General features: G+C 52.4%; 1 protein-coding gene across 1 annotated transcript; it reads left to right on the forward strand.

Annotated features, from left to right (window-relative positions):
• Positions 1–26069: 26069 nt before the first annotated feature.
• Positions 26070–27029, forward strand: LOC123393421 (skin secretory protein xP2-like). The gene has a single exon (XM_045085293.1). It carries the CDS (start codon positions 26070–26072, stop codon positions 27027–27029), a length of 960 nt encoding a protein of 319 aa, XP_044941228.1.
• Positions 27030–71547: the final 44518 nt, after the last annotated feature.

Genomic DNA, 71547 nt, shown 5'->3' on the forward strand with positions numbered 1-71547 from the left:
CATTTTAACCCAATGCACATAAAAACATCTTTGGCCAATTTATATATAACATGTGGCTTATTATCTGGCTATACGTTCTTTCATTTTTTTATTTATTTATTTTCAGCATAACAGTATCATTATTTTTTCACCACACCCAGTGTTCCATGCAATCCATGCCCTCTATAAGACCCACCATCTGGAACCCCGACCTCCCCCACCCCCCCCCCGGCACTTCAACCCCTCAGATTGTTTTTCAGAGTCCATGGGTTTTCATCAGAAACCCCAGAGACAGTGCAAGAATGTTTTTAAAGAATTATGAGAAAATGACTATTACACCTAGCTTTACAGGTTATTTCATCAGCAGATGAAATAACCGAAATAGAAATTCTAGAAGGTTTTTGCTATAGGAACTGACCTGCTGATTCCAAAATTCATATGGAAATGTCAGGGGGCTGGAATGTCGAAGCAGTGGCAGCATAAACACATGGGTTGGAGGGTTTACTGTATGCGACTTCAAAACTTACAATGAAGCTTCAGTAATCAAGGTAGTTTGTCTTGGTGTCAGTGTTGATGAAATTACACAGAGAGATCAACAGTGCAAGACGGAGCGTATACAGGTAAGTTCAACCATAGACGGTCAACTGACTTCCAATAAAGACACCAGGAAAACTCAACAGGAAGGTGATACTATTTCAGTAAATGGTATTTGAGCAGCTGGATTTCCCTATTAAAAAAAGAAGAAGAAGAACATTAACTGTTACCTTTCAACATATACAGAATCTAACTCAAAATGAACCAAAAACTATACAACTTCTAGAAGAAGATATTGGTGAAGTTGGGATGATTTTAAATTTCTTATATAGAACACAAAGAGCCTGAATTGTGAAAGAAAGAATTGATATATTAGACCAGATCAAAGTTAAAGATTTTTGCTCTTTGAATGACACCATGAAGAAAGTAAAAATACAAATCACAGAATAGAAGAAAATGCTCATGACTGGTACATTACATAAAGGGTTTGGGTCTAGAATACACAAAGTACTTCCACAACTCAATAATAAGAACTCTAATAACCCAATGAGATTGGATGAAGGATTCAAACAGAGCGGACACCTAGTAGTCTGGCTTCTTTTGTGAACCAAGTGCCTGATCTGATTGGGGGTGGGGGCAGCTGAAGTGGGAAGTTCACCCTGGCACCCTGGGCACCCCGGGCACCCCGGGCACACCATCACATCTGTAACCACCTTGAGGGTGGGTCTCCTGGCCAGGGCACAGCAGAGGAAGCCTGGATTTGGGGGTCCCAAGGCAGTGCAGGTCTAAAGCTAGAATGCCACTGTGAGCAGGAGGCTTCCTCAGAAATACTCAGAAGAAACCTTTAATGATTGGCTGATAATAGGAATTTTCATGAATCTGAGTCAAAATTCAGGTATTCCAAAGCAAGACTGTCAGAGTTGCCTTCTCATTCCCAGGAAAGGGCAAAGTGATTATGAGCTTCTTGGCTGCATCCCATCCGGGGCCCAGCTGGGTTGCAGTCAGAACCGCAGGAAAGAGGGAAGCATTTGTATTTATCTGTGAGCCGCCGGAATAAACAACTTCTGCTGGGTTCAGTGTTGGTGACTACAGAGTCCGAAGGAGCAACTAAAGCATAAAAATGATTTTTGATCCTTAAAAGGTCTTTTTCATTGGTGGACAGGGACCATTACCCAAACCATGTCTCTGTTCTTCTCACCTGTGACTTCTTAGCGTTGGAATGTCTCCAGGCACCGTGTTCATGTGGCAGGTCTGCACCCGCGTGCTCACGCTCTGCCTCCTCGCTCTGCTGATCTTACTTCATTTCTTGGGGACTTTTCCAGTGGCCGTTCAAGCCCCCAAATATCCTAAAAGGAGCTGCCTTGAGCTTATTTTATATTTTGGGGAAGCGAGATGAGCAAAATGTGTGAAGTATGCTCCTGTCTCTTGTAGTAACTCTTTTGTACAGTCATAACTGGTCTAAAAGAGTAAGACCTGAGGCCTGGTTCAGCTGGACTGGTGTCCTTATAGGAAGGAGATTCAGGACACTCCTAGAGCACCAGGAGTCTGAGCTCACACAAAACCACATTGAGGACATGTCAGGAAGGCAGCATCTGCAAGCCAAGAAGGGCAGCCTCAGAAGAAACTAACCCTGCAACCACCCCCAATGAGTTGGACTTCTATCCCCCCATACCTGAGAGGACTGGTCCCTGCTGTGTAAGCCACCCAGTCCATGGTGTCTTATTACAGCTGTCCAAGTGGACGAAGACATTTTCCTTAGTTTAAAAATTTTCTTCAATCGGCAAATCATAAGACGTCACTCAGTTTAAAAAAAAAAGTAATGATATGTAGGCAAATGCCTAGACGTAGCTTTGTAAAATTTCAGAAATAATATAAAAATATAGTCGGGAAAAGGCATTGCCTACAAATGGATCTTATTTGTCATGCAGAGCCAGAAACTAGAACAGTCATGACAACAGTGTACTATCAGCAAAAGAATAGACAAATAGACCAATGGAACAGAACAGAGAGCCCAGAAATAGACCCCCATGAAGATAGTCACTGATATTTCACAAAAAGGCAAAGGCAATAAAATGGAGCAATGACAGTCTTTTCAACAAAGGTGACAGAACAAGTGGACATCCTCATGCAGAAAAAGAGTGAGCCTAGACACAGACCTTACACCCTTCACAAAGCTGACTCAAACTGGATCACAGATCTAAAGCTATAACACAAAACTCTAAGACTCCTACAAGATCACATAGGAGAAAATGCAGGGGATCTTGGGTGTGGCAATGACTTTTTAGAGACAGCACTGAAGACCCAACCCATGAAAGAAGTGGTTGATGAGCTAGACTCATTAAAATTAAAACCCCTGCTCTGTGGTAGACAACGTGAAAGAGTGACCAGACAAGCCATGGATCGGGAGAAAATATCTATGAAAGACACATGGATAAAGGACTGCAGACTCATGAAACTCAGCATAAGAAAACAAACTAGTTAGATGAGCCAAAGACCTTAACAGACATCTCACCAAAAAAGAAATACCATGTGAACAAACATACGAGAAGACTCCAAATGTCATCAGGAAAAAACAAACCAAAACCACACGAGACATCACACACACCAATGAGAACGGCCACATCAGAGCACTGACGTGCCCAGTGCTGATGGGGATGGGGTCTGTGGGAACTCACACTGGCTGCTGCGGGGGGTGGGGGGGGGCAGGTTAGCAACATGGCACAGCTATAGAAGAAGATAGTTCTAAACATGCTCTGAGCGTACAATCCAGCAATCACACTCCTTGGTTTTACCCAAAAGAGTTGAAGACTCATGTGCACACAGAAACATGCACAAGGCTATTGACAACGATGTCATTAATCATCACTAGGGGCTCCTGGGTGGCTCAGTTGGTTAATCATCCAGCTCTTGATTTTGGCTCAGGTCATGATCTTAGGGACGAAGAATGGAGCCCCACATTGTACTCTATGTTCAGCAGGGGGTCTGCCTGAAATTCTCCCTCTCCCTCTCTTTCTCTCTCTCTAAAATAAATAAATAAAATCTTTAAAAACAAATAATAACCATCCAGATTTGGAAGCAAACAAGATGCCCTTCAGGAAGTGAATTGATTAATAAACTGTGGTCCATCTGGACAGTGGAATGTTGTCACTAAAAAAAAAAAAAAAAAAAAAAAAAAAAAAATGAACAATCAGGCTGTAAATAGTCATGGAGGAACTTAAGTGCACATCAGTAACTGATAGAAGCCGACCTGAGAAGGCCACATACTGTAGGATTCCCACAGCCTGTGCAAGACGCTGCCGGGGCGCGAGGCGGGGGGAAGGGTCGTGCGACCTCGCGGCGGGGCTCTCCGGCGTCTGCGAGTCTGTGATATTTAAGGAAACGTCCTCCGTGCGCATTTTGCAGCGGTTCCTCGCGTCTCTGGCGGACCCTGCGAACGGCCGCCGGGGAGCTGCCTTTAAAGCTGCGGGAGAAACTCCGGTGCCGGCGGGGCGCGAGAGGGAAGGTCCAGCCCTGCGCACGGGAAGGCAGGCCTCGCAGCGCTGGAGCGTCCCTGCTGGTGCAGGAGGGACCGGCCCGCCCGCCTCCGGGCACCTGCGGCCAGAACAGAGGCCAAGCCGGCCGCGTCCTGCCGAAGCCGGGTTGCAGCCCGGTTTGCTTTTCCCGCGGACAGAGGGGCTTCTACCCGCGGGCGGGGGAGGCGCTCTGCCCCCGAGGATCGGGAGGGGCCCGGTCTGGTCTCACCCCACTGTGTGGCCCCCGGAAGAGCCGTCTCGAGGGTCCCGGGGAGGGTGTTGCTTGTTTCCAGGCTCCGCGGCAAACTCGCAGGGGCTTCTCTGTTGCTCCGACGTAGGGAAACCCCGTCTGCCAGGGGCTGCTCCGGGGCCCTGGCTTCCCCCGAGGACGCCCCTGTGCTCTGCTCTGCCGGTGTCTCACGGAGGTCACTGGGGCACAGAGATTGTCCTGAGCCTGTCGGGAGGGCCTGGAGAGCGTCCGGCAGACTCTCCTGCGCTCACAGGCTCGTAACGTCGGGGCTCGTTCCGAGCTCTGTGCGGGCGCTGCGAGCCGAGGCCGCTCCCATTTGTTCTGTCTCCTCCGTCCTGCTTGAGCGCGAACCCCAGAGCGCCGGGCCGCCGCCCCTGCAGATGCCCCACGGCCTGCGGGGCCCCAGCCTCGTGCACGCAAGCAAGGGTCCTCGCGGGGACTCTCTCCAGCCCGTCCACACCCCCCGCCACGGCGGAGAGTTTGGGTCTTGGGAAAACTTGTAGTTCCCTGGGGTTTCTGTCCATCAGAGGCATTTACTCGCTGGGACGATATCCGACGCTTCGTCCCTACCGCGTCTTTCCCGGAGCGAGCGTCCTGGTGGGGACAGTTTCTCCATCTGCGGGATGAATGTCCCCCGCTGGCACCTGCATCTCTGCGCAGGCCCGAGGCACCGCACCTGCCCCGAGCGCAGACGAGTCTCGGGCTCCAGGAAGGCCTCCTGCGCGCAGGTGTGCGGGCTCCGCGGGCCACTGCGGACGCGCCAGCTCCGCTCGGCAGGTGCCCGTGGCGCGGACGCTGGGGGACGATGAGCCGGACGGCATCCCGAGGCGGAGAACGGGCTCGGTGGAAGCATTTCTGAGCCGCCTCTGCCTCTCTCACTCCACGACTTCTCCGCAGGGCCCCTCCACGCGAGCCGCGCAGCGACGGTTTTCGCTTCCTGGGGCCGCGCGAGCGGAGCGCAGCGAGCTGATGGCTTCAAGCCGCACAACTTCCCTCCACACAGTCTGGAGGCGGGAGCCTGAGGCCGAGGCCAGCGGAGCCATCCTCCTCCGAGACCCCGGCGGTATCCCGCGCGGTCCCACGCCTGCCAGTGTCCGGTGTCCCGGCCGAGCCTTGACCTGAGGCTGCCACCTTGCAGTTCGACTTGCTTTCCACGCGGCCGTGTTCTCTGGAGGGTCCGTGCCTCTCCTTGTAGGGACACCGGATTAGGATCCGCCGTAATCGCTTCCTCTTAACATAGCCCCATACACAGGACCACATTCGCGGGGACTGGGGTTGGACTTCTTCACGCATCACTGCGGGAGCAATTCAGCTCGGGACATGGACAGTCTAGCACCTACTTAGGTTCACACCCTCTTGTTTGCTCCACTGCCCACGTGTCCACCCCCACGTGCCCACCTCCACCGTGAGCTTCTTGAAGGCAGGAGCTCTGGGAGCTGCCTCATGACCTCTGCCACGGGGCAGTGGCGACAGGATTGGCCATCTCCATGAGGAAAGCCGCCATGGCCATGGTCTCCTCTGGCCTGCAGTGGACACCAGGAAGCATTATCTAACCCACAACATGTCCAACGGGCTGCAGGCACTGATGTCCCCCAACAGGATTAGAGCCTGGGGGTCCTTCTGAGTTGGCTCTGTGTCCTTAGCCTGGGGTTGCCAGGTTGAGCAAATAAAACACAGCACACCCAGTTAAATTTAAATGTTAGAAAAGCGATGAACCCTGCTTCAGTATGACCACTCCCCGTGCACTGTCTGGTGTCCTGCATTCTGTCTGTTCTGTCTGGTGCGCCAGGCCTGGGCAGCTCATTCTCTGGGAAGGGGCATGTGGTGCCAGGAAATTTGGATGCCTCTGAAGCTGTGTGTGCCCCCATAATTTGTGAAAATGCCGTGGCCTCTCTGACGGCTTCTCACACTGCATTTCTTCATTCGTGGTGGGTCTCGATGCACTCAGACACGATTCTCTAAGGAAAATACCCTCAGCCGACCCACGTTCCCTTGACCTTGCCTGCGCTAAAGGTGACTGTGGTCAGCTTTAAAAGAAAGTGAAGGGAAGTTTGAAAAAGTGTAAAACCAAATGAAAACACAGACTCTGAGGTTTTTCACTGCAAGTTCAGATACTGGCTCCTTAACTTCCAAGTGGAAACCCCACGTGGCATGAACTCAGAATTGTTTTTGTTTGCTTATTTGACCTTGAGCTCTGAAATAATACTGTTAACTGTTAATCCTTAAAAAGAAAGAAAGAAAGAAATTGGCTTTTAGCACTAGACAGCAGGAAAATGTAGACGTTTAGCCCAGACCTGGTGCCCAGACTTCTGGTACAAATGCCAATGTCCCATCGAAGCTTCTCATAGACCCTTGCAGCAGTTATCACAGGAACCGAAACACGGTGGTTTTACTCAGGTTGGTAACTGCAAAGAAGTTGTCACACAAGTTCGTTGTTTTGTTTTGTATCATTCAAGGAGTTTATTCCTAGGAACACCAAGAAAGACGTGGTAATCTGACAGCCCAGCGTGTTGGCGGGGTCGTGAGAGTGGAGAGCCGGGCACCGCACATTCCCAGGTGTCAAGAGAGGAGCGGCACCCAGGACCCCAAGTTCATGGGGTGGGGGCCATGCTGCTCCCAGCTGAGTCTGCTCTAAAACAAGTTGGTTCATGGGGAAGGTTCTCCGGGTTTGACAGCTGCCCGGCGTGCTCACGGCTGAGCATCGGAGGGACCGCTCTCTGAAGGACTTGTTTTAAGAAGATAAAATGCAAGTGCAGGAAGGTAGGTGAACCGACAGGTGAGCTGGCCACAGTCTCGCGACGCGCGGCTTCTCCATCTGTCCTCCGCGGGGTCACGCAAAGAGTGCTTCTGCCGGGGAGCTCTGCCAAATCAAGTGAGAGGGAGAGGAGGGGTACATAACAGCAAAGGAATTAGCCCGGTGTAGGGAGATGTTGGAAGCCTGGACACGAGCCGTTTTCCACGTCCCTTTCCTGTCCTTGGCACTAAAGCCTCTCGTTTCTAAATATGGGACCAGAGAGAGAAAACTAATTGAGATTTCAGGGTGTGGGTTGAAAAGCAAACATCCCATTTCAGTAAGTCTGGTCTCTTGGTTTTAGGACACTGCACACTCGTGTGAGTAACTTCCGGTCCTGTTAGCTCCCTGGGATTCGAACTTCCCTTCAGAGCGAGCGCCTGTGAAGGCTTAGGCAGAGCTGATGTGTGGGGAAGGGGAAGGGGAAGCTGAGCGTGTAAGGCCCGAGCCCTCTGCTTTCTCATGGAGACTGGAAGGCCATGGAGGGCCCGGGCAAGGGTCCCACGTGTGGCTGTTCGCACTGGAAGCGTCTCCGCTGGGCCCGTTGCCCACACAAGAAGATCCGCTTGCTGCGTTGTTCTCTGAATACGAGCATATGGCCGTACGCGCTCATCCCAATATGTTACAACATTTATCACGCCACCATGCCGCACCGAGTTAATACCAAGTGGCCTGCATTCTGTGAAGCACCACCATTTTTACACGTGGTCCCTCAGCAACTTCCGCACCTTCAGTCTGTCGGTGGTTCTTGCTGGGAAATCTGACAGTTCAGCTTTGGTGACGGGTGTTTCTCTGGTTCCGCCCCGTGGTGCTAACGAGCCAGCGTGTGGCGTAGAGCGAGGTCGACAGCGAGCGCGGGCACTTCGGGACCAGCGCCCCAGGCCGGGTCTGCTGAGCTTTGCACCCTGCGCCGTGAAGGGCACCGGGATGAATCAGCAGAAACAGGTGACCCGAACAAAGACCACCATCACGCCTCTGCACAAAAACGAAAACGTTTTGAAGAAAAGTGACTTGGTTGCTGTATTCATGAATGAACAGGGTGAAAACTGAAAATATACAGAAGTTATTTCACAATTATTTTGTGCCCAGAGAGACACAGTGTTAACGTGTGGGCCATCCTGTGCTGTGTCTCTCCGGAGTCTCTTCTCTTTGCACGTAGTTTGTAGGAGAAAAACAGACGGCGGATGGACGGATGGATGGATAGGTAGGTGGCCAGACAACAGATGAGAGACAAATGGGTGACGGAGAGGTGATGGGCAGCCAGAGGACACACACCTGACGACTCGAGAGGTGGAGGCAGGCACAACACACACGTGCGGACTGGGCATTCTCTCTCACCTGCTGTTCAGTAACTGTGTCCTTCAGCAACACATTTAGCACACGCGACACACATCAGCCTTAGCTTTAATCGTTACATTGTACTTCTGCCACGGTACACCGTAATTTCTTGACATAACTCCCCTGTTTTGGACTAGGTACGATTTTTTAAATTCCCACCCACTTTAAACATCACCGCGTGCTTACGGGAAGCTCGTAAGCTGCATATGAGAACACAAACCTTCGTGGCTCTGTCCAGTTACTGCATAAGATGCCTTCTGGGAAACCCGCAGCCGCGTGGACACTCGGCTCACGTGACGGCTCCACGTTCAAGGTCCGGAAAGTCTTGGATGCTTCCCTGGCAGCCGCGTGGGAGGAGAGGCAAACCCTCTGTGCGTTAAGACGTACCCACACGAGGGTCCTGCCTGTGCAGTGAATTCTGACTTGTCCCAAAGATGGGCACCTACATGGGTCTCTGAAGGAGTTTGGAGAAAAGGGGAGCAAGTTTTGCTGCGAAACAACAAAGTTAGGGACTAAATGCTGTGAGCTGGAAGTGTTTGCGCGAGGGCCTGAGCCGTGGATGGCGCCCCGCAGTGCCAGGTCAGCGCGGATGGCCGGTAAGTAACAAGTAATGACACAGGCCCTCTTGGGCAGGGAATATTCTAGAAGGACGATAGGAGGCACTCACCAACGCCCGTCTGTCGGTTCTTATCGACTGAGTGGACGGAACTCAAGGGTTGTACCAGGTAGAAGTTCCAGGGCTGCTGATGAGAAAGGGAGTTAATAGTTTACACGAACAAGGATTTTCGGGGTTTGTTTGGCTCTGCGGTGTCCCTGGCCCACGTCCTCACCTCCTTATGAAGCCACCGTCACCGAGAGAGGCACGAAGCTGGGTTGCAGCAGCTGGGCTCCCAGGCCCTGCGCACGAGGTTCACACCCAGAGCAAGGACCCAGGACCGTTCACGGCCGTGCTTTCCAGCCAGATTATTCCATGACTTTCAGAAACTACAGGCAGTGACTTTTTCCCTCAGAAAGACAAGATCCTTTTCCTCTGCTTTGCGTCATTTGTCTTCTTGAGGTAGATCCTTAAAGAAATAGCAATCAGAAAGTTGCTAATTGCTTTTTTATTTTATAGTGGCAGCTCCGATGTTATTTTCCTCTGGCAGTAAAGTATTATTAAAAGTTGTTTGATTTGAATTTTTTGCACGTCTAAATGTTTCAACAAATGCTCGTTTAAGATCTCGGTTTAGTGTGTTGTTTTCTTCTCCTAAAAAGTTCAAATTGCGAAAATAAAACAGACAACTGAGAAAGATTTCTGTGTTTTCACATTTTTTTTTTTTTTTACACTAAGGCTCTAATTTCCGTATTCTAGAGTTGAAGAAGAAACACGGATTTCTGTTTCTCTGTCCGTCGGTCCCCACGGCGGTCACCTCGCCACGCTCTCACTCGGGGATCCCACGGTGCCTGCCGCAGAGACACGTGCACCGCGTGCCTTGGCAGGTGACATGGCTCCCAGAGGCCACCCACGTGCTTTCTCGCCCACAGCAGGCCTGCAGTCCCTCGAGGGAGGGGACCACGTGCCACTCTCTTGCAGACCTGCCGTACCGAGAAAGGGCACCCACGGCTGGTGACTAGCATGGCGAGTGTAAGAGGGAACATTACGTCCAGGGAATGTGAGGAACTTTCTTACAAAGCCATTAAAACATCCCTAAAAGCTTCTGCCTTTGGTCCCCTGCTTGTTTCAGTAATTCCAGGGTCTGTCTCCTTCCTCTCCAACTTCTCACGTCTACTTCTGGGGCTCTCCTATCAGGTTTGCTTTTTCTTTCTTCTCCAGCGCACAAAGACATCTGTGTCCCCTGGACAAGGCCGCACCGACACCGAAAGCCAGTCTGGGCACCACCAAGTCCCATGTGTGCGGCTGTCTGGGCCCCGCGGACAGAAATCAGGTGCTTCCTCGTGCTGCTCTGCACACCAGTGAGCACTTTCAACAGGACACATGCCTCCGCCGTCCACGGCCCCAGAACAACGGAGCCAGCGGTCAGGCCGGCCGAGGGCTGAGGGGCGCCCCCGCTGGCCTTCCCTACGTCAGATGCCCACAGAATGGGAGACTCCAACGGTTCTGCCGAACCTCAGGACAGAAATGAGGGGAAATCTGCAGGAGTTGAGGGGAGGAGAGGGAGAGAGAGGAGGAGGAAACCGGAAAAAGCATTCGATAATGAATACCACCTCTACTTTTCCCACTGACCACCTGCTTGGGAAATACTTGTTTTATCAAAAAATATAGTCGTACAAACGAGGGCTCATTTTCTCATTCTCGGATAGCCAAGAGCAGCGACGTGAGTCCGTGCTGATTCAGCTCCGCCAGCTTCGGGGTCGTGAGGAGACAACAGCAGCGTCTGCAGGCAGGGAAGGTTGGTAAAGCCACAGTCTCGGCTTTACCTCTACAGACTTTTTACAGAAAAGCTCGTAAGCGATGAAAAGGATGAAATCACTACTCTAAATGGTGTAAGTCTCGCGGCAGCCCAGAGTTTCCCCTTTGAGATGGTAATTTTTAATGAACATTTTCATTTTCATTTCAATTTTAAATAAATTTTAAAATTTTAATTTTAATGAAAATTAATAAAAGTTGGCTTTATTTTTAGAGCAAATCCTTCTCCATTCAGGAATTATCCTCTAATCCTAGTAATCTCCTAGAACCATCATTGAAGAAGAATGTTGAACTAGACTGAGAAGTGTAGTCAGATGACATTTTCAACCCTCTCAGGGAGCTCGGGCCACAGTCCCCGTGCACCTCTGCTGGGTGGGGCTGAGCCCCCCGTCTCCGGGCGTAATTCGAGTTTTGGTTCGGGCTCCACGGCAGGCAGGGAGGAGCCAATGAACATCAGAAATTATGACTTAGGGCAGCCTGCCTGTCCGCGCGAGTCAGGTGGAAACCCAGCCTTCGCTTATGGTTTCCAGGCATTAGACGGGGGAGACCAGATCTCTGTGACCGTTTACCGTTTACTGCTCTCCAAGAGATTAAGTATAACGAAGAAATCAGGACGAGGAGGAAATCTTCCGTGGGTGTGTAATCAGCGTGATGTGGGAGCGACAGGGTCACACCATGGGCTCACCAGACGCTGCAGGAGAGGGACCTGGAGCCCAGCCCCGGATCAGCCAATGTGAGCTTGGTGCGCGAACACCCCCTCCCTGCCCTCGGGGACGTGGGCTGGATGCTGACCTTCCAGCACCTGCGCCGCTGGAAGGCTGTCTGCACACCTCACCTCACGTGCAGCTTCCTCCTGTGCTGGTCACACTCTTCCCCAGGCTCTGCCCTGCTGAACGGTCGTCTTCACTTTCTGTGCTTCACCCAGGTCTTCCTTCCTGGTCCCTGAGCACAGGCTGAGCCCCAGCTAGAAATCCGGCACCGTTGTACCCAGCACCCCGATCTCGGCTACCAGCCGTGACACCCACGCCATCTCTGGCTCCGGAAGACCCCGCCCAGACTCGAGGGCTGCTGTCCTTGGCCAAGACCACAATGTGCTCCGAGGATGATGAACAGGATGGTGACCCTCACACCACCGCACTCCTCTTCTCTCGGGAACGGCGAGGTCACAGAGAATCGGGAATGGTGAGGTCACAGAGATGTGGGCTTGTACTTCATCTGTTACATGACGTGTGTCTGCATATGTGCATATCGTGACTTTGCACACCAAAGGGAGTCCCCCGGGTTTGTGGGGAACGCTTCTCTCTCAAGTCAATGCCTTTTCTTTTCCATCCTGTTGAGAGGAAATAAAATGTCCTTCTCTCTCCATTTCCAGAGGGAGAATGACTCATTGCCTCAAACAAATCCTCTTAAAATCCTTAGGACAGCATTGGCCGGGTGCGGGAGTGTGTAGACGGCATTACGCTTAGGGAGTTGATAGTCCAACAGGGATGCCCAGATGGGAGCAAACATTCCAGGTGCGATCGGGCCGAGCAGAAGCATCCCTGGCATACCTGGAAAACCACGTCCTGAATGTGGAGCGACTGCGTGATACTTGAAGAGCGAGCATTGCCTGAAGGAACGCAAGGAAACACACGCGCGAAGGAAGGTGGAATGGGGGGGTGGGCTGTGGACCCACAGGCACGACTACAACCTGAAACAAAATGTTTGGGAACACAATGGGTGGGGCCTAAGGCTCCAGCTAAGGACTTTCTGACGGTGTCCTCCGAACCACAGGAATGGGGGAGATTGGAAAATGAATTGGGAATGACCCTGAATCTTGGGATAATCTCGCAGGTGGTCCCAAGCTAGATGGACTGAAACAGGGAGACCAGTTGGTTAGGAAGTTGCTTCCTTGGTCTGTGAAATTCTCCTCAAAAGGCTTTCCCCATCTCTGCTGAAACACACACTCTAATTCACCCCTTAGCTCCCCGATGAAAGCTTCTCATAAAATTTACATAAGACATATTCTTTCTAACCATTTCTTCCCTAAACTCTTGGAATTCGATTCAGATTCAAACATAGGAACTGTAGTTCCTGTTGAAGCCCTAACACTCCTTTCAGATGCTCACTCTACTTGATGGAGCCCATCTGTCTACCATTCTCTAATCCGGGGAGCCTGCTGCACTTAGGACCCCACTGCAGGGCACAGATCACCCAAGGCTCCACCAGGAGCATGGTGTGTGGAGGCCTGAGGCCACACAACAACAGCTTGTCACTAATCTTCCCAGAAACTTGGTTTCCTCTCTTGTCTAATGACAAGTCTAGGAGGGTCACATGAGAACACACACACATGCACGTGCACACACGTGTGTGCACAAAAACACCACAGAGCAGCCACTCGGCATGCAGCTGCACTCTCCTCATAGTTACGGAGACTAATGCACGAGTTCAACGTGTAGACCTTGAGATGCAGCAGCTGAGTTTTCTCTGATCTATACAGAATTAAGAAATAATGAGGCAAAATGTTCTAAATTTTGCTTGTTTTTCAAAAAGTTGGCGATAATTGAACCCATTTTGTGTTTTGAGTGTATATTCAATGTTTCTAATTGAAAATATTTAAAACGTCGTGGAATCCATCTCAGTCATTTTTTTATTTTTTATTTTATTTTGTGCTAAAATCCAGACACTTGGAAGTACAGACAAGAATCCTCAGGCACCTTCGGGAGCTGATTTTCTTCTTTCCAGAAGCTTAAATAGTGCTAGAAGAGGTCACTTAATTGAAAATTAGAAAGTGTCTATATGTTTATATGCATTCATCGTCAATACCGACCTCCCAATAGTATATAAAAATGGTAAATATGCCCTTGGAAATTGTGTAGATATTTGCGGAAATGTGTTCCTGAAACTTTACTTTTGAAGAGGTAGAGGATGAGTCTCCCGTCGATAAGCAATACTTACCAGCCCCAGTGAGGCCGAGGCCCTGCGACAGGAATGACAGGGAGACGGGACGGGAGAGTCACAAGCGCTGGACATCTGCTCTGTGGTCCTGATGTCACTGCTGCCCACACATGCGTCCACTCCTTACAGTCCTGCCCCATGCCCTCGACACCTGGGGGACTTCTAAGAGATTTCTCTGCTAGAAACTATTCCAAATACTTTCTATTATAATGTTTCAGGAATTAAAAGGAAAATCAAACAAACATGTGGCTGACGCCGATCCGTCCGTATTTCAGGAAACAATCAGATCACCGTTGGAATTCCCTAAAAACCAAAGGTCTGTGAGGACTAACAAGGCTCGTTCCCTTCCACGTGTCGGATTTAGCCCTAGGAGCTAGTCTTGTAGGAAGCATGTAAGTCACTTCTGGGCCCTTGTCTCCACCACCTACCTTGCCAAAAGAATTATTTACTAGATGTAAATGGTGCCGAAAGCTGCCATTTGACTACTGTACTGTCAAGCTGAATTATTCGTTTCTATTTGTGAGAAACACCAAAAATGTAGTGAACAGATGTTGTTTGCAAGGGACAAAAAGCCAGAGAAATAGAAAAGGTCGGAAGCCACTTAACACCTGACAAACTGACAAAGTTGCTGTATTTTTTCTTTCTTTGTTATTTGTGGGAAATAAATATCACTTGATTAATCAAAAAATCAAAAATTATGCTGAGTGATGCATAATGAAATGGATGACAATTTTTCAAAATAATGTAGTATCATAGATGTGAAGTTGTATAAGTTGTACAAGTTATTCACTTGTATAAGTGAAGTTGTAGAAATTATAAGTTGTACAAGTTGACGTTGTATAAAGCTGTGCCTCACCAGGGATGTAACACCCATCCATAAATTACTGAATGTGATTTAATCATCTGGTGTTCTCAGTATACGCACGTAAGAAAAGTAACTGAGGCAAAATTTTCACTGGTGTGTGTTTTGGAAAATGCCAACTAGTAGAGTTCCAGCTGGCACAACTCCAGCTGCTAACAGAACGATAGCTTGAGTGTAGATCCAGCCTAAACAGACCTCAAGTGTCCAAATTAAATTATATTTGGTGCCAAGCCTTTTTAGAAAAGTCTACTTGGTTATAGACCAGTAAGTGAAATCAAAGCTGTCACCATTGCATGTCAAGTAACTGCTGAGGGCTTATGTTAGAAAATGAAGTTAGCTCACATGGTCTTATCAGTTGATGCAGAGAAAACAGTTGACAAAACCAAACACATATTTAAGATAAAAACTCTTAGTAAACTGGGAATAGAGGAGAATTTCCTCAGCTTAATAGAAAACATCCACAAAAACCTATAGTTAAGACAATTCTTAGTGGTCGAGCCTAGAGGCTTTCCCTACAAGACTGGAATGAGGCAATGGTGTCCGCTCTTCTAGCTGCTATTCAGCATCCAGGTAGAATTCCTAGATAATGCAATAAGACAAGAAAAAGAAATAAAAAGCACAGTTTTGAAAGAAAGAAATGAAACTGTCTTTGCAAATGTCATGCATGATTATGTAGAAAATCCCAAGGAACACAAAAACAAAACCAAACGTGTAGAGCAAAAAAGCACGAACAGCAAGGTCACCAGATGCAAGATCCTACCAACCTGCGAAGAACAACTGGAAATGAAAACCGTAAGGACAGCACCATTTACAATAAGACCCAAATAAGTACGTAGGTATAAATCAATGTCAACAGCAACAGGAATAAGTCATTTGGGTATAATACGATGAGAATGGTCTTTACTTTGGTGGTCTTCCTCTCAACACTGGAAACCAGTCTAATCATAAGGAAGACACCACACAAACTCAAATTGAGTGTAGCCTGCAAAATGCCTGACCACTGCCCTCAAACTCTTCAGGTCAACAAAAATAAGGAAATTCTGAGAAAAATGTCAAAGCCTAGAGGAGCCTGACAAAACAGGATAACTAACTAATACAATGTCCAGGACAGGATCCTAGAACAGAAAAGGGAAATTAGGTAAAAACTAAGGAAAATGGAATAAAGTGTGGACTTCAGTTAACGACTGTATACCAATATTGTTTTATGAGTTTTGACAGATGTGTCTTGCTAACATATGGGCTAACAATAGGGGAACATGTGTGGGCAAAGTGAGAATCCTCTGGACCATGTTCACATGCAATTTTTTTTTCTGTGAATCTTAAATTATTCTTAAACCAAAAATTTATTTGAAAAATTTATTGGTCACTCTGTGTTGAAGCACTGAAATGCATGCAGTAGTAGAAAAATATGAAAACAGAGGGAAAAGGGTGTCTGGTAGCTCAGTGGTTTAAGCCTCTGCCTTTGGCTCAAGTCATGATTCCAGGGTCCTGAGATCAAGCCCCGCATCGGGCTCTCTGCTCAGCGGGGAACCTGCTTCCCCCTCTCTCTCTGCCTGCCTCTCTGCCTACTTGTGATCTCTCCCTAACTCTCTGTCAAATTAATTAATTAATTAATTTTAAAAACCTTGGGAAAAAAGAAGAAAAAGGAAAAAAAAAGAATGTAGAGGAAGATTTGAGATTCTTCCACTTACCTACTTTTTTATTTAAAAAGTAAATGTGAAAGCAATTTTTATGATGAAGCTTCATATTCTTTTTTAAAGTAAATATAATTTTTAATATATTTTAGATAAAGGGCAATAACTATGTTTTGAGCCTGACAATTTCTCACTAGCCTAATAATTTAAGTATTACAAATTCCTAAGGAGACATAAGTTTACCTCAAAATAAAGTTTGGTTTAGACTAACATGAAAACCCAGGAATAAATGACATATATGAATTGACTTTAATATTTTCTCAATAAAAATAAATACTAGAATGTATTACAGCTGAACTGTGGAACTTCTCTGGCAGAATCTTTGACATCAGCTGCTGAGTTCGGTGCACAGTCTCGCTTGTGTACTTGGTCTCTTCCTGATGAGACGTTCTCTCTGACGGAAGGTCGGAATTCCTTTCCGATTAACAATCTTCAAGTTTACAGTGTAGTGAAAGGTTTAGAAAATACGACTTGAAATCAGGTTGTAGTTTACCTCCCAAAATGTCATCCATCTGTATTCTTTTGAGTAAACAAAATTCATCTTACACAAGCTATTTCACCTTGTCTATGAAACATAATTAAAATCTATAATTGTTTTAGTATAAACTGTTCCTTTCTAAATTGATTGTGCTTAAATGGAGCTATGTTCTATATTGTTCCTATTACCATGAAAAACAGCATATTCAGGTAAGTTCCTGCTTTATTAAGAAGGCAATTGACATAACTATGTTATTTTTTTTAAAAAAAGGCAAATGGACAATTTCGCAGAAGAAATCAAGGATTTTTTGATTCGTTTTGCTGAACCTTCAACATCTCACTCTTCCATGGAACAGAAATGGGGCACTGGAGCTCTGCGTTAACTGGGTTTCCAGTCTCTCGGTGACGGCTCCAGAAGGCCAGGTACGAGATTCCCAGGAGCAGACACCTGAGTAACTGAGCCAGTGGGGACACAGGGGTGCAACCGTTCACTCCGACGCTACAGACTTCGCTTCCTGCAACTTCCATCTTCAACACCAGGAGAGGAGAACACTGGGAGAAACTCTCTACTTACCTCTGCCAGAGGATTTTTAGTTTATGCCTGTGATGGTTTCGAAAGGGTGTATTCTCACGTCACTGAGCAGGAGATCGCAGCCTCTCAGAGAGCCTTTGCTCCAAGGAGACAATGGCACCATTGCAATGGTTTCGGATGTTCACGCTGATCTCTTGCTTCTTGACACCCATAGATGAGAATTTAGCAGAATTATCTCGGGCAGTACAGTGCCCCCGTCCTCAGTATGGCTAGCACTCCATCCAATCTTTGAGCCGAAAATCTGAATTAATAACACAGAGGAATCCAGAAATGCACCATCTGATGGGCTGGTTAGACCTCTTTCTCCTCCCTTCCTATTGGCTTTGTTCTCTTCTCCTTTTGTGGACACAGTAGGGTGGAACCCTGGACTGGGACAGACCAGAAAGGCCTCCCAGAAGCCAGGAGCTTTGCACAATAGCAGCCTGTTCCTTGAGCAGTGGTGTGGGCATCTGGCCGACAGGCAAGCCATACGTGGGCACGGACAGCTGCTCTCCAGTTGGCCCCAAGCCCAGCTGGCGGAGACCCTGCCCCCAGACTGTGGTGCTATTACCCAGACAGCCACAGTGGGGCATTTCTGCACAGTGGGTCAAGATACCTACCCTGACCACTGTGCCAATACCTAAAACACATTTCTTCCTACGTCCTGAGCAAGGCACCACCCTGCTCCCGCCAGCTGAGGAGGTGCCCAGCTGGCACATGCAATGACTTGGACACCTGGCACCGTAAGTGCCCAAGGAGAGAGTTCTTAACTCTCAGGACAGGCCTCACCAGACAGAAAGGACATGTTGGGTGAACGCTTGTCTTTGGTCAGAGTAAAGGTCAAGGTGAGACGATACAAGATCAGTACCAACGTCGGTCCTGATCTTCTTTCCCTGCTGCATTTCCTTCTGTTTTCCAGACTGTGGGATCTACGTTGTCGCTGCACGCACTGTAGCTGTGTCGCCAACAATCCTGGAAAAGAATTACTCGTCATTGTTCATTTCAATTTAGTTTGTCTTCTCCACGTCACTGCTGGCACCAGGGTGAGAATACCAAGGTCACCGACATGTTTGTGTAATTCAGGGCTCTCCAGAGAAACAGAACCAAGATGGACAGGTAGGTAGGTAGATAGATTGACTAGTGGATGGAGGATGATAGAGAGACAGATGACCGGTCAGGTTAGAGGGATAGACACCAAGAGGTTTATTTCAAGGAATTGGCTCGTGTGATTGTGGAGGCAAGTTCAAAAACCACAGAGCAGACCACAGACCGGGAACTCCAGCTGGACATGATGTGCCGTCTCAAGGCAGGATTTCTTCCTCTCTGGGAAACGTGTCTTTGCTCTAAAGCCTTCAACGGGTTGGACGAAGCCTGCCCACATCACCAAGGGTGATCTCCTTTACGTAAAGTCGACAGTGCAGAGGATAAGCACTCCTGCAACTGGCTGCTACCTTGGCAGAAACACCCAGATTAGTGGGTGAGCAACTGGGTAGCAGCCTTCGCCAAGCTGACACAGGAAGTCCAAGCACTCAGCAGCCCAGAGAGGAAACGTCACGTGTCCTCAGGGAAGAAGACGGGCCGCGTGGAAGGAGCCTCTGGGGAGCTTTTCACTACCGAAACCCACTTTGGAAAGGCAGCTTGCTCTCATGGGCATAATGGGTGCTTGGGCTGAGAGGAGAGCCCAGCCTTCAAGGCCTTCCTCTAGCGTCACCAGCTGGCTTGGTGGGCTGCACAGCACGCCGAGCTCCTGTGAATGAAGGCACAGACGCAGCCACATCACGTGAGTCATGGGACCCCGGCTGTGCTCGCACTGAGAGGACACGGCGCGTGATGTTTCCAGTCCCGTCTGTAGAGATAGGTATTGTCCTGGGAGGAATCCAGAGGGAAATAATCATTTCACTGGGAAAAAGTAAGTCTTGAGCATGGGGGAGCTGTGGGAATGTAAGTTATCTTAACCCGACCTGACTCACCTCGCACAGCACACCGGTGGCCAGTGGACGAGTCCCTCCCTCTAGCCACTGCACATGCTGGACGCAGCGTGGGCCCTGCCATCAGCATTGACAGTGGAACCGCTGACATGGGAGAGCCGCCCTCCCGTGGGTCAGCACAGGGGGCCGCAGACGCTCTGTAGCGCCCCGTCCTCTAGAGGGAACCCTCCTCCGCCGTCCTGGGCCCGCAGGACAGGAAACAAAGACCTGCGGGAGGTCAGACCCGGACGCCTGGACCGGCTCGCACGGGGCTGCCCGCCGCCTGGAAGGGACAGCACAGGTACGGACACGCACCTGCGTCTGCGCCGCGGGGGCCTCTGCCTGCTTCTCTGCATGGTTTAGGTGCGTGTTCTCTTGCTAACTGAACAGTCATGAGACAGCAACCCAACCTCGATCCAACGTAGGCATGAGGGACTCGGCTCTCAGGTGTAAATGGGGTGGGCTGGGGACCCTCACGTGCGGTGCCCGGAACAGAACCCGGTCTGTTTTAGGGCGGTCCAGTCCCCGTGCCACAGGACTGACGAGCTTACAACGGCATCCCTAAGATGAGAAACCACAATGCCTGTGATCGTGGCGCAGAAGAAGTATGTGTGTCTGTCTTGTCGCCAGCTCCTGGCGTGTGTGTGTGTGTGTGTAGCACAGTGCATGAGAGCAAAATGCTATCACATACACATTATACACATACACACATAACACGCATATAATCCTCTTTGATCTGCACGTCCCCCCACACCTCCCAGGCCACACCAGTCATCAGCTAGAAGAGACATCACCCTTTCAGTGGCCCTAGTTTATTGCCCCCACAAGGACGTAACTCAAGGGGCTCCCAAAAGTGTTTCTTGGTTCCCAAAGGATCACCCGTGGCTCCCACCGGCGTGCCCCACCCGAATGAGTGTCCTGGCCTCCCAGGATTGCATGAAAACACTCCCTTCCGCACTTGCCTCTCTCTAGGACTCGGCTGCTCCCCACTGGTGATGCGTGGGTCCCCCCACCAGCCGTGCCTGAGTCTGACCCCCTGTATCCACACAGTTTCCCCCAAAAGGAAGGAGACCCTGCCCGCTGTCAGGAGACGCACCGGCCTCAGAATTATCCAAAGCAGGGACGTGAAAGTGTTGTTACAGCACCAAGGTCAACCTCATGTCAACTGACGCAGAGCAACGCCAGAAAGAATAAAAATAATGTTTAAAAAGGTAGAGATCGGGACGCCTGGGTGGCTCAGTTGGTTAAGCAGCTGCCTTCGGCTCAGGTCATGATCCCAGCGTCCTGGGATCGAGTCCCACATCGGGCTCCTTGCTTGGCAGGGAGCCTGCTTCTCCCTCTGCCTCTGCCTGCCATTCTGTCTGCCTGTGCTCACTCTCTTTCCATCTCTCTGACAAATAAATAAATAAAATCTTTAAAAAAAAAAAAAAAAAAAAGGTAGAGATCGCCCAGTTTGGGTGAGGGGCTGTCTCTCCGGACGCCATGCCGGAGGCCCCTGCTCTACTTCAGCACCTCCCATGCTATTGTGTGGCTAAGTCTGGCTTGTGTTTAGGAATGAACTAGAAGTCTGCCTGTTCCGTGAACCCCAGAAACCTGTATTCTCCTCACACACCCTGGGGGGACTTGGGTTTGTCTTTTACATAATCCCAAGTTTTTTGAAACCAGAAGCTGGTCTCAGGCAGACTCCTGTCTCTGTGACCTTGTACACTGCCTGGAAAAGCAGGATTCTGTGCTGTTTCTCTTAAAGGATGGTTTCCCTTACTTGTGGAGCATAAGGAATAACACGGAGGACACTGGGGAAATGGAGAGGAGAAGGGAGTTGGGGGAAATCGGAGGGGGAGACGAACCATGGGAGACTGTGGACTCTGAGAAACAGACTCAGGGTTTTGGAGGGGAGGGGGTGGGAGGTTGGGGGAGCCTGGTGGTGGGTATTGAGGAGGGCACGGATTGCATGGCACACTGGGTGTGGTGCATAAACAATGAATCTTGGAACACTGGAAAAATTAAGTTAAATAAATAAAGGAAGGGTTTTGATGGACCGTGTATGCTAGACACCACCACAATTGAACACTTTCTTCTGTGGTGTAGTAAGCAAGATTGTAGGTATTTTCTGTCTTTTTTTAAAGATTTATATATTTATTTTAGAGAGAGAGTGAGCAGGAGAGACTCCCAAGGACAGTCCTTGCTGAGTGTTGGGCTCAAGGCAAGGTTCGATCTCACAACCCTGAGATCACAACTTGAATCGAATCAAGAGTCAGACACTTAACCAACGGAGCCCCCAGCACCCGGTTAGCATTTCCTAACAGGCAAACCCTCCGACTTTCTAAGTCAGATTTGGTAACGAAGAAGTTGTTAGGAGCGTGTCCTCTCCAGAGGAGGTTTTGTGCTCATCATACGCTGTCATGAGGCCCCAGTGTGGGCTGGGAGGACCCCACGCGGTCCCGGCGTGCAGGCCACGTGGAGCTGCCCCATCTCATGCCCACCTTGGTCAGGAGCAAGGAGCGTTCCCCTCATGACCATATGATTTAGGACCCCATCATGGCATTGGTGAGACGTCATAATTTCACCAGAAGGTCAAGCATGAAGCAGGATTGCGTGGGCCAGCACAACATAAGACCACCCTCTCTCCATACCTCTCACCCTGGGGCAGGGGCTTACAAGGGTCCCACGCCACTGAACAAGGGTGTCAGAGGCAGGAGGGAAAGCCTCCCCCAGTGTGCCGGACTGTCCCTGGGGCAGAACTGGGGCTATGAGTCACGGTCCCTAGTGACTGAGGGCTCTCGATCCAAGCCTGGTGGTGGGGCCCATCTTGTCCCTTCTGGAAAAAAATAGCATCACTTATTCGGTATGCAGGAGGGAAAACACGGCCTGCGGATATCGCCCACGCGGGTCCATCTCTCACTGGCTATTGCCCTGAAGAGCCACGGACCCAGACGTTTCCTGTTTCTGCCCTGAGCGACCCATGTCTCACGATCTGGGTGGGGGGAGGGAGTAACGTCCAAAAGCTCCCGTTTCAGACCCAAAACCGTTACTCTACCGTGTCTCTGAAGATACACGTGTGTACAGTTACGTCATAATGACAAACTTCATCTGTCTGAATGATTCTGTTTAGAACTGGACAAACACTCTCCTGAGGATGAAAGTAAATGCACAAATCACATGAGCCACAGATGAGTAACAGATGAGAACCGCCTGGTTTTAGGAGTAATGTTAGGCGAATAGGAGCATACAAGTTACCAGAACACTCTGGTCCTCCGCAGCACGTTGATGTCCAAACACAAACGGCAGGTGCCCCTGTCGGACCCACCGTGGAGAGTCTGCGTGTGGCTTTCAGCTTCTGGGCGGCTCAGCCCACAGACCGGGAAGCCGTTGTTCCTGCTCCCTTCGCCCCCATGTGCATGCGACGAGCCTTCTCCAGAGCTCCCCCATCTGTGCCTCTCTGCTGTGACCACCGGGGTCCACACCCGCGGTCCCCCCCTCAGTGTGCCGACGGAGACTACCGGAACCTTCTGACACCCCTCACCATGACCACCCTCCTCCGCACCCTGGGACCCACCACTCCTCGCCCCCAGCCCCTTCCAGCTGAGGACATCCGCACCTGCTTCCCGAGCCCAGACCACCCGCCCCCCGCTGTTCCTTCCGTTCAGGTCTCTGAGGTCATTCGCCTGAAGGACAGGCACTTCTGCAGTTTGGATCACAAGTTAGGGCTGCGCGTTCGTGGGCTTGGGGTGACCCGCCTCCCGCACCAAACGACACCCTCCTGTCTTGTCGCTCCACAACCGTCAGGGCCCTGCACCGCATCCAGAGCTCCTCTGGGGAGGCCGTCGAGGATTTACACACAGCTGTGTGGACTCGGACGGAGACACTCTGTGCACGCCTGTCCTGCTTCCCCCAGTAACCTCTCGCACGACCGTAAGCACAGTGTCACGGCCAGGGTCCCGGCTCAGTCTAGACACAGGGAGCCCACCACCAGCGGGGTCCCCCCTGAGCCCCTGCATTGTCCACCCCCCACCGACCTGCTCCGCACCCCCGTCTCTGCCGTCTCAGGAATGTAAGTGGGACCGTGTCTATGTTTCTAAGCTTCTGGCGGTCTCCTCTGGGCAGCACCGTTCACCAGACACCCACCAGGCCATTGCCGGGTCAGAAGCGTGTCTCTCTCCCACAGAGAGAGTGGTGTTCCATGGAGTGGACACATCGCGGCTTGCTCACCTGTGGCCGAAGGCAATCTAACATCGCTCCAGCCGGGGCTGTGCGTAGAGCGCCGGGTATGACCGCTGACTCCCTGAAGCTGGGCGGACCCGCATGTGCTCTGAGATGCTGACTGCTGACCCCTCCCAGGCTGCGGTTCCAGCTCTCCCTGGCACCCACCAGCAGGGGGTGGAGGCCTCACTCAGCCCACAGAGGGGTCCTCGTAACTGCTGGTGGTGCTGACTCTCCCCACTACCCGCCTGCCTGATCTCCACCAGCACCGTTAGAGGACACTGTGCCGTCACCACTGGCAGGGTTCCCTTCCTGCTCCTTGCATGGTCCCCACCGCCCTGTGAGGCTGAGGGTCTCCCCGAGGCCACACTGGTGGGGCAGGGAGGCCTTGCTAAGACTTCAAGGTGGGACCAAGGGTGCCCTGCACCCCCCAGCCCCCCATGAGACTAGAGCAGAACAGCTACTGTCTAAACACCTTCTGTCCCAACAGGCTGCCCCGTCCTGGTCCCTTACCCGAGAGAGCAACTTCTGCCACACACAACTGGTGTGTCTGGGTAGCCAGCTCTTTGTCTCCAAATCAGGTACGCAGGAGGCAGAAGAGAAACCCACCATGCTGTTCCTCGGATCCCCCGGTCCCCAGCCAGCCAGGCTCCATTTCTCTGCTTCCAGAGCTTTCTTATAGCCATCTGCTGGGTGACGTCGGGGTGGTCCGCTCTCCTCTGGGGGGTTGGGGGCCAGCAGAGAAAGGGGTCCTACTCTGTCTTCGGACGTGCAAGGCTCGGCGATTTGCAGGCAGGGAGCCTCCTGGAGGCAGGAGGTCCTGTGCGGCCACTCGTGGCCACAGCCCGGTCTGCAGAGCCCACCTGCACTGGACACACAGTCATGTCAGGCCACAACCCAAGCCGAGCATGCACTCCTTGCTCGTTCTCTTCTCTTTTCCACTTGCCTGTTTTTAAAATAAGAACGTTGGGACTTAAAGGTAAACGGAGTATCTTTCACCAAATAGGCCATTTTTACTTGTTTCCTAATCCGGAAATACGAAAATCTTCCCAGAATGGAATGCTCAGTCTTATAAGCCAAAAATTAACTTCTCTACCTTGTCTTCTAGTCTCTGGAGGTAAATATATCTAAATAAATTCATCAAACTGTCTTTGTTAAGTACCTCTCCACATGTGGCTCCTTCATGTGATTAATAAAGGCGGGAGCAGTGTCCTCAGGCCCAGGGGTGGCCGGTGTGGGGCAGCACAGTCGCCTCCCAAATAAACCTGCCTCTCCTTTCAGACCCCAGGCTCATGCCTCAAATCCGCACGCCCCGTGCCGTGGTCTCCTGGGTCCTGGCACACTTGGTGCCCCACGGAAGCGACCGGTCTTCCCTGATGAGCAATGGAGCCCACCTGGTCCACCGCGCTGTGACCATCCGGGACCCCCTTCATCCCCAGTGAGGAGGAGCCCTCAGGTTATCACAGGAGGTAGAAGGAATCAGGGGATCCTCCCCAACAACCTGTTCTCAGAAAACTGACAATGGCGATGAGAGAGATGGTTCGGTGGGCCACGGATCTGTGCGCCCTCATCAGCGGGGCAGGCAGTGGTTCACAGGCCCGCTGCGCCCTCGGGGCGGCCCTTGTTGGCAGCAGGGTTACTTTCAGCTGTGCTGAGGGCGCACTTGTCTGCGCTGGAGGGCGGCTGGGAGCGGCTGGGCTGGGAGTCAGCTCGCCCACAAATGCGCTTCAGGAACAAAAGAGCACATACAAGGGGAACCCGTGTCCTTACAACATGTGAATCATTAGGTCCTGCTCAAATCCATTATGGGATGGATCACATCAGCCTCCGATTTTAGGATGTTATTATCACTGTTGTGAAAACTCAAGCCATATGGAGTGAAACACTTGTGCCTGTTTTCAAATTGGCTTCAGACACTCAAAATGGCTTTTCTCGCAAAACCCCAACTCCACCAGGATGCGGACCTTACTGAAACCTTGCAAGGAAGTCCTCTGCTCTGACCCTCTGGAGGAAGCACTGCCCCGTAGGATGCGGGCCCCGTTCTTCTCTCCGGACCGTTCGCTAAGCCTCCATCCTTTCTGGGTAGGGGTCACCTTAGGGGGACTTGGCTCCCTATCCCTGAAGAGGCACCGAAATCCCCATGTCCGCTCGTTCCCGGTTCGCTGCCTCGTGTTCCGCCGAGATGTGCAGAAGGAGAAACACAAGAGGCTCGAACCAGAGGCTCGGGAGGGATGTCCTGAGGTTCCCATTAGTGTCAATGACTCGGGCATTCTTCCTAGTTAGACGCGGAGACCCGAGACCGAGGGACAGACGGGCGGACCCCCTCCTCCCCTCCCTCCCCCCGCGGAACGAGGGCCCCGTCCCCGCGGCCTGTGCGCATGCGCGATGGGGCTGTGAAGCTTTGGCTGCCCTTCCGCGGCCTCTGTTGTTTTCTCGGGGGCTCAGTGGGGTGGACGGTCTGTGCCGGGGCAGGACATGCCAGCAAATTGCATCACTTCTGCCTGGGTGACCGAGGACAATGACATGCCATATGCCAGCGGCAGGAAATGAATGGGGCTCATTACGCCGGCACTGGGCGCTGCAGCCGTCAGTCCTCAGAGGCTGCGGGAGGAGGGCGGCGGGCAGGGGAGGGGCGGCGGGCAGGGGAGGGGCGGCGGGCAGGGCCGAGCGAGGGCTGCGGACCGGCTGCAGCAGGGCAGGGAGGGGAGGGGTGCCGGCAGGGCCGAGCGAGGGCTGCGGGAGGAGGCCCTGCCCCTGCACTCCGGGAAGGTCAGCCGCAGACACGTCCGCACCCGCTGCCCCTGCGCCGAGGAAGCAGAGAACGACACCGCGCAGCGCCGCGCCCCCGGCCCGCACAGCCCGGCGGCCCAAACGGAGCCCGCCCGGGCCTGCCCAACGGCCACCCAGGCCCGCGGCTGCTCCGCAGCCACCACGCAGCGCGGCGGAGCCCGAGGCCGGCCGCGGCGCACCCCGTCTCCGAGCGGGAACCCGGCGCGCGGTCCCGGCCGAGGGGCCATGCCCTGCGCACGGGACAGGCCACCCAGCGCCCGTCGGCCGAGGGGCCGCCCCGGGCCGCGTCCCCACCTCGGTCTTCGGCCGGCCCCGGCCCCGGCGGTCACGGTCGCTCGCGCCCCACAGAGCCGGCGCCGCGGACACGCTCGCGGCTCAGGCGACCCTCGCAGCGACGGCCGCGCGGGCCGGGCGGGAGGGCACCGGGTGCGTGAGGTCCGCCCTCGCCGCCTGGGGACGCGCGCCGCGGGGCTTCGTCGGGAGAAGCAGCTGCAGCTGCTCCCGTCGGCGCGGCCTCCCGGCCCCCGCCCCCGGCCAGCGGAGCGCGGCGCTGCTGCTGCCCGGACTCCGGGAGCCCGCGGGCTCGTCGGAGCGGGTCCGGCCGAGGCACGCGCGAGGGCGGCCGCTGCTCCTGCCCGGCGCCCCGCCGCCCCCGAGGCCGCCCCCGAGCCTGGCGGACCGGCCGCTCCGAGAGTCCCGACAAAGTCGTCGTCATCTTGAAGCCCGACCGCACGTCCCCGCCTCGTCGTGGACGGGGAGGCCCAGAGCTGTGCCGCCGCAGTGCGTCGCGGGCCCCTGACGGCCCGGCCTCGAGTCCCCGCGTGCGAAGAACACGCGGCGCTCCCTGCAGTCGGTGCCCCGCTCCGCGCGGTCCCCGCTCGCCTCCCCCACCCCTGCTCCGCCCTGAAGCTCCGTCTGCTGCCGTCCGTGGTCTCTCGTGGTTCATTTCCCGCGTCGGTCCCCTTCATTCCCCATGTCCCCTCGTGTCCCCCACGCGATTCTCCCTGTGACGACCCTGTGACGGTCGACTGACTTCACTCGGGGCGCTCGGCCCGATCTCCAGCCCGTCCGCGCGGGCGCAGAGCTCGGGTGTTCATCCTTGGACGGCTGCGAGGACTCCGCGCTGCATGTGGACCACGTCTTCCTCGCTCATTCCGCTGCTGAAGGGTATCTCGGCTCTCTCCGCCGATGGCTTTTGTGGACACAAGCCAAAGCTTTTTGTGGCTTTTCTGGCCCTTCTTTTCACAACATCTGTATCCTTGGGGTAAACACCCACGAGTGCAACGGCAGGGTCATGGGGAAGCTCTATTTTTTATTTCCTAAGGAATCTCCACACTGTTCTCCAAACTGGCTGCACCCACTTGCATTCCCACCAACAGCGTAGGAGGGTTCCCCTTCCTCCACACCCTCTCCAACACTTGTTTTTGGGGTTTCTTTTGTTTCTTTGCTTCCCTTGTTAATTTTGGCCATTCTGACTGGTGGAAGGTGGTATCTCAAACTGGTTTTGATTTGAATTTTCCTGATGGCTAAGGATGATGAACATTTTTTTCATGTGTCTGTTAGTCGTCTTTTGTAAGTCTTCTTTAGAAAAGTGTCTGTGTCTTCTGCCCATTTTTTAGTGTGATTTTCTGTTTTTTGAGTGTTGAGTTTGAGGAGTTCTTTATAGCTATTAGATATCAGCCTTTTACCTGTAGTGTTATTTGCAAATTTCATCTCCAATTTGTAGGTTGTCTCTTTGTTTTGTTGACTGTTTCCTTTTCTGTGCAGAACTTTTTATCTTGATGAAGTCCCAAAAGTTCATTTTCACTTTTGTTTCCTTGGCCTTTGAAGACGTGTCTTTAAAAAAATTGCTGTGGCCAATATCAAAGACATTACTGCCTATGTTTTCCTTGAGGATTTTGATGGATTCCTGCTCACGTTAAGGTCTTTCATCCATTTCGTGTTTATCTTTGTGTACGGTGTCAGGGAGCAGTCGAGCTTCATTCTTCTGTATGTAGCTGTCCAGTTTTCCTAACACCATTTATTGAATAGACTATCTTTTTTCCATTGGATATTTTTTCCTGTTTTGTCATAGATTATTTCACTATAGAGTTGAGGGTCCATATCTGGACTCTCTATTCTTTTCCACTGGTCTCCGTGTCTTGTTTTTATGCCAGTACCATGCTGTCTTGGTTATCATAGCTTTAAAATATAGCTTGAAATCAGACAATGTGATGCCTCCAACTTTGTTTTTCTTTTTCAACACTTCCTTAGTGATTCAAGGTCTTTTCTGGTTCCATACAAATTATGCAGTGATTTCATGACTTACACCACCTTCCTCACCAGAATAACCAATGCCTGCCCCTTTGCTCAGTCTCAATGCTGCAGGGCTGTATGGAAGGAAGAAAAGAAAAGATACATGGGCTGGTTCTTCAAATGACCATGCCCTGCTACTGACATCAAAAAAAAAAAAAAAAATCACCATGGAATCAGATTGACATGGATTTGGATCCAGTTGTGGATCTTATAAACCTACTCTTGCATTAACAAGGTATCTTGGCTTTCAAAGCCTCAGTTTATGCAGCTGGACATAATGATAGTGTCCATCGATTGGAACTGTTGTATGGACTTGGTAGGATGGTGTCCACAGAGGTGTGGCAGCGAACACCACTATCAGCCCGAGGACTGCAGTTGTGTCTGAGCTTCCCAAGGTACACACTCTTACTTCAGGATTCCAGAGGGCCTCTAGACTGCCCTGAGACATGTAATTGGCCCATTTTAGATATTTCATAGATGTGATAAATGCATGTCTCCATTATGAATACAAACATTTATAGAGTAAATTGCATGTTGCTGTTGGGTTTCATACTCATTTTTTTTAAGAATCTGGCTTCACGTTTGTTCAAGTCCAATCCTTTTGGACTTTTCCTTTTGATGTAATCACAGCAATCTGTAAGCCACATGCATTGATTGGTCCAGAATTCAGTAGTGAAACCATTCTGTTCTCACTATAGAGGAACTCACAGCTTTGCAGTGGAGACACCAATTTAAATCGATGAGTGATGTCATACGATAGATAACCTTATTTGGAGTGGAGTGATACCACATAGGCTAAAAGGAAGGAGTGGTCGATTGATCCCGAGACATTGAAGTTTGGGTGAAGTGACATTTACTCATCTGGAAATAAAGAGCATACTAAATAATAAGGACAAAAGAACTGGGACATGAGAAAAGACGTAGTTTGGAGAATTGTCAAAAGTTCTGTAGAATGAAGTATCCTGTGAAGACCAAGATGGAGAGATAACTAGCACTGAAATGAAGAAAAGTCTGTGGTACAACATACGTATAATTATCAATACTACAGTTGATTTAAAGGTGTGGAGGAAAAAAATTGTGAGATTGACTTTTTCAAAATATGAGCCCTTTAGCCACATACAAGAGAATTAAAGCCAGAGGAATAAGTTGTAAATAATCTTATAATGTCTTAGTAAGTAAAAAATAACAATGATGAGGAAAGGGAATGAGGAGGAAGGGAAACACCGGAAGAGAGTCAGTAGCAGAACATACACATCAGTTACAAGTGCAAGTAGCAAAAGGAAGCAAGTCAAGAACCACCAGCTCCTGGCTTTGATCCAGCGGTGAATGGAGGTGACATTCGTTCAGATAGCAAAACCAGAGGAGAAGCAGATTGGTGAGTATGTGCATGTGTACTTGTGTGCATGTGTGTACATGTGTATGCATGTAATGATGACTGTGTGCATGTGTGTGAGCAGGAAAGTGTGCATGTGTGAGCTCATGGCAGTTTGAGAGGGAGAGTATGAACTCTGTTAAAGGTGTCCATTAAGCAAATTCAGAGTTGAGAATAAAGATGCAGTTTTGACTAGAACTCCAGAGCTGGATAAGATTACTGCATAAAGTAAGAAAAGAAAAGGAAAGGAAAGGAAAGGAAAGGAAAGGAAAGGAAAGGAAAGGAAAGGAAAGGAAAGGAAAAAGAGGCTGGAAAACATTTTAGTGTGTCCTGAAAAGAAATCAGTGTTCCCAGATCCTAACTGGAGAACTCCACAGAAATACCAGGATATGAGTGATACCAGACCACAAGGCAGAAATTTTCAAAGGAAACTTTTGGGACCTGGTTATATGACTCTTATGTCTCTTACCCAGATGGAGGTTATAAAAGGGACTGGAAACAGATTTGGAAAGGATTTTGTGAGGACTTTTTTTTTTTAACAACCATGTTTGTAAGGAATGGAGTGGGAACTGCTTGCTCCTTCAACTCAGAGTCGATGGGAAGTGTCTTCATCAAGACCACTAAAAAAAAAAAAAATGCTATTTCATTTTGTCTTTTTTTTTTTAAGATTTTATTTATTTGTCAGAGAGAGAGAGAGTGCGCGCGCACAGGCAGACAGAGTGGCAGGCAGAGAGAGAGAGAGAGAGAGAAGCAGGCTCCCTGCCAACCAAGAACCCCGATGTGGGACTCAATCCCAGGACACTGGGATCATGACCCAAGCTGAAGGCAGCCACTTAACCAACTGAGCCACCCATGCGTCCCTCATTTTGTCTTTTAAGAAGAAATTGTGATGTTGGTTAAGGAATGGATGGTGAAGTTTTCAAAACTTACTAGTGAAAAAAAAAAGAATGACCAACTAGAAAATGAGAAAAACACAGGAGAAGACATTTCACTGGAGAACGTACAGGTAGCAAGCAAGCATGTGAAGAGATGCGCGGCATCACCAGCCGGCAGGGAGAGCCCACTGCACACGCTAGAAAGACTCACACACAAAACCAGTGACCACCTCAGTACAAGCAAGCATGTGAAGAAACTGGATCACTCAAGTACTGCTGGTGGGAAGGCAAATTTGGCAGTTTCTCGGACGTCTAAACTAGACTTCCCCTATGACCCCACCATGGCTCTTATGGGCCTTTACCCCCAGAGAAGTGACAACTTACAAACATCTGTACCCAAGTGTTCATAGCAGCTTCATTTCTAAGCCAAAAACTGGAAACACCCGAAATGTCCCTCAGAGGGTGACTTGTCGAGTAGATGGTGGCCCTTCAGACCACAGACTCTTACCTCACAGAAACCTGGTGTGCTCTGGGTTCGCCCAGCATGGGTGGATCTCCAGAGAGTCGTGCTGCAAGAAAAAAGCTAGTCCCACAGTACCATTTCCCATATACGCCCTCTTGAAATGAGGAGGTTGTAAAGATGCATAAAAGATTAGAGGCAGACCCTGTGCAAGCAGCTCTGGAGGGCAAGGGCTGAGCTGCAGTGGGATGGGTCCATTCTTCTCTCCGTTGTAGGTGACACACACCTACAGACCTGGTAAAATTGTGTGGGACTGAACCGCACAAGCGTGCAAAATGCATGTGCACACGTGCACACGCAGCTGTGTGTGCACATGCGAAACAGGTAGAATCTGGCAAGAACTGGGGGATCGCATCAGTGTCCGCTCCAGGTCGCGGGGCTGCTCTGCACTTGCACGAGAGGTGTCTTTGGGGGTAACTGAGCACAGGGAACGTGGAATGCCTCTGTAGAATTTCTTACAACTGCACAGTTATCTCAGAATTAAAAGTTTGCAAAATAGAGCATTTTTGTAGTTTTCAAATTAAAACCACAATCATTAAGCTATAATTGATTAAATAACTATGTGTTATAGACTTTTATTATAAAATTCCATTTGGTGGATGAGTCATAAAGATTTTAACATAATGAAACCTAACAACTGTGTATTTCTATAAAACACAAAGCAGGGATTTGACTAGAATTTGCAGTGAGTTTAAGAAAGAAATGTCAAATTAAACTTGATAAGGGTTAAAATACATGATTAAGTCTTTTTTGTAAGATAGAACCGAATTTTACATAGATACTTTTGGATATTTGACTATTAAGAGCTGTCTACCTTCTGCTTGGTGTTTGATACCTTTGTGATTTGCATGCAGTTTTTATTTCTGTTTAAGATTTTATTTATTTATTTGACAGAGATCACAAGTAGGCAGAGAGGCAGGCAGAGAGAGCAGGGGGGAAGCAGCTCCCCGCTGAGCAGAGAGCCCGATGTGGGACTCGATCCCAGGACCCTGAGATCATGACCTGAGCCGAAGGCAGAGAGGCTTTAACCCACTGAGCCACCCAGGCACCCCTCATACAGTTTTCATTTTGTGCTGAAAAAAAAAAAGCTAGATAAGTTCATAGTTTCAGCAGTTCCCAGCACAGCCCTGCCTTCCTTGTAGTTAGGTCTTAGAGGCGACTCCCACCGGCCTCGGAGTCATGCCCTAACATAGGGAAGCACTAGAGAGGTCTGAAGGCAAGAAGGTAACTCTAAAAAAACCAAAGGTGAGTGACTAAGTTCTGAAATACAATTATTAAGTGACTATAAAAGTTCCGAGTAAAATGAAAAACTGTTAAAATATTATTATAAAGCGATGTCAAATTTCAAAAGTAGATTTGACTTGGATGATGTTTCGTGTCAGAAAAACCGAGCACTAGAACCACACAGGCTCCGCCCAACGTCCTGGGCACTTGGCTCTTCCCAGGCCGTGGCGAACCCGCTGGGCTCCCTAGAGAGCACTCTGTGGGCTCACGATGCCGAGGCCTCCCGGTGAGGTATTTGTGCTAACGAGGTGCTGCTTTCATCGTGCCGCAGAGTTTGCAAGTCTCCAGTAGCTTCAGTTCCTTGAAGAGCTTCGGCTGTTACTCCAGCCCAGGAGCGCTCCGGGAACTCCAAGCTCGGTATTGGGCGAGGAAGGCTCAGACTTTTCACACCCCGTCTGCCGGACCAGCTACGATGTCGGAGGAACAGCAAGGCAGCCCTGCCGTCTGGAGGGGTGCTCCTCATCGGTGCCGTGGTCATCCGGAAGACACGCAGCAGGTCGGGAAGAGTCCCTGAGGGGTTCCTGAGCTGAGGGCCAGGGTCTGGGAGCCCCAGCGTCCCGACTTGGGTGAAGCGTCTGGAGGGCGAGGTCTGATCACTCTGCAGGAAGCCACCTGCTAAGGACAGGACGGGCTGACAACAGGCTCTCCCAAAGCAGGGTTTTGCTCTATTTTGCTTTATGTCCTTCACTGGCATGGGAGCTCTGCTTTTATTAACAACCATGTGTATGCCCTATGCAAATCCCTCAGGGATCATTTTTCTCCAGTTGTGGCTTCTCACGATGGTGATAGTCCCTGGCTGAACCCACTGCTGAATCCAAGATCCTCTGCGCGGATAGCCTCTCCGGCCCATCTTCTTCACCCTCGGACATGCGCACCTGCTTCTCCCACCATAAGACGGGGTGTGGGGCCTTGAACATGAGTACCCCTGCACGTTGTGGATGGCTGTCAATAAGCAGACACTGGAAGTCTGAGGACGTCTGTTGCACACAGCGCCTCACGGGGAAAATGAAAGCCTCACTTGGAGTAATAGGAGCGGCTAAGTGTCCGAAGCCTGTGATCCCACACATGACCCCACACCCTTCCTTGTGTGCCACAAGTCAACCCAATCCTCAAAACGCACGCTCTGCAAATCATCGCACTCACGCCTTCCCGTCTGAGGAGCAGCAAGGTCTGTAGTTACGGAAGTCTGACAACCACCTTGAAGATTAAAGGGAGTTTATACTTAAAACAATTTAAAACAACAACTAGTTTCTGTTCAGAATGAACAGACTTCCCTGAAATGCTTCTGCCCCTCAGTGGGGACTTTTTTTCCCAATAAATAGCCGGTTAGTGCATGAAGTCAGCTTGCAGGCCATCTGTGTTCCAGGGGGACGATGACAGGGAAATGGGTTTACCGTAGGCCAGGCTGCTCCCTCCACCGGTGCCAGCCATCCCGACCAGGGCCCAGTGTGCTGGCACCATGTCAGGGGCCTACATCCCTCATGGTGGCCTCCCAGAACGCAGCTTGTGGCGGATCTCTTATGTAAAACAAACTCAACCAACCAGTAGTTTTTGCAATTAACACAAAGTATGAATTTGAAATTAATGCCTCTGCTCATTTTTTTCTCTAGGTTGCACATGGAAAATCAAGACCTTCGGCTTGTGCTGTGCTAAGAAAAAGTGTGCCATCGTTAAAAACAATGACTAGAAGATCTATTTACTAGTATTGAAAAGCCAGTATTAACTTAAAATGCTATTTTTGCGTCAAAATGGTCGAGCATTCTGTGAACAGTAATACATGTCATGACAATAATATAGGAATATTATTAATATTAATTATATGTAATTATAATAATAATTAGAATTAGCACATCAAACGAAATCAGTTACTTGGAGCCACACACATCATGCGTTAACTACCTCACCCCTCCCCGGTCTGTCATCCTCACTCCTACTGTCCCCGCTCTGCAGCCCACTTTGGCCGTGCCTGCCAACAGCGCTCTACGTGAGGACGGACACAGGTGCAGAATGGAGAAGAAGCCCATCGCCTTGCTGGCCAGCCGGGGGCGACTGCTGAAGGAGAAGATCGTCCTGTGGCACAAGCGATGTTTGGGTACTCTTGAGATGTTCACTGTCCCGTTTCCAAAGCCTCGGTTACTAACCTGTCCAGGTTACTGACCAGTGGTGTTTACCTACCAGAGACGGGATTTCTAGCGTTGTCTTCATGAGGCATTCTCCAAAAGGAGCTACAGCGGCAACTGGAAATCATGAACTTTGGGGAACAAATGGCGCGCGCTGGTGTTGGGGAGAGACTGCGCACATGCTGCAATGCCCCTGGTGAGCAGCCCCGTGACGGGGACGCACCTGCTTGGTGTGACGTGCTGTGCTGCCAGGAAACCCCTCCACAGGTGAACAGGCAGAGGCATCACCGATGGGAGCCTGGCTCTGGGGATGTTGACTCTGTTCTGTCGCTGATAGGCTTGGGCAAGTCACTCACCCTCTTCAGCCAGTTTCCTCATCGGCAAAGAGGGTCTGCTACCTCTCCTCGCACATCTGCAGCAAGCAACAAATGAGCTCTTGCTTGTGAGGCACCAAGAAAGCTCCTGGAGCTCAGTCATGTTAGCTAGTAACCCCCTTAAAATAACCTCCAACTAGACTTTAAAACACGGCTTCTAGGGCATTGGAAAGGAACGCTCCGTGAGATCTGGATGGCAGGTCCTCCATGTTCCACTGAACCTGAAGACACGGTGGCAGCCGGCCGGGCAAAGCGGAGGAGAGCCGGCCCCTGCGGGAAGTCACCGCCAGCGTGCCACCTTCATAGCCTGGTCCTCCGCAGCGTCTCCGTGTTAGTCCCTGGTCAGCGGCATGTGTCCGCTCATGGAGCCGCACAGACCACGAGTTGGAGTCAGAAGCAGCTCGAGAGACCCAGATTCTTGCCACCGCTACTTGGGAGAACTCCTGTAGACTCCTTAATCTCATGACCCCATTCTTCTTGTAAGAAAATTTATAAAATGTCCTTGTGGAGTGTGACTCTTATCAAAAAATGTGCATAAAGTGTCAAGATTCAAGCGCTAATTGGGTACCCTGCAAATGCTCCTTCCTCCTAACCACACCCAGAAGGGGGACTTCGGGGAAGAGTCAGTCCTGTCTGTCACATCACAGAAAGCCTGTCTACTTTGAGCAAACCTGCAGAATGTTGGTCCCAGTGATGTCCACGTCGTGATCCCCGAACCTGCGGACGGCAAGGCAGATTAGGGCTGCAGCTGGAATTAAGCATGCTAATCAGATGACCTTAAAATAGGGAAGTTATCCTGGATTATCGATCATGGTGGGCGGCCAACAGTGCACGGGTCCCTCGGTGAGGACAGGAAGGAAGGAGGGACTCCGTCAGAGAGACGCCACGTGAGAGAGGACCCGCCGTTGCTGGCCGTGAGGAGGGAGGGCCCGAGGTGAGGACCGCGGCGCCCACGGAGCCGGGAGCTGAGCAGCGGATCTGCCCCACACATCCAGAAGGAACCAACCCAGCAGCCACCCTCACTGTGACCTGGGACTCCCCGCAGACCTCTGAACTGTGGACGTGTAAAGCAATAAGCCCCATGGCAGTAAGCCATGGACACCACGTGATCTGCTGCAGCAGACACAGGAAGCTCCCGCGGCAAGAGGACCCCTGCAGGTGCATTGTTGCTCTGGGTGAAGCTCTGGCCATCCCTTCATGAACTTCAAGGACCCCCCAGCAGGCACCTGCAGGGCACCTGGGTTCCTGCGAGGATGGGCAGGAAGAGGCTTGGTCGGGAGAAGACATGAGGACTCGAGGGCTCTGGGGACCGCAGCTAGCCGGGCAGCAGGGCCAGGAGCAGAATGGAGAGGCAGGAGGAGGAGCAGGCGCCTTTGCGTGGCACGAGGTCCAGAGCTCAGAGCCCAGCGACAAGCAAGCTCTGTGTCCTGGCCATGAGCGGCTGGGAAGGCATGTCTGTGTCTGACGGAGGCGTCACCCCTGCCTCTGGCCCGGAGCTCCCTGCCCTGTGCTGCGGACTGTCCTGACTGAGCAGAAGAGGCTTCGTGGGCTCTCCCGCTGCCAGGGCGCCGTGGGTCACGCAGCCATATGTCCCAATGGACACGTACTTGCGCTCCGTGTGCTCTGGAGAGACGACCAGAGAGCCCGCGGCACGGGTGCCTGGGTAATGTCGTGCTGGACTCGTGGAACTCGTGATCAGCTAGATGTAGAAGTCTGACGGCGCGGGCAGAGGCACAGGCCATCCGGGAGAAAGCGGTGCCGACTGCCCGGCCTGGAGGCTCATCAGCCTCTCTCACGGTGGCCCCGGCAGCAGGCCTGGGAGGCCTGGGGAGCAGGGGGAGGAGGCAAGAGGAGGAGGAACAGGGGCTGTGGGACACAGGCAAGGCCACAGGGAGGCCCAGAAGAACCAGGACAAGACAAGGAGGGGACTCTGGGGGCTGAGGGACCGTGAAACTTGTCAACTGCCACGGGAGTCTCTATTTGCATAATATTTTAGACAGAAATTACATGTTTCAAGAGCACAAAATTGCATGAAATTCTACCATATTCATGGAAAATTGAAGACTGGAAATGCAGAAACGCCTACGCCTTCTCTTCCCACTCTCTGTGTGACAAGCCGCTCGTCTCTGCCCAGCCCCGACCCAGACCTGTTCCCTGCTGTGGCCAGAATCCCTTGGGAAAATTGTTTTCTTTTCTGCCTTTAGGTCACTTGGTGACAAACTTAGTGGCAGAAGAGGACAGAGGCTGTGCGAGCAGGACGTGGCCCAAGTCCACGACGGCCGAAGGGACAGCAGGCTCCTGGGGACCCTCTCCGGGGCTGGAGGTGGGCTCTGGGCAGTCCGCGCAGGCTCTGTGCGCTGGGGACCCAGTCAGTGCCTGGTCCTCAGAACTCTGTGGCCACCCACGCTTGGCACGCGTCACGGACAGAGCCCACAGCGGAGCAAAGCTCCGTGGAACTCAGACCATTCTTTCTGGCTCTGCACAAAGGGCATCCGAGACGTTTCTGGGACACTGGGCTCTCCTAGCAACGAGGCAGCTGTGTCCACGCGGGCTGGGCAATTCACTCCACCCAGCAGACTCACTGCAAGGGCCTGCCCAGAATGGTGCCCTCAGAGCCACAGCCCACGGGCTGGAGGGTAAGACAGAGGGAAGACCGTGTAGCCGTCCAGTCTCCCGCCACAAGGAGGAAGCGGAAGGTAGGCCTGCTGTCATTTGTTTCCCAGATAATTACTGTCTAGGGGAGTGAAGTTCCCCAAACGCAGGCGTGTGTCTGGCCGTCTGAAACAGCGCGTCACAGATGAGCATGGCACGTGGCCAGTTCTCAGCAACCCCGAGTGCGGGGGGCCAGGTCAGGGCACAGCAGCCCTGCCCTGTCAGGACCACTGGTGTGTCCCAGCCGTGGCTGCCCAGATGCCCGAAGTGCCTGTGCCTCAAACTCCAGAGCCTGGCCAGGAAATGGAGACCTTCTGTTGCTGGAAGGTTCTCTGGCTGCTATGCCAGCCAGCAGGTTAAGTGAGGCCAAGGGTTGGCAGCAGCACAGCCTTGTCCACACCATCCCCAGCCCGTAGCCCAGGAGTCAGCCTCACTCCCCAGGAAGCCAGCCCTGTGGGCGACACTCGGGTGCAGGCTTAACCCCTGCTCCAGGGCCCGCGGCGGGGGGGGGGGGTGACAGATGGATGCGCAGCCGCTGAGACTGTAACAGTCCTAGCATTTGCGGAGCTCGTTTTAGAGCCCTCGGAATCAATTCCCAGCAGGCCTAGGTAAGTCAGAGCAGGGCTATGGTTGGCTGAGGTCAGACTCCCCAGCTGGTTGGGGTCGATGGGTTTGCAGTGAGGTCTCCAGAGCAGCCAGCATGTACAGAGTTTTCTCCGAAGAGGCGAGGCCGTCGTCCCTGAGAGCACACGGCGGAAAGGTGTGCTCCCTGTGCTCGTGCCCTGCCTCACGGGCCCACTGGCCGTCTGTGGACCCATGAAACACACATGAGAGGTCCCACGTAGGAAAACTGGCCACGTGCACTTTCTGCTTATTTGTAAAGTTCTAGAGAGAAGAGCTTCTTGTATTCGGAAGCTTGTGTTCAAAAACGGTCGTGTCTGGTTGTCTTTGGAGTGAGACATCAGCGCTCAAGGCCACGTGCCTCCACCTGGCGAGCTCCGGCGGCGAGGCTGGCGCCCCGTGCCCAGCGGGAGAGCCCGCTCTGTTCTCTGCCGGGCGCCTTCATGGCTGGCAAGTGTTGGAGCATGCTTGGAAGACCAAAGTTGCCTTTCCCTGCGTTGGAATTGGAGGCTTGCCCCCAACACAGAGTGTCCAGGAGACACCTAGAAGCAGCCCCGCCCAGGCCCGCGGCCGCTCAACACGCCCTCTCCGGCCTCAGTCAAATCAGACTTTTACTCAGTTGCGGGACGCGTGACCCGATGTCGGGAATATCATCTCTCTGCGCTTCTGCCAGATTCCTCGTGACCATTTCTGTGTCATTTGCTACAAGATCTCCGTTTTGGAATCTAAATAGTGTATTGGCTGAGCTTCAAAATTAATCTGATTAACTGATTTCATGATAATAATAATGAAAACATTACCAAGCATGTTACCTTCAACGTAGCAGGTAAACTTGCGCTCGCGACCCTCTTCCGTCTCATTCCACAATAGACCCTGTCCCTCCACAAGTCACAGGCGGGCTCTGCCTCGCTCGGCCGTGAGAACCAACTTTGGGGGAGAGCCCGGCTCTGGCCATTGGACACTGTGAAGTTCAATAACAGAAAAACATCCAAGCAGAGAACTTTATAAGGCCTTTTCCTCCCTGAACGGGGATCATAATCCTCAAACTGAAGCAATCCAGGAGAACGTGCTTTCTAGACGAAGGGAACAGCCACGGGAGCCGTTGTGTCCACAGACAACGCTGGGCAAATGCGTCTCGTTGACTCGCTGTTCCAGACGTAGGCTTTACCGCCCGTGACAGGTAACTCCTATTTTGTATCTGAGTGAGGATGTTTTCTCTTTGTGGCTCCAAGTTCGGACCTGTAACTCAGAGAGGGCATGAGCAGGAGGTTCTTATCACTTGACATCCATGGCTGATTTCTCTTCAGCTGAAAGGGCCCTTATGTCACAGGAATTGCCCGAGACCTGAAAGTCCCTAACAAGAGATGAGCGTCCGGCTCCGTTTTCACTGTCACAGAGGAAGCCCGCAGCGTCCGGAAGCGACCAGCTCAGTGAGCCACGACTCCTTATTGGCGGACCAAGCGTCTTTCGGTTCGCGTTCAAACCACTCTTCGGAGTGTCCTCCGTCTCCGGCCTGCTTCTGCTCGGCTCGGCGCACGTGCGTCCATGTCTCTCCTCTCCTCTTGCCGAGATCACGTCCTCCAAGACCCGGTTCATGTCTCAGTCCCCTGGGTCCACCCTTTCCCCTGGGGCCACGGTCCCGTGCACACGCAGTGATGCCGCCACAGGTCACCGCCCCGAGGGGTCCCTGCAGATGCTCCTGAGCTTCCCTGACGCAGGCAGACCCCAGGGCCTCCAGCACCACCGGGAGCTTTGTGCCCTGTCTGAAGGCCAGCCACTCCCAGCGGAGGTGCTGAGAGAGAGCCCGGAGCTGTCTAGAAGAAAGGGTTTGCTGCCTTTCCTTGATGGGCTCCACGGAAGTGGGAGTGTAATAGGAGGAAGAGTCTTCGCCGTCAACCACCGAGGGCAGCTCCGGGCTTGAGCTACACAACTGAACACCAACGGTGAGAGCAGCTCAACAGGATGCCGGGCTCGCCAAGAAGAGAGCCGAGTGGGGGCAAGAACAAAATGGGGGCATTGAGGTCATTTTAGCAAACAGGTAACATGCCTGGTGGTTGATCAGAAGGATAAGTCACCTGACAAAGGCACATCATGGGTGAGGGAATCGGCAAGGTAAGTGGAGAGACAGCCGTAGAACAAGCCAGCTCGGCAGGAAGCCGATCCCGGGGGGCCTGGAGCCAGTGGGGACGCCCAGGCCGCAGCCACAGCGTGAAGGAAGACAGAAGGCCTGGCCCCCATGGAGCTGCTTCTTCCTCCCTCGTTTCTGAAGCTGACCAGTCCCCCCCACTTAATTAGACAGTCCTAAGCTAAGCGAGGGCCTTCGGTCTGCTTACAGCTCAGTCCGTTCACTGGGGAGCCGTCCCGCGTCTTTAAGCTGTCTTGGCAAATCTTGGATCTGATGATCAATTATGAATCAATGTGTGCATTTAAATTCAAAAACCAATGCTGTTCTCATGATTGTCAAGATCTTAGGAGACACGCCATTGTCGTGACAGAGGACCAGGAATGAAGTACAAATCCTCCGTTTCCCGGGCCTCGACAGGTATGGGAACTTTCTAAGCTGAGGAGACGCACAGCCGAGGGATAGGACCGGAGAAGCCCCGAGAGAAGGCAGCCAGCGTCCCCGCCGAGGTCACATGGCACTGCCAGGCCACACCTGAGAGGCTGGAAGAGGAAATTCTTACAAAATGGCAGAACTCCTGGTGCTCAGGTGTTGAGGGTAAAGGCACAGAAGGGTTGAAATGACCTCTCCATGCCCTTCCTGCTGAGACAGTCACTGGGCCCCTCAACAACGGTCTGTCGAACGCCCTGGTCCCTGCTGGGCTGGTAGCGTCCTGGCGAAGCAGGCATGAGAGGAAATCCTGCAAACCCAGCCGGGGGCAGGTGCAGGGAGCGGCTGGGAGGAACGCACATCCAAGAGGCCTCCCGGAGCGGCTGGGCCAGCTCCAGCCGGAAAAGCCATGGAGGCCAATGTCGCCGGTACCCCCCACCCGGTTATTTTATCGCGGTGTATGCCCGGGCCCTATCTAGACTTGCAGGTTCGGAGACCCTGGAGGCTGAACGTTGATGATGAGCAAGTGCTTCAGGAGACTCGAGCTGCCAGGGGCTGGGAGAAAACAGCGGAGGCTCCTGCTAGTCTGGGGCGAGGGGAAGCTGTATGTCAGCCAGGGCGTGTCAGTGTGTGGGACACTTGTGCGTGTGTGAGTCCACGTGTGTCTACCAAACCCCACCGAGCTCCAAAAAGCCTCACCAAATCCCACCAAAACCCATCAACCCCACCAATCCCCATCAAACTCCACCAAACTGTACCAGACCCTACCACACTTCATCAAACCCCATTAAATTCCCCCAAAACTCACCAAGCCACACCAAACTCTATCAGCTCCCTTTGAACCTCAACAAATCCCACCAAACCCAACCAGACCCCATCAGACCCCATTCGGACCCCACCAAATCCCAGCACCAGACCAAGTGCTCCTTTGTCAGCCTTTCTTTTGGACAGTAAAATCCCTTTTGAATACGTGCATTAAAAGATACTTGTATTCGTCTTACAAACGAGACCACTGTGCTGAAAGGCCTTTCTCTCCTGTGCTGGGGCAGGGCTGCAAACTGTCTGTGACGCAGTAGCCCTTTGGAGACACCAAGAGCAAGAGGAGAAAGGTGCAGAAGAACACGGGCAGGGACCCGCCGCGGCTTCCAGCGGGTGCGAGCTCTCACGTGGACGGGCTTTAGGTCTCCTGAAATGAAGCCGTAGCCTAAGGCAGACTCTGTTCTGACAACATGTATGGGAAATGTGTGTGGGAATAAGGATAAAATGGTAATTTCAAACATTAAGTTTTCCTAAACTTGAGTGGATTTTAAAATACATCAAAATGAAACAGCATTTGGAACGGAGCTTACGTGTGGCTGTGAGTCTTCGGGAAGTACCTGCAGCAGAGGGGCGGCGGGCGCACCTGCCGGCGAGCGGCTCTGCTCTCCAATTTGCCCTGCGGGCTCACACGGAGGGAAATTTCATGTTACAGAGACGGATGGAAATGAAGAGCCAGGTAATTATTAGCTCCGTGACGAGCAGATCAATCATGTGCGAGCGAGGCCCCCCGTCAGGTGTAGCCTTTCCTGCTCTGGTGGGTGGGTGGGCCGAGGCCTGTGCGCACGCCTGGCCCCAGTGGGCTGTTGGCAGCGTTCACGGGCGCCTGGCCCCATGTCATTGCAACTCATGTCATTGTGACAAGTGACTCGACGTGGTGCCTCCCCAAAGCAACAGCAGAGTCTGGTGGTGCCTCCCCAGGGCCTCAAGGCCAAATGCAGGGCCCTGTAAGGGCAAGGCCAGGTGGTGGCGGCCGCCCGAGCAGAGTGCTGGCAGCGGCCGCCAAGGTGCTCCTGGGAGGGCAGACCCCTGGCCCCGCTCTCAGCCTGGGGCAAGGCGGACCCTTCCCAGGTCTGCACCGTCTGCAGGAAGGGCTGCTCGGAGACATGGTGCACTGGGGCTCCCGCGGCCTCAGCGTCCCGTCTTGCAGCGCAAAGGGAGAACTTGGGCATCTGGGAGGGGTCGCCGCTGTCCCGGACCGTCCCGCCGTTTTCAGGCACTTCAGGGCAAACGCAAGCTCTGCCCCGCCCCCAGCACCGAGAAGCCTTCCGCCGCACACCAGCGAAGTACCAGCGAAGGCGACCCGGAGGGCCGCGGGGCCGTGGGCGTCTGCCTCTCACCGCCCCTCGGAAGCGGCTTCTACACACGAGCCAGGGTGTGACGTCGATCGTCCTTTACGATTGTCTGAGTCAGTCCCCAAAAGGCTATTTTCACTGAATTCAGGGAGTTTTCAAATAACTGCTTGAATTTTATCGTGTTGTATAAAGCCTCACGTCTGGCCACAGAATTCCTAGTGAAAAATAATGTAAGTTTTACTAAACTTGTAATTTAAAAACTCACAAAGAACTAAACTTCCACCCAAATGCCATGGACCCAGCAACAACAGCAGAAACATCCGAATACTCATGATACTGTGTCCGTACAGCCTCGGAGCTGTTGTGACAAATCGCATACACGGGCAGGATGTTGTTGGCGGTCGTGCAGACGAGCCGCGCACGGGGCTTTATGTGAGCAGACCCGATTGGCTCCAGGGTCAGGCTGACACGCAGGACCCGGGATTACGAGCCGCCAGACGCCTGTGACCGGGTTCGAAATGTCGGCCCTGGGGCCCGTCATCATAGCTTTGTGAAAACAGTTTCCTTGAACTAAAAACTCAAGAGTGTCTACACTTCAGAAGGAAAGATCCCAGGAACAACTCGAGATTAATTTTTTCCCCGTTAAAAAAGATGGCCGTTCTTAAATAATTCTGTCTGGATTGCCGCTGCAGGGGCAAGAGTAAGCCCGTATCATCCAAAACATGTCGTGAGTTCCGTAACTGACAGAGTTTTGAGGTGTTCGTCATCGCTCCTGCCAGAGTTTACAGCTGCCGCGAACAGTCGACGCAGCTCTAATCTCTAATCACGACGTAGCGGGAAGCGAGGAGTCTGTCAGTGTTACTGTCCCGCGGTGAGGAACAAAGTGATTCCACTTGCTGCTGCCAGCGAAATCTTCCAATTGTTCAGCGAGGCTGAGAGTGATCATCTGCATAACAACACCAACAGGAGTGAGTAACATTTTAGGAACGGCCGCAGTCTTTTCTAGAAGACGCACTCCTGGAGACAGCAAGGAAGCTCCGGGGTTTTCAGAAAAGCTTTCTGAGCTCCTCCTGCGGTGGCCCTTCCCGCCTGCTCGGGGCTGTGTCGGACGCACACGTGAAGCAGCTACCCAGGCGTGCACGCTCTGATCCGACAGCTCACACGTGCTAAGAGGCTTCTCGTCCCCTCTGCCAGTGGACGGCTGTGCGGATGGACACATCAGAGTCTCACTCCGGGACCACCACGCCTGGCCACGGGGCAGAAGGGCTTTGTAGAGTAGAGCGGAGCTGGGACAGGCTGCGGGGGTGGCGACGGGCTCACATTCCCTGTATACAGAGGACAAGGGCCCTGAGGGCTCAGTCACTCAAGTGTCTGACTTGGGCTCAGGTCATGATCTCGGGGTCCTGGGATCCAGCCCCCCATTCGATAAAGAATCTGCTCCTCCGCCTGCTCCTCCCCCTGCTCATGCTCTCTTTCTCTCTCAAATAAATAAATAACATCTTAAGGAATAAAATGAAACAGAAGAAAACCAGTCAGTGACTTAGAAAGCAGCTCCCGTCATGCAGCGGGTCCAGCCTGGAGCTGACCACTGCGGCCTCCTTCCTCAGTTGTCCCGTGCTCCGTGTTTGATGGGTGAGCCGGGTGCACAGAGCCCACCTGTGAGGCCCCAGCTCCCGACCAGCTGGACAGCGAGCATCAGCCCCGGGGACCAGGGATCAAGTGTCCGAGTGAGAGACGTTCCCATAATGCAGTTGTCACCTGAACGGAAAGGAGCGTCACCCTGGGGTGGGTGATGCCCATTAGATACTCCGCTGAGAGCATCTCTGAGGGCCTCGGTGGTGCAAACGCCAGGCACTTGGTGACGGGTCTCATCCCAAGCACTCATCTCCTGGCCTCAGCAGCCCGAAGGGGGTGTCTTCTCCTCAGGAACAGAGGGGAAAACAGAGCGGAGGTGGTACGGCAGCCGTACATGGACTGGGGCAGCGGGCCGTCTCGCCGGAGCGCAGGCCGTTCTTCCAGGAATGGGCTTGGCTGGCAGGTACCTGGTCCCACCCCCAAGGCCCGCACTCGCCAGACCCAAGATTCAGACATGCCCCAGGGAACGATCCGTGATTCTCATGCTCTCACCAGGCGCACAAGCCGACCAACTCGTGTCTCTTTAAAATGGAAAAAAAGTCCAACAGTTATGAATTTTCTCAAATTAGTAATTTATATTAAAAAAATTAGAAAAGGGCATGTCCGAATGTCATGAGAGGCTTCTAAAGACTCATGATGGTGAATGTGACCGCACTCTGCAGGTGAGATGGCGCTTGGCCGTCCTGTCGCAGACGCGCCGCACCTGTAAGACACCAGCCGTGCACCTTATTGGCACGGTCGTAAGTGTTCATGACGACTAACGGTAAATTTGCAGTGAGACCTAGAACACGGGCTTCCTACTCATGGGGACTTACGTCCACCCTCTCCGTGCCCAACAAACCACTTGAAAATGTGTTCCTTGTGTAGCTTTCTGGAATCATTAATCTGGGCCTTTCACTTAAGGGTGTCTGGTTGCCCTGAAGCAGGACCTTCCTCCGCACGATGGATCATAAAGGCCACAAAGAAGAGCTCCGACCACGACGACGTTGCTGCTGTGGTCACCCTGGGTCATCAGAGTCTACTTGAAAGTAAGTGAACACAGAGTCCATTCTATTAGCCCTTTATTCTAAAACTAGAGTCTTTCGACTGCTTTATACAAGAGGCCACCCCGCATGGCCAGGCAGTAAAGCAACAGACCAGCAAGAGATGCATAAACAGAGGAGGGAGCGTTGGGGAGGAAAGATTCATAGGATAATCTGAAGCATTCTGCGGCGTGGCACATGACGAGGAGGGACCTAAGTCTCGATTTCCCGCCGGGCTCCATCTCACCACAGTGAAGAGTTTCGTACAGTTACAGCACAGGGCGCGGATCTGTTATTCTCGCCCTAAGGTTCAGGTAGAATGCGCACTCGGGCTCTGCCCCATGCACGTGGACATAGAACATTAAGGAAAGCGTCTGTCTCACACATAGTCAGTGCCCAGACTTCCAAACCGTAGGAAGATTAGTAAGTGAAAATGCTAATGTTGTCACTCGCGACGGAAGTGACAAGTAACAGTTGGGATGCTGAGATGTCACCATTCTCACCAACTCTGCTTTAGCAGAAACCTGGAAGGACAGGACGTTAGCGTGAGAAATGCACCCACTCGGGCTGAACTCGCCGGGGTGAACCTGAGCCTGACCGGCTCCACAGGCCTGTGTGGGAGCCTGACCATTTCTTCTCTGTGGATTGGGTCCCAGCAAAGCAAACGGCTCAAGGAATCAAGTCATAGACCAAGTGGCACCTGCCCTCTGCCTCCCACCAGTGAGGAACGGCCCTCCAGAGGAGCGGAAGCCCCGAGGCAGCTGGACCCAGGGCTCTAGGTCCTCGAGAAGGCATCTCTCTGCAGATCTGACTCTGGCTTACTGTTGTGGCTGCTCCCCCAGGGGCAGTGCCCTCCCGTTCCAGGGAGGCTCGCATTTCATCAGCTTAGCCAGGTAACCAGAAAGTGCCTGTTGCCCAAAGGTTTTGAGGAAGCCTGGGCTGGCGGGCCTAGGCCATGCCACGTGGCCCACTTCAGAACCAACCCCTCAACATTCACAGCCCAAGCTGGGTCTTCTGCTCCCTCCTGGAGCTGGGGCACTGAGGTCAGCCACCCCAAAAACCACATAGACCTCTGACATCAGTGAAAAGGCAGCATAAGCCCATCCAAAATTGCTCTCACCCATAAAAGCGACGAGAAAACTGGCAAAAATTGTCAGAATCAGCTCTTGGAGATCTCTGGGAATTAAGCAAAGACTTGCAGCAACAGGAGACATTTATCCAGGGGAAACTGCTGTGTTTCAGTAAGAACAGAGAGCCCCGTGGTATTTAACAGACCCTACCCCCACCTTCCCCTTCCAGCTCTACAGCCAGCAATCCTGCTGGGAAACAGCATGGGAGGGGGCTCCCTCCAAGCCTCCTTCCTGGAGAACTACTGTTGTCTGACCTGTTTGGTAGTTACCCCACTTGGGAGGCTGTCTTTTTGTGACTTGACTCATGGCTGGCCTATTGTGAACACCTCCTCCCCTGGGGTGTTTGTGTGGCTTCTGTTTGTAGCATTTTCCTCCCCTATCTGATTTAAAAAATAACTGCATAAAGCAGTGATCAGAAATGTGTTGGTGGGCACGCTGCATGAAGACATACTGTGCATGAGAAAGGCATGGTAAAGGGGGGGAGGAAGTGGCATTATCTAAGAGTGAAGGCTTTGTCTACCCCTGAAGCTAAATCAAGTAGTATGAGGTTTTTATTTTTGTGCCTATATTCCTATTTTGCTGCCTGCTTTGGGGCCAAATATTTTCTTGGGTATCATTTTACTTCCTTCCCTTTAAAAAAAAAATTTAGTTATTTTCTTATTGGCTGCCCTAAGGATTATAATTCACATCTTAACTGATTAAAAAAAAATCTAGTTCAAGTTAATAACCAACTTAATTTTAATCATAAATAAATTAAGTTGATATTAACCTAAGCTAGACAAGAACATAGAAAATGAGTAATGAAATAGTATGCATAACTCCAACCTTATCAGTAACTGAATTAAATGTAAATGGAAAAAGGACTCCAATTAAAAGGCAGAGATTGGCAGGAAGGACTTAAAAAAAAAAAAAAAACCAGGATCCTGTTGTATACTCTCTATAAGAGACACTGTTTCGATCAAAGATACAGATAAACTGAAACTAAACAGGACAGGAAGAAAGACATGCCATGCAGATGCTGAACAAACACAGAAGCCGACATAACTCCAGAAATGCCAGGCAAGGTAGACTCCAGGATAAGTACTGCTCCTAGAGTCAGAAGGAGATCCTACCAGCAATGATAAAAATGGCGGTCTACAAAGAAGACTTAAAGATGATAAACATATATGTGCCTAACAACAGAACCCCAAAATATGGGAAGCAAAGACTGATGGAACTGAAGGGGAAAGAGACCGTTACACAGTAGTAGCTGGAGGTTTCAGTGCCTTCAGTGGAATGTGTAACAACCAACAGAGACCGACGAGGAAATGGGAGACCTGAACAACACGGTGAGCTGACCAGACCCCACGCATGCGCAGAACATGCCACCCAGGAGCAGCCGAGTCCACATCCTCCCACAAGCACTTGGAAAGTCTTCCCAGACGGACCAAATGTCAGGCCATGATGCGGGGTCCATCGAAACGCATCAGAACCATACAAAACATGTTCCCTGAGCACAATGGAATGAAACCAGAAATCAAAAACAGGAGAATCTGTGAAATTTTCGATACAAGGAAGTGTAACAACACATTCCAAAATAACCAATGGATCAAAGAAGAAATCACAATGGAAACCAGAAACCATTAAAGATGAACGAAAATGGAAACACAACCAACAGAACTAAGAGAGGTACAGAGCCATGGCCAGAAATGTACAGAGACGTGCAATGCGACATAAAACATCTCAAATCAACAACTTAGCTGTTCGTGTTGAGAAACTATAAAAGAAAAATAAAGTAAACCTGAAGCCAACAGAGGGAAAGAAATAATAAAGATGAGAAGGGAAATAAGTGAAACAGACAATAGAAAAAACAAAGCCAATTTTTTAAAAATCTAATTCTTTGAAAAGGTCAACAAAATTGACAAATCTTTAGAGGGGCTGAGAAAATAGAGCAGATTTAAATTACTAAATTCAGGAATCAACAAGGAAACAGCACTCCCTGCCTTACAGAGACACACAGGATTGAAGGGATCCTATAAGCTACAGTGAGATCAGCTACGTGAGATGGATCATTCCTAGAGAGGCACCGAGGATGCCAGGAGTCGAAAATCTCCGCAGAGCGCTAATAAATGTAGAGATTCAACTAGTGATAATAATAAACTCTCCACAGAAAAAAGCCCTGGTTCAGATGGCCTCACTGGTGGAGTCTAACGAATGTCTAAGGAATTGACATCACTCATTCACCAACAGTGCAGAGGAGGTAACGCTAAGCTCACTCTAAGAGGCCAGCATCACCCCGATCCCAAAACCAAAGACATCACGAGAAAGAAGACCCCAGACCAGCCGACATCCATTATGCATATAGGTAGATCACCCAAAGAAAATTAGTGCCAGACCAAATCCTACAACATGGAAACAACATTAAACCCCAATCAGGATTTATCCCAGGAATGTAAGGTTGGTTCAATATATGAAAATCAATCAAAGTAACTCCCCATATTACAAACTAAAGGACAAAACTGAATGGTCATATTAAGAGATGCAGAAATAGCATTTGACAAATTTAAGACATTTTCATGATAAAAACTTTGAAAAACTAGGAATAAAAGGGATCTTCCTCAACCTGATAAAGATCTCCTATGAAAAACCCATAGCTGGGGCACCTGGGTGGATCAGTGGGTTAAAGCCTCTGCCTTCAGCTCAGGTCAGAGTCCCGAATCAGGCTCTCTGCTCAGCGGGGAACCTGCTTCCTCCTCTCTCTCTGCCTGCCTCTCTGCCTACTTGTGATCTCTGCCTGTCAAATAAATAAATAAAATCTTAAAAAAAAAAAAAAGAAAAAACCCATAGCTAACATCCTACTTCATGGTAAAAAACTGAAGATTTCCCCACAAGATCAGGAACAAAGCAAGGGCATGTACCCACATCACTTACGTTGGGTGCTGTACTGGGCGTTCTAACCAGAGAAATGAGGCAGAAAAAGAAATAAAAGCCGTTGAGATTGGAAAGAAGGAGTAAAACAATCTCCATTAGCAGATGATCTGATCTTGTATATTAAGAACCCTAGGGAGCCCCTCCACCCAAAACACACACACTCTTAGACCTAATGAACAATCTTACCGAGGTTTCAGGAAGAGGCCAAGGGAACCGGACGTGGTTCAACATAAATAATAAAGTGTCATGGAGGACCAGATGCCAACGGCAGGGAACTGCAGGGGAGGGGTGAGCCCCACCTGGGGCGCAGGGCCCCTACCCCTACCCCATACCCATAGACGAGAACTCCAGCTGCTTAACGTGATGCCCCTGTTAAAGCAACGCCATGCCACGCCGCACACGGCATCGGGCTTCTGGTAAATTCTTAAGTCAATATTAGTTCCGCTGTAACTTCTGGAATAGAATAAAAGCTTCCTCCATCACGAAGTTCTGGCAAATGTCAGGTATGTCTCCTGGGTGGCTCTTCTGGAACCCTGTGCATCAGATGGAGTGTGGGTGTGGGTCGTACGGGGAGCCATTGCTGCACACCCCTGCAAACGCTCGTTGCCTGTCTGACCTGCATAACCCTGTGTGGGCTCTGTACCTTGATCTTTTCTGTTCCATAACAACCACGGAGGATAGATTCTATCAATATGTCCAATTTTCACATGACGACAGGAACATTCAAAGAGCATGCTCCACTCCTTAGGTGAGAACCCGGTCTTTGTATCAGGGGACTGTCCACCCACACAATAACTGGCTCTCACTGATCCCAGAGCACGGAACCTTGCTCAGGCTCAGTCAGCAGACGAGGTAGTGACATCCGAAAACTGTGTATACATACCATGTCCTTGAGAATCTGGCAGGACGTAAACCGAGACTCCTGCTCTCAAACCGGAAGGGCTTTAGAAACATCTGCTGAGCCCTGCTCTCTAATAAACACTCACTTGGAAACTTTCACCTGTACCAAGGCATGATTGCCAAGGTAGGATTTTCTGTTAATCTACATGTCATGGGCTTCCTTTTCTAATTGACTTCTGAGTGTGACTCTGCAGGTCCCTTGGATACCTGGAAGCTTCGCCGCCCTTTCTTTCAATGTGAGGGTTTAAGGCATTACCTCTACTGGAATCCCCACAACGCTTCTCAGTGTCCCTGCTGACCGGGGCTGGAACCTAGAGCAGTGTGGGTGTCTGGCGTTCCTGACCACGGCCACAGCCTGAGGGCTCCTACGGATGAGCTCCATCGGAAACACACTGCTCCGCAGCTCCTGAAACACCGTGTTGGGGCAAAGTTGCAGGACTGAGCGGGACGTACCAGTGACAGGAGCACAGCTCTGTCTGCTCTTCCGAGATCTCTGACCAGAGAGGGTGCAGTCTGAGCGCATCACACAGCAGGGGTTTCCTGCAGAGCTGATGAGAACAAGAAAAGAATGGCGGTGCAGAGCATCACCGCCGGCGTTCACCGGCGCTCTCTCTTCAGACAAAGGCAGAAGGTCTTCGCGCCCTCTCTAATGCAGGCGACACCCTGTCTCCCCAGGCAGAACGGAGTCAGAGCAGCAGAAGGGACAAGCACCTGCTTCTGAGTTCCCAAACCTGGGTTCACATCCCTGATGCCTTTGCTAGATGCTGGCAGCTAGTTAAGTGACTTAACCTCCCACAACCTGCGTCCTCATCTGTAAAACGGGTGCGTATGCCTACCACTCATCATGGTCGTGGGGGCTGGATTTCAGGGCTCTAATATACGTCTTAATCTTTAAAAGGAGCTCATCCCCTAATAATACACTGCATGATGAAGTCACGTGGTCGGTTTTCCAATTTAGGGAAACGCAGATAAGATCTCCCCGTATGGGTCACACTGCAGAATTTGAGACTTTGCATAGGGGAAAAAAAATCAAAAGAAACACCATAAAAACACACAAAATAATATTAATTCATCATTGTAACACTATATAAATTTTCCCCATGAAAGTGTTTGAACTTTTTTATATTTAGTGTTAGACTTTCTCAAGTATAAATATGAGCAAATCAAGCCAAAATCCATCTGTAAGGAAATGCCATAAAACAAAATTAATGGGTGTTGCACAAGAGGAGCTCTCTAGTGAAGGAGAAAGAGAAACGGGACTTGTGTGTGCACCACGATAGAAGAGCCAAGCGTGATGAAGCCTTCTCCTTAGACCTGTGTCCCGGCATCTCTACAAGATGCCTTCATGACCAGGAGCTCCAGACAGTGGACAACGCCATCACAGCAACTGCAGGGAATCTTCCGGTCTAGAAAAGAGGATTGAAATGAAAACACGAACACTTAGAAATCGTTCCATAGACTCTCAAATGATCGCAAAGCAAATGATTCAGGATGTTCTTTTTCCATTAAATGAGTGGGGGCATCATTGATTGAGAAACCCTTAAATATGATTTTTAAATTAATTACGCTTCAGCCATTGTAGTCTTAAACTGCACTTAAATCACTTACTCAAGCACCAGACTGCAGCGCTGACCGTCTACAGTTTAATGGCCATCGGGCAGTTTGGTTTCGATTTTTTAAATAAACACGCCATAAGTAATTTCACCATCGCTGTATCATATTTGCATCTTGCTGCATAAAAACAATGAAAAATATTGTAAACTTTCAGGTGTTAAGAGATGTTGTGATAAAAACAACTTCCCACAGAACTGGAAAACAGATTTCAACCCTTGCATCAAGATTACTAGTCAATGCACAGAAACATCTCTCGCAGCTTAACCTGAAGTTCAGACCTGAGAACATTTTTGGTAGAAGACAGAAAATTAAGAAAACCACTGAAAAGGAAATCCTACGTTAGGTTCAGAAGCAAACGTCATGTTGGCCCCTGACGCGCTGTGACTATGGACCTTTGCGAGCGGTAATGAGCCAAGACGGGGAACCCGCACCCGGCCGGGGACGACCTGCGTAGACACAGGGGAACGTGCTCCGCGAGACGTGCTCTCCTGCTGATGAGAGATGGTGGCTCACGGTCTTTCCCGGGTTTTACGGGGAAGTTTTATGCCCCAGCAGTAGCTGGAGCTCACCTCAACGTTGTGGCCTGAAGGACCCCCAATCTGAAACCTTCAGCAGGCTTCCCCCACCGTAACTCCTGGGATGTCCTGGGGCGTGTGAGCCCACCCTCTGCTGAGCGGACGGTCCCCCGTGGCTCAGGGCCTCCGGCTGAAGCAAAACTCGACTTTGGATGTTCAAGCCTCCCTGAGGGTCATCAGGAAAGTCTTCGCATCCCACCTGGGGACTGTCCCCAAATCCACACAAGTGTGAGTATGGGTTCACAGAAGCTACCTTCCCACCCGCCCCAGGAATAGGGCTGTCCTTCATGCTGTGTGCGGCACGCACAGCACGATTTGTTTTTCCCGTAGGTGCAGAGCTCTTTGGGGGTAAGGCCCATCTTTCTTTTACTTAAATTCACAAAACCTCGAGCACAGCCTTACTGACTGAGTGCAGCTCAAACGTTTGCCAGATGAACAAATGCACGTCACTTGGTCATATCCACAGCCCGTCACCAGAGCAGCGTGGAAGCAAAGGCAGTGATTTCTGTCGCTGATGCTGCCAATGGCAACCTTAGCACAAGGAACGACCTCTCTGCTCTGTCACCAACCGAGCAGAGAAGGACGCGGCGCTGGTGCCAAGACGGCCACACTCGTGAAAGACGCTGGTTCCGTGACCCGCACAACTTCGGGATGGAGAGGACGTGTCCCGCTGTGAACCTTAGGAGAGGGAAGGCAGCAGGTCGGAGGGCGTCTCCAGGTGGTGGCAGGGCCGTGTCTTCAGGGCAGAGAAACGTTGGAAAGGAAGCTTCATTGAGGGAAGGGACAGACCAGGCTGGTTTCCTGCCCCAGACTCGTGAGGCTCCGTCTTCCGCATTGCCCTTGGCCTGTCCTTAGGCCAGTCCCCAATGGAAGCTCACACTTCAACTCTTCATGTGGAGGAGAGGGGCTTTCACGCGGCCGGACTCGCTCTCTGTGGGGCCCTCGTTAGGGTCTTTGGTCACACAGGTCAATGCCAAATAGCCACGTTCACGATGGGAATGAGGCCCAGCAGTGGCCAGGCTTACGTGCATTTTAAAAGGTTGAAAGAGCTCTTTCTTTTTCCTCCCGCAGGACGCTGGGCTTTGCTTCCTCAGACCACAGCAGAGAAACCGATAAAGAAACATGTTTTTTCGCAGCTTTTGACCAGGCGTATCTACACATCAGTCAGCAGGAGGGAAGAGAAGAACGGACAGTGCCAGGAAGGTGGACGCGTCAGGAGAAAAATTGCGTTGTGCACCTTCCGAGTGGTATGATGCTGGAGCGCTAGAAAGATGACCCGGTAGGGCCTGGGGTTCTACCTTCCTCAAAACCCCCACCTTACAAGACTATGGGATATTTTCTCTCTGCTACCAAGTCAAGCATTAACAGCCCACCACGCCTCCCTCATGCACACCCTCGTCTCTAAACCATCACGGAAATCCACGGACACGCTGCGTGAGGGTCGTCCTGCGTGGGGCACGCGGGGCGACGCCTCTCCTCACTCCTCGAGGGCTTCCCCAGCAAGTGGCCGTGGCTTCTGATCCCCCACAGCCCCCTCGCGAAGACTGAGCGAGTCACGTCTCCATGGTATGGTACCAAAATCCGAAATGAACCTCCTGTCAACTCCCCTAAACCAGAAAATGCACCTTTGCTCTGCTGAGAGCTGGAATATTACCTCGCACACAGGCAGCCAAAGTTTATCAGTAGATTATCTAAGTTTTAAGATGCCAAAACACAGCAAAAAGTCAGGTTTCCTTCTGTAAGTGTGATTATGAAATACTCTTCTTGGTCTCTTGTCTTTTACTCATTCATGTTTACCAGTGATAATGCAGCTGGGGAGTGGGTAGGGGACATTCTTATTTCCACTTCGTGGAGCAGAGTGAACGGCTCAGGCCCCTGTCCTGGCCATCGGCCCTGGGGTCGGCCTTGCTGCCACGTGCTCGCTGCGAACTGGAGCCCTGGGAGCTGAGAGACATCGCCCAAGGTGACCCAACAGCATCAACGAGCATATTCTGTACGTGAGCTCTTATGCGTACAGACGCTGAAAGCAACTCCGTTCCGTGGAAATCAGTGTGCGTGTGCTTGTCGCTTGGACCACGTGACCACGGGGTGAGGACCTGGAAAACGGCCCACAGGTGTCATGGAAACACCACCAGCCTGTTTAACGTTTCAGCGTTCATTCACGGCCCTGATGCACCTTACGGGTCTATGGTGAAGACGTGGAGATTATAAATAACTTGGGCCCAAACGTGGAAGTTCCGTGACTGGGACCTCCTCCTGCATTCGTGGCACAGACACAGAGGTGCCCCCAGATCAAGCCAAGATATAATCACAGGGACTCGTACGTTTCCCCAGAACCCGGCTCCTCCCGGGCTGTACGCGGCCTCAGTGAGCACCATTCAATGTCCTGCAGAGCCCAAGAGCAGGACCGTCTGCATGTGGCCGGAGCCTCCACGGAGGAGGGTAGGCAGTGGCTGACACGTGGGAGCTCCTCCGGGCCCTGCCGCTGTAGAGGGGACGTCACAGCTCTCCGGGCCCGCCCCGTGTCACCCCCCACACAGCTCAGAGCATGTTCGCAACAGTTCCCAAAACGCAGAAGTGTGGATTCTCATGGGTTTCACTGAATTACTCAGTGGTTTAAGCTCACGTGATCCCGTGACCTTTGGCTTTCTTTGTGAGCTCTGGTTTGATCTACATCCACGGCCAAAACCGGTGTTCAGAATTCACGTGGGAGCTTTGTTCTGCTTTACTGGGCTGGCCCTGGAGTCCTGAGGTCCCTGAGCTCCAGGAAACTGAAGCGGACCCCAGCGCACGCTGCCAGAACTGCTCTCCCGTAACTTACAGAGTGCAAACGCAAAGAGATTTTGAGGCAAATTCTCCTCCAGTCTCCAGGAAACGACTCATCTAATGCACTATTCGACCCGCAGGACGCTAAGCCAGCAAACGCTCAGCCTGAGCACGAGAGGACCACACTGGGCTAGTCCACTTGCGCCGCACACGCGCACCAGCCCGCCCACGCCCAGCCACGCCAACCTCGGGACAAAACAGAGTCACGGCCCCAGACGCTGGAGCCCACAGTCATGGAACCCTCGCTGATGTGGCTTCCCCAGAGGGGGTCCTGACGGTGGGTTTGCCCGTGGCAACCAGCCAGTGTGCCCTTTGAGGTCGCAGTAGGTGGTCATCTCCTGGTCCACAAGCGTGTCATCTGTTTCCAAAGGGATGCGAGGCACTGATGATGATGATGATGATACCGAGGATACGGCAGGTCCATCACGTGTCCCCGCAGACGGAGGGGCTGGTCTGGAGTGAGAAGCACAGAGAGAGAAGAAAGCAAATCGAGGGCTGTGTTGGGAAGAAAGAAGGTGAGCAGGGAACCCTGTCTTCAACCGTGAGCTCTCGGGAAGCATATTGAAGGCCAGACAGGTTGTGCTGGTCTCAAACACCGATCCCACCACTCATGACCGCCGTGGCTGCAAGTCGGAGGGCCTCATTCCCTGCCACTCTGACTCAGTCACTGTTTGCCCAGAACACACACAACCAAGTGCCTAATGCGCTAGAGAGAGTTGTGATGGCGGGAGCTAGCAGCCCCGCTCTCGCACGCCCCAACCTGAGTTCTCCAACCTCCCCGGGGTCCTCCCTGAGCTGTGGGGCTGTCCCAGGCCTGCCAGGCCATGGGGACAATGGTGAGTGTCACAGCACTCACAGGTTCACGGCACTGGCCAGCACCTGCTTGGACTAGGCTTCCGTGGGCTCGGGGCCCCTCTGGAGCATGTTTGTTGGACCATGACCACAGGAGGGCACACTGCCCTGCAGGTCTGGAGGAGTCTCTCAGCCATCCCTTTCCTCCGCGCCAACAGCCCACTGCGCCCTCTGCTTACCACGGCCTCATCAAGCTCCACGACCTGCAAAGACTCCCCTTACTCTGGGTGGATGGAGGTGGGTGGAGGAACCCCACTGCAAACCCCCGTACGGTGAGTTCACACCAGGACCCGCCACGGAGACGCATGTCTGCTGAGGGATCAGCCTCCAGACAAGTCCTGCCTCACCGGGCGAAGAGCCATCAGGCTCGTCCCAGGACCTCGGGTGAGGACAACACGGAGGCACCCAGCCATGTGCATGGGCACACACACCGCCAGGCATGCACCTCCACGTGCACACACATGCACACACACGCACACACACACTCGCACACGCACCGCCGGGCATGCACCTCCATACGCACACACCCGCACACACAGAGCCTTGCACACACCCTGCAGGGAGTGATCCTGGGTGCCCCCGGGACCGCTTCTCCTGCAGACGCCGCATAAGCAGTTGTGTTGCCAGTCGGCGGGGAGCTGGACAGGAAGACAGCAAAGCAGCGGCACGTCTGTAGCCCACGGGCAGGGCTCACCTTGGGGATTCTTTTCTCTGCTGGACGTGTTCTCTCTGACACCCGCTCGGGTCTTACACAAGCCAACCCCGGGACTAAATCCCAGGGCACCAACCCCACATTTCCAGGGAGAGTTGGACTGTGGAACTGGTGGTGCCTGTGTGTGTCCGTGTGGGATTGGGGACATTTCCTATGACATACGGGATTTTCTGATGCAAAGAAATGGTCCCTGGAGACCCTGCTCTCTCTTTCTGAATCTTGTTAGTATATTTCTTAATGGAAACGAAGCTCATTTGCTTCCTGACAGAGAAAGAAGGGAGGAGAGAGAAACAGAAGAAATTCGAGGTAAAGATTCCGTTATAGTTTCTTCTCTTCGAGCTCCCTGTGCTCACCGGGCCACTCCCTCCCTTCCTTGGCACTCTTGGGGCCAGGGGAGGGGGGCATTTCCACCCATTGCACACACACGTGCACACACACACTCGCACACGCACCGCCGGGCGTGTTCTTCACTACCTCCGGGACCCTGAGAACCCCTGAAAAGTCAATTCTTAAATCTGCTTTTCCCCATCACAGTTTACGCGCTCCTACAGATATGAGGAAGAACCGACCGCCCCAGCCCCGCAAGGTCAGCTCTGAACGCTCCGTCTGCCTGCCCCGGGACCCAGCACACTCTGACATGCGTGAGCAGCCAGGTGCATACACACACACACACACACAAACATACACACACACCCACGCAACAGCACAGTTTTCTCTGCACAACCTTCATGAAGTTTTTTTTTTCAAGATTTTTATTTATTTCTTAATTTGAGAGAGAGACAGTGTGACAGAGAGCACCAGCAGGGGAGCAGCAAAAGGAGAGGGCAGGGCTGGGCAGGGCTGGGCAGGGCTGGGCAGGGCGCTTGATGTGGGGCTCGATCCTAGGACCCTGGGATCATGACCTGAGCCAAAGGCAGAGGCTCAACCCACGGAGCCACCAGGCGCCCCCATCGCCTTCATGAAGTTTTCATATCAATATTGGACTCCAGGAAGCTGTCCCGCTACCAGTCATCAGCCAGGATGTGAAGGCGGCCCACGACCCCCCCAGGGTCCGACCATGCACTGGAGAAGCATAAAGGACTATGTTCAGTGTTTCCTGGGCGTCAGAGTGGGGAGTCTGGTGGGGAACCCCAACCGAATGTTTGTGAACAGATAATCGGCAGCAAACTTCTGGGCTGCATAATCTCAGCTCCGAAATCCTGGGGAAGCTTCTCCGAGCCACAAGTGGGGACAGCATCTTCCTGGGGGACTGACTTCAGAGTCAGACTGGGATTCATCTGGAGGGAAGGACCCAGGCATCATGGGGCTGACACCACACGGCACAGCAGTGGGGAGAAACAAGCAAGAGAAGCAGAGGAAATGGTGCGAGTTCACGTGTCCTGGGGGAGGAAGAGAGCCGGACTCCAGCGACGAGGCCATGGGAGGACCCAGATCACGGGCTGCCAAACGTCCTTTCGCTCAGCTCTTTTCTGCAAACACGCAGAGCCGGCTGAGCCTACAGGGTTCCAGAAACCTTCTCTGCGACCATCCTTCCTGCCAAAACCGTTCCAGGCCTGGCCTCCGAGGAATGTCAGTGTTGACCGTAGAGAGGTCAAAATCTGGGTGCCCGTCCACGGGACCCAAGCCGCACCCACTGGCTTCTCTCTCTCAGCACTGCCCTGTGGTCTGGTCCTTCCCACTGGCCTTTCCCTCCCCAGCCTTTACAGGCAGGAAGCAAGCCCCGTGCTAATTGTGATTGATCTACTGGGCTCCTAGACGCCTGTCTCCCTCGCCCCAACACCAGTGAGCTCTGGATGACCTTGCCGAGACCACCGCTCAGAGGACAGCCATGCACGCGTCTCCAGAAGGCAGAGCGAGGAAGGAGCCGTTTCTAACAGCCATCGCAGAAGTGCCAAGATTGCAATGAAACCAACGAAAAGTGTAAAACCAACCCCTAATTAACTCACTTCCTAGAAGACCGGGATTTACTCCCTGCAAACCTTCACTAATGAGAATTTCAGAGCTGAGAGAAACCAGATGTGCACAATTTCCCGGACAGTGGAGGAAATCATGTGCTGTGTTGGATTTTGTATATCTTCAGCCTATCAATACCATGAAAGCAGTCAGGGCAATAATCAATAAGTCATATTACCGGAATCGATAGCGTTACCATCCTGAAGGAAAATCAATCGTTTTGTTATAAGCAGGCTGGTCGACCAATCTTACCGAGATTTTTGTTCTCTGATGTTAGCATGATGGTTCCTTTTGGTACCCTCTTAATTAGAAACAGACAGGGTCTGCAGAGCAACGTTCACAACCGCTACACCTGGTCTCACGAGAAGATGCACAAATATTTGTATTTGTTTTAGTGTAATGCTAACTTGTGCTTTATGTTGTGCTGATTGCCTGAGTCCTACCCCTTAAACAAAACAGACCTTTACCTCCCAAAAGGATATTCAGTTATGAGGTTGGCCACTGTCCTTTTCTGCATCATCATTAGCTGAGGGATAGAATCCATTCCACAGTTTTTTATTTATGGTGCGCAGCAAATCCTGCTCTTTGTTAAGATAGCCATAAAGTCGATTTAAAATACATTTTGACCACAACCATAAACATATCCAATCCTTGTGTCACTCCCCTAGCAGCCACTGTTGTAAAAAAAAAAATGTGATTCTTTGTTTACCAGGTTGCTAATACTAACCAACCGGCGGCGGGGGTGGGGGGTGGTCAGTACGAAAAGCCAGATTCCAATAACCAATCCCAAAAGGACAGATATGTGAATAGTCATTGTTTTCTATGTATTTTAAAGGAAAGTTACTCAGATAGACCTAACTGGAAAATTCAGAACATACTGTTTTTATGGCTTTTGACTTTAAAAAGGCCATGTCTGCTTCATCTTGTGTCTTCCCCACAGAGAATCTACAAAGTACACCCCATCCTAATTCCTTTGGCGTCAGTAGGGTCCCTCTCCTACGGAGCCTGCCTTATGCCAATTAGTTACTTAATGAGGCCGCTTCTTCATGCCCTCGCCGATGCACGGTCACAAATCAGGTTTCTTCGGAAGCCGCTCCTGGACGATTAGACCTCCGGGGCATGTGGTAGATACTGTAATTTACGGTAGGGTTTCCGAAGAAGCTTCTCCCGCAAACAAGCCATGATTTCGCTTTGAGCATCTGGTCCCACCACTACAAAGCCAAAGCATCAAACGCGTTGAGCTCTGACGAAACCACACGACCGCCCCCATCCAGGTTTCCGAGACGGGGCACCGGGAACCGCGGGCCCGGGTCTCGTGACGGGAAACCGTGGAACTCCCTCTTCCGTGGGTGCCGCCAGGACACTTTCTGGACCCCACCCTCGGGCCAGCCTCCACTCAGGACTTCATCCAACTTACTGCCTGCACGAAATCAGGAGCTGTACCAATTAAAAGAACATTTAGTTGTTTAATGAGATTTTCCAAGATAGGCAGAAAGATAAGCAAAGGCAGGAAACACCCCGACACGCCGAGCCCTGCACGTCGACAGGGTCTGCGGCGGCGGCTGTGCTCACGTCCGTCACTCCCGCGCCTGCCGGCTTGATTCACCTCGGCTAAGCGCGCGCCCCGACGAGCTGTGCTCGGCCGCCCGCACCCTGTTCCGTCTTACGGGCAGGCCGCCTCTCGCGTTCGTAAGGAGACTGGGTCCAGCCACCATCTCAAGGGAGAGCCAGGACCGTCTTTCGTGACAGTGAAATCCTCCTCCCGCCTCTGGGGCGTCCTCACAGAAGGCCCCGGCTTCCCCCACTCGCAAACACACGGACACTCACGCCCCGGGCGGGACCCTGTTCAAAGCCCCTGCAAACCTGAGCTGGGGGCTTCGTGCCGTGGTCTTTTCTCAGCACGGCTCAGACGGTCCAAACCCCACTGCAGCACCCCACTAGCGTGACCTGATGAAGTCTCTCCGAGTGTGCCTGTCACGCGTCCTTCCCTTTCCTGCGTGCGTCACACAGTGTGTCACACAGTGCCTCTGTTGCCCAAGCTGAGTGTGAGGAGAAATTTGAACGATCCCTGTTTTGGGTAACGGAGCCGCGTCTCGACACTGACACGTGGGTGTGGCTTTGGAACAGAAGCGTCCCCATGCGCGTGGCGTCTAGGGAGCCCGGGGGAAGACGGGAGGGACAGGTCACTGCGAGTCCTGCCCCCGACTGAGGCCCTGCGCCCGCCACACAGGGCTGCCCGCCCACCTTGCCGGAGAAGCCACGGTCTCGGCCGGAGACCCGGCAGCCCCAGGGCTGGCCCCCGACTTTCCCGTCTTGGGGGAGCAGACACTTCAACTTACTGAATAATGTCACGTAACCCAAAAATGGGGAATTAAAATGCATTCGACAGATGAGCTTGAAGTATTTTCTGCCTGTGTGTTTGTTCTACATTTTAGATTCTGGAGGCTAAAGGGTGATATTTTTCTTCTTTTAGTGAGCGACGAGAAGGGTCGGACGTTCGCCTCTGGAAGAGTGAGGGACACCAGGAAGAGACGCAGCCCCGCGGGGTCTCGACCTTACGAGTCTGGCTGGCGTGAGAGACAGTCTGTCCACTCGGGACAGGGACACTCTTCACTATCACTGCATCATTGAAGGTTTACGGCTTTCGTCCGGGCAGGCGGACTCCCGGCCAGTTCAGCATCCTGCGCAGGGTCCCCACGAGGCCCACAGCCCCGCGGCTGCAGGGCCCTTTCTGAGGCGGGAAGAGGGCGCTCACCCCGCCCTTCTGAATAAAGTTATTAAAGCAGATCAGACTAATTAACAGTAGCTTAACACCATTGATTGCTCTGCCCTCCGGGAGGCCGGCGAGCCTCGGACAGGGGCCGGTGTCCAGACGGGTCACCTCTCCTTCACACGCCGCGCGTCACGTCCTGCTCTCCCCACCCTGGTTCCAAACGGAGGCTTCAGCCCTCTCTGTTCCGCGTTTTGTCCTGTCCGTGTTCTTACTGCGAACCTAGCTGGGAAAACACCTGATCGCAAAGCCGCGATCCAGTGACAAGGGCGACGAGCCGCCCGTTCCTGCCTGAGTGCTCACGGGTCTGCCATCACTTGTGCACACTCCCTGGGCCGGATTCACGCCAGATTCGGGGCCGCGCTTTCGAAGGGAGGCTCTTCCCTGCCCATCTGCGCCGTGAGCCTGTGAGGCCGCGGCCCCCCCACAGCCGTCAGCTCCCGCTGCAGGGCTCTGACACGGGAGCGCAGTGTGCGCCCGTCCCCCGTAGCTCGCGTCCCCGTGGGCACCCGCCCGCGCCCGCCCAGTCTCCAGAAACTACTGCGGTGTGAACCGCAGAGGAATCTCTGTGGCAGTGATGTGGCTGAGTCACAAAATCGCGGAGTTAGGAAAACCTTTAAGATCTCCACTCAATTCATTCTCTTTAAGCTTATATTAAAAAAAAATAGTAGCGTCCATATTTCAGTAAGTTCTCGGTGCCAGGCTCACGCTAACCCGTAGGCTAGCCTCCCCGGTGCCTCTTCTGACCCGTATGGAAGAGACATGACAGCCGTGGGGGGCGGGGCACGCAGCCGGGGGCCGACCCAGTCGGGGACTCCGGCGCCCAAGCCGGCTGACTCCTCGGCTGGGACACGCACTCATAAGCAAACACACGTGGCTCCCACCACAGAAGTGGGAAAATATATCAAATGCATATTTATGTGGGTTTCATTATATAAAATCACAGCTCTTACCAATAGGCAAACACAGATTTTGAGGAGAGAATTCAGGATTTCTTTACATAAATTGGTCCCACTGAGTTCAGTCAAATATGATTGAGACACGCATGGTTATGACTTTTTCAGAGAAGTTGAATCACGCCTGTTTGTGCGGAATTCACTTGCAGTGGAAATCAATTGCATGTGGCGGAAGCCGCTAGAAGCCTTGGGCCAGACTGTCCATGGAGAAAAGGTCTGATGTACTGATTTCTTGAACAGAGCGTGTGCCGTGACATTCACTCGCCGTCCTGCCTGCTGGAACCTTGCGTCCTGACGGCTGCGGACCGGCCGGCCAGGGACCCACGCGAGATGCACGCGGAGAGCCCGAGCTCCCGCTCGACCATCGCACCCAGGAAACCCGCCTCCCGCTGCCGCCGGCCCCGTTCACCTGCCCCGTTCCTACACAATTGACCACGAGCCTCATTTCACACACTGTTGAAACGAGCTGGAAAACCCATCAAGGCTATGGAGAGGCCATATAAAAATGAGTTTTCCATAAAAACTCGTGTCTGCCACGTCACGGTCAGTCATGAGGGCGTTCACAGAGGGAAAGCACCTGAGCGGGGTTGTGAGGGGCTCCTTGCTGACGGAACCGGGGCCCTGTCAGCGGCCACGGCTCCGTCTGAGAAGCCAGAGAGCACGGTCCATGCAGCCCGTGCCCGGCAGGTGGGCCACACGGGCACTCCGCTCTCAGGACGGCGCCTGTGCGGGGAGCGATCCTAGCGCCTCCCGCCTGACGGAGGGGAGGTCTGGGGGCGGCGCCGGCACCCATTTCGGAGACGAGGAAGCAAAGCCGGTCTCCGCTCCCACCTCCACCCGCCGGCTGCTCGTTTTCATTTCCTTTCTCTGCATCTCAGGCCACGCCATTCTCGTCCCCACTGTAATCTGCACAATGGACATTAACCCCCGGGCACGTGTGTCCCCATTTTACAGATGAGGAAGCTGAGGCTCTGGCTGGTGAACTCTCGAAGGGCTCCGGGCTCGAAGGGCTCCAGCCCCAGAAACGAAGGCTGCACTAAACCCAGAGGCGTCCAGCTCCAACGCTCACCCGGCCCCCGCGGGCACGTGCTCATTCACGGAACGGAGAATGCAGGACCTTCCTGCCCTCCCGGGCACAGGCCCCACAGGAGAGAGCACTGCCCCGGGCTGGGGGACACCCCTCGCGCCACGCGGGGAGCCTCGCGTGTCCTCCTGGCCCGAGTCCTCAGTGGCGCGTCTTGAACAAGGAGGAGGAGCTGCAGGAGACACCGAGGGTCGGGGCGTCCCGGAAATCGTCCCGAGCGGGGGCTAGCCTTCTCCCCGGGCGTGGCCCGTGTCTCTGGCCAGCACCTGTTGTCCTAACTTCCATACGTGTGTGAAGCAGGTAGGTGACGTGCGTCCATGGGACAGTCCCGGGGAAACCCTTTCTCGGTCACAGATCCCCAGTCAGTGCTAAACAGGATCAGCTCCTAACACGGAGCCGTAACACTCTGTACCACGGCTGTCGGGACGTCCCCCTCCCCTTCCCATGGCTGTCGGGACGTCCCCCCCCACTTCCCATGGCTGTCGGGACGTCCCCCCCTCTCCCCGAGCACGAACAGGCCTCTGCCCCTCCTCCCGTGGGGATGGGGTCGGGGTCTGAGGCCGGCAACCCCAGAGTCCAGCAACCCATCCCACTTCCCATCCTGCGAACTTTCAAGCAGCCGTGCGGGACCCATCTCTGCAGGCGACGGCCCCCCAGGAGAACAGAGGAAACAGTCGTCCGGGCAGTGAGGGAGACACGGGAACCGAACTCAGGGGAGCCCTGGATTTCAGGATGCTGACTTGGTCTGGGCCCTTTTCACGGTGAGGGCACCAAGAAAGGGGCTCTGGGCCTGACGAGCACGGCCTTTCCACATGGAATTTTCCAGAAGTCCTGGGATACTGTGGGGCCTAGACAGCCTCGCGTGCTTCCTGCCGAATATTTTCAGTGGATGAAGGAGCCCAGCAGACACCTTTTCTGGGTTCATAAATGGGCTCCCACCTCATATTACAGGCCTGAATTTAATTTGTTTGATATTCCCAACACTAACGATGCCTATTTAAGACATCCTGTTAAAAGTTTGTAACATTAATTTAATGGAAAAATGCCAATATCACTCTGAGAACTCTATTAGGTTTTCTCCCTGTTAAATTAATGTTACTAACTTTTAATGGATGCTGTAATTAGATGTTATTATTAACGGGAATATTACCCAAATTAAAATCAGACCCTGCGAGAGACACAACGCACATTTACAAGTACATAAAGTCCTCGTGTCTGGACGTCCCGCGCTCGCCTGTGTGGCCAGATGCCCGGGCCTGCTCCCCCAGGACCTGCCCCGGACCAGGCACCCGGCACTGAGGGCGCAAAGCGTCTGTGAACCCCCCGCCCGGCCCGGCCCCCCGAGGAGAGGAAGTGCTGGCCCCCACACGCCGCGGGGGAGGGGGGGTTCATCTCCCAATTTCACACTCAATTTAAGGGTCACTCTCCATCCGGCCTGATTGGGTTCGGCAGTTTGAAATTGATTGTTTGGGTTGTAAAGCTCGCCTGCCTTCCCAGCCAATTTAAGAAAGAGGCCGCTAAGCCACCAGCTCATTGTGAGGCAAGAGCAGAGGCAGAAGGAATGTCATGAACCCAGAGCTGCCGGCGCGACCCTGGCCAAAGACGGGAGCATGGAAAGGCCTATCACCCGCCTCCTCAGGGCACACCGCCTCACCCCGGACACCAGAGGAACCTCTAAGTCGACACCTCCTGCTGGCGAAGGCCCCCCTGACGCAGGACGGAGACCCGCCATCTGCCCCACGTCGCCTGTGCCCACCGGCTCACCACGAGGTCTGGGAACCACCCTGCAAACCATACCGTGTCTGGCCAAGAACCTTCCTGCTCGAGAAAGGGTCTGTTTCACAGACAAAGTAAATGCAGCGATGGGACCCTGGCTCTCTGTCAAGCAGAGGGTGGGAGGTCCTAGTGGGAAGCCAAGGGAAGACAAGGCCAGGGCCCCTGGATGGACATAGGCAAGTCCACAGACGCTCTGACCACGCGGGTCATCATGCAGACTCAGTTTCCCGGCGCTCCCTCAGGATGCCAGCCCATCCGTCCTCTCCTCCGTGCTCACATCACGGCGCGGAGGGTGGAGCAGGACAGGCAAAGGGCTTTCAGTCTCCCAAGGAGGGACACACAGTTAGTCTGTCTCCGGAGGCCCTTCTCTACCTTGGGGCTCACTCCTGCACATGCCCCCAGAAGCGGTCTGTGCACTGCGTCATCTGATGCTCACAGATCTCCTCACTCGGGCCGCATGTGGGCCTTGTGGTGGAGCGCGGCTGCCTGCGTGCCCGTCCATCGACCCGAGCAGGACCTGTCCGAGCCTTGTCCCACTTCCTCGCGCCTCGATATTCCTGGGCACGTAGTGGGCATAGAGTCATTTTCATAAACAGATACGTGTTTGGAGAATGAGCAAGAGAAGTTTGCTAGGACAAGGGTGACAAAGGAGAACAGAGAACGCTCCTCGCAACGTAGTCAGTTTGCCAAGTGCCGTCATGAGAGTCTGTTGAATGGTGGTACTTCAGAAGAGAGGACCAGTTCTCCGGCTGGAGCTGCCCTAACCGCCCAGCAGCCTGGGCTGCGGAGACGCTGCTCCCCTTCACATCTGGGTTCCCTCCTGGTGGCTTCTTCTGAGGGGTGACTTGGCCCTATTCCCAGAGCTCACCCTGATTTGGGTCATCCAGCCCCCTGTGCCTCAGTGATGGGTCGGGGATGCACCACAGCTCAGGACATCAGCCTCGCGAAGGAGCAAACACGTCGGAAGGGAGAGGATTCAAGAGACATCACGGTTGAACACTATGTGCCTCTGCACGGCTCCAGCCCCATGAGCTCCCTCCACTGTCTGAGCTTTTAGGGCAGGTGCCTGCAGTTTGCCGTCAGAAACATCCCAACCAACGTACCCGCATGAAGTATGTAACAGAAAAGTCATAAAAGTCCTTATAAATTCTTTTGGGAAGAAGTCAAAGCAACATTAAAATCATTAACTCAAATTGACTTCTTTCCTTAAGGAGCTTAAAAAAAAATTCCATAGATCTTTGAATATGATTTTTAAAAAATCACATTCTCGTTCCTAATTCAGTTTTGTGAAACCAGGAAGAACATGCTTCTCTACATCACAAAGACAATCTCTGGCTGACCCGGCATCTCTAATTACCATGAGCTAATAAACTTCATAACTACACATGTGGCGCACTAGCAATGTTTCCTGTAAATACTGTCGAGTGAGAGCAGATCCATGTGGAGGGCAGCCCTAGGTCTCGGTCAGGGTCTGGGCTTGGGGGCCAAAAGTCATGTCATTTTCGGTCTATGCAGGAGTCCTTCGAGACTCAGGTCCCTGGTCAGTGCAGTGGGACCAAAACATAACAACTAACACACTGGCTGTTGGGAAAACAAGAGAAGCTGCCGTGAGCGTTCAGCAAAGACTGACTATGGTTCTTGTCATTATTTTTATTTGTATCTATCAGCTATGTTGTGTGTGTATTTATAAACAAAGAGTTAGCTGAAGACACAGAAACAGAGCCAGAGCCTCAAGAAGAAGTTCAGACAGTTCTCAACAAGCAGCAATAAACTGTTTCCCCAATTAGTATGAATGTGTCGATGGGCAGCTTTCCCTGCTGTTCAGTCTGCATGCGGACAGTGTGGGGATGGGCGGCGGAGAGAGGAAGGTCCACAGAGCCGTGCCCTGATCTGTTACGGGAAAAGCCCGTGTCCTGAACAATGCCGGTAAGGCAAGGACCGTCCGGCCGACGAAACTCAACCAATGTAGTGCAACATAGTAGCAGAGGGAACGTCTCAATAGACACAAAAAAGCATTGAAGAGAATCTAACACCCTATTCTGAGAAAGTGAAAAACCTGACGAGCTAGAAGTAGAAGGAACGTCTCCCGGCTTGGGAAAGGCGCCTGCAGCAGACCCGCAGCAGAAACCATCCCTATGGTGAGACGTGGGGAAGGTGTCTCGCCTGGCACTAGAGCCCCAGCAGAGTACTCATGCAGGAGAAGACATGAGAGACATCCCAGGTTGGACAGCAAAGTGGCTTTTACTGACGGTCTCGGGGAGGGAACAGTGAGCCGGAGGGTCTGGGAGGTGGGGCAGGGAAGGGTGCCAGGTCTGCTTTGCATGACGAATACGGGCCGGCGTTTGCAGGGCGTGGGGGAAACTCTGCAGACTCACTCCACACCACCCAGTTGTATGCCTGAAATGGGCATGTTTTGTGTCTATGGATATATTTCAATCAAAACGGAAGGTGCTGCCGTTATTCCGCATCTGCTGAAGTTGGCCCATTCCCAGGAGCCAAGCAGTCAGGACCAAAAAATAAAATGAGCAAGAGAAGACACGCCAGTGGGCCCATCCCGGAAAGCCAGCATCTTATCTTTGCCGCTAACAAAATCTGCTTTAAGCAAGCCCTACAGCCTCCTGCTGGGCTAATACAAAAACCTTTCCAGTGCTGAGTGTTATGTGATTGCCATAAATTACTCTTGCAAACAAGGAGTTGTATAAAAGAGCATCTTCTTCTCCACCTCTGGAACAGGATCCTGTAGAGTAACGTTCACATCTTTCCCCTCAAACACTCTGATCAGTCTGTGCAGGAATTTCCACTTGGGAAAAACAGATTTCATTCTTGACCATGTTTCTTGTTATTATTTTAAGCACAGCAGCTAAATAAAGCCCTGGGAAGCCACAACCCAGCAGGGCATTGGCACCAGCCTGGGGCAGCAGACAGAGCTCAGCGTTCTGGATTCCCTCTCGGATGCTGGGCTTCTAATGGTGGAACATGGCTGTGTCATAAGTGCCCAAGTTGGAAATGCTGAGTGAGAGAGCTTGCCGCGTTCACGCACCTTCCCTGTCTACTGTTGTGGAATCTATCTCTTTGTCCAAATTAAGCTTTTGTCTTCAAAAAGAGTGATTTTTAAAATAACCTTCGATGTGGGTGTGGGCTATGGCTGTTTTCCTGTATCACACCGTCTGGTTCCTTCCCTCACAGGTTCACCCTATTTACTGAATATTGACTGATGATCCCGCACTTGCAATAAATATCTCTTGCATTGATTAATTAATGCTTCCATGTGGAAGTTCCTGATAAGCACTTTAGGAGATTAAAAGAGCATCCACGTGGGCCCTGCACACTGGTACCCATCACATAACCTCGGGGGTGGCCAAGGTCTGGGGCTGACTAGTCCTGGGGGCCATTCCATCCAGCGTGTTGCTTAGAACCCCCTGTTGGGCATGGCTTTGGGGAGGACACTAATATGCCACGCACTTGTCCTGCAATCCGGTGACCCGCCTGTGAACTAAGCACTTGGACACAAGGGTTGGGGCACAGGGGGTGACATTAGGTGGTGGGTCTCTGATCACAGAGCTCACAGAGCCCTCTGGCCCTGCTCCGCTCCATCCCCATCTTGCCATGGACGGCAGTTGGCCTGTCCAGACATTCCCTTATTCATAGTAGCCAGTGGGGGGTACAAGGTCACTTGGTGCCTCAGAGCTCACCAGCACACCAGGCTGACACTCAGGAAGCAGACAATTTTCCACTACAAGTGACATGGCCTTGCTCCAGGATCAAGGACCAGTCCATTCCCACCAGGCTCCAACAGCACAGGGTCTGGCCCGAGCAGGAAGAAGTCTCCCTACTTCCTTCAGCAGGTCGCAGATCTGACGACGGGCTCAGGTCAGGGATCTCGGCTTGATAGGAGGCCACACTCAGCCCCGCCCTCGTCCTGCTCTTCTCTCATCGTGGCCACTGAGAGGACCCTCCCGGGATACCTTTCACTTCCAGGGGTGTCTCGTCCTATCCTAACTTTCCTGCAGGTCAGGCCTCTCGGCTGCCTTCTGACTCTGCGGACGGCGGTGGAAACCTGGCCCCCTGGGCACCCTCGCTCAGCCGCTCCCACGTCCCACAGCCGTCGCCCCTACCTACAAGCAGCCCAGCCCGGACCATGAAGACAGCCTGCACAGAACTTTACAGAATGCAGGGCCCCTCTCACAGGGCATTCCTGTGTTCAGTGGTGGCCTCGGTGGATGGCTGTCATACACCTGGGGGCTCTTCTGGGACCCACAGCGCGTGCGAGCTGGGGCCTTTCTGCTCCCTGAGCATTACATCCCTGCTTCTGCCCTTCGCCGCCGCTCGGGGCCTCCACCGCACTCGGCGTGGGGCCACTGTCTCCAGGCCCCCACGTGCAGGTCTGCTCTGTCGCCAGGGGCATCCCATCTGGGAGTCTGATGTGCCCTCGTGTACAGATGTTCGCCCACCAGCCCGACGTTCTGGGCCCTGAGACTCCCCAAAGCACAGCAAGTTAATTCCTGTGGCTTCCACAGGGGGAAGCGTCTCTTCCTTCCTTTTCAGGTCAGCAGGTCCCCGATGGGCTCCACTGGGACAGACCCCAGCCACTGGCTAACAGCCAAGGTTGGAGCCACTCTTGGGGGACACCGGCTGCCCTGTGGGGCGATGCTGTTGCAGGGTCTTCACTCACAGCGAGAGCGAGCCCTCCCGGCGGTCCCGCGCAGAAGGCCCAGGGGCCAGCCTGCAGCTCCCTTCAGGGGGGCGTTTGTGTGTGCCCTGAGGGCTGCGGACCACTCCGGAGAAACCCGTCTCACCATCCAGCCCAACACTCAACACGCAGCATTTCCCCTCCGCATCCTGGTGGAGACAGAACTCGCAGTCTTCTTGAAGCAGTGGTTGCCTCAGTTTCCCAGTGTGGCCATAATAAGGCTCACATGCTGGATGGCTCAGAACAGTAGAAACTGTTTGTCCCATAGCCTGGAGGCCAGAGGCCTGACCCACGGTGTCTCCAAGATAGCTTCTGGCGGGCCCGGGGGAGGCCACGTTCCTCACTCCTTCCAGCTCCTGGTGGCTGCACCCTCGGCCTCCATGGCCACGTGCCTTCCCCTCTTCTGTCTGTGGCTCCCACTCTCTGAATTTATCTTATCTGCATTTAGGACCACCAGATAACCCAGGACAAGAGCCTCCTCACAAGAGTCTTAAGTTCCTCACAGCCTTTGCCATAGAAGGTTGGACCCACAGGCTCTGGGGATTAGTACGCTGACGTAGTAGCTTTTTCAGGGGCCACGATTCAAGTTGTTCACTCCACATCCGTGGAACAAACAAGCCCACACTGCTGGGATTTTCCTAATAGTCTTCACACAACAAGCCAAAGCTGACATGACAGTCCCTTTGTTTGGAAGACAAGAAACCCATGATGCAAACACATACCTGCATAGAAGACACTAGAAATATAGAGAGAAGAGTGGCTGCCGTCTACGAGGTGGCACAGAGACACATGGACTAGTAACCTTGGAGCGACCTTGGCCCTTGACCCGCGGGTTGGTGAGCAGGTGTCTGGGCAGGAAGGGACAGACACTCTTCCTCACGGCAGGGTTACTGTGGGGTTTTTGTTATCAGGCCCCCGATGCCATCTGGGGCACCTGCTCACGTCCCAAGGCGCCCAGGTCACATGACGTGAAAGGGGTCCCCCAAACTCTGGTTCCCGGTCCAGCTCCCGACCGTGGAGCCGTGGGAAGGCATGGCTGCAGGCGGGCTCTTCCCTCC

This window comes from Mustela putorius, unplaced genomic scaffold (genome assembly GCF_011764305.1).
Source record: "Mustela putorius furo isolate JIRA1106 unplaced genomic scaffold, ASM1176430v1.1 tig00000835_pilon_pilon_pilon, whole genome shotgun sequence".
Lineage (NCBI taxonomy): Eukaryota > Metazoa > Chordata > Mammalia > Carnivora > Mustelidae > Mustela > Mustela putorius.

Excerpts from the sequence above, each read along its gene's own strand:
- LOC123393421 (XM_045085293.1), top strand. The coding sequence starts at position 26,070 with ATGGGGCTCATTACGCCGGCACTGGGCGCTGCAGCCGTCAGTCCTCAG.